Source organism: Eptatretus burgeri, chromosome 7 (assembly GCF_056783735.1).
Source record: "Eptatretus burgeri isolate ZD-2024b chromosome 7, Ebu_testis_v1, whole genome shotgun sequence".
Lineage (NCBI taxonomy): Eukaryota > Metazoa > Chordata > Myxini > Myxiniformes > Myxinidae > Eptatretus > Eptatretus burgeri.
The window spans coordinates 82,348,688-82,420,776 of NC_140967.1; the positions used below are offsets into that span (position 1 = coordinate 82,348,688).

The 72,089-nt window shown below is 45.1% G+C and overlaps 2 protein-coding genes across 3 annotated transcripts; one reads left to right on the top strand and one right to left on the bottom strand.

The window, feature by feature from the left end:
• Positions 1-26,066: 26,066 nt before the first annotated feature.
• Positions 26,067-30,347, bottom strand: LOC147023643 (BTB/POZ domain-containing protein KCTD14-like). 2 transcript variants are annotated; one of them, XM_085889274.1, is made up of 3 exons: positions 30,192-30,347; positions 28,742-29,119; positions 26,067-28,480 (listed from the first exon to the last, which is right to left on the bottom strand). In XM_085889274.1, exons 1-3 carry the CDS (start codon positions 30,231-30,233, stop codon positions 28,145-28,147), a joined length of 756 nt encoding a protein of 251 aa, XP_085745400.1. In that variant the 5' UTR covers positions 30,234-30,347; the 3' UTR covers positions 26,067-28,144. The 2 variants fall into 2 exon arrangements, with proteins under 2 accessions (XP_085745400.1, XP_085745401.1); XM_085889275.1 differs by having other exon boundaries at positions 28,742-29,092; positions 30,192-30,301.
• Positions 30,348-40,191: 9,844 nt separating this feature from the next.
• Positions 40,192-44,191, top strand: LOC147023644 (ephrin-B2a-like). The gene is made up of 5 exons (XM_085889276.1): positions 40,192-40,586; positions 40,700-40,995; positions 41,727-41,819; positions 42,019-42,132; positions 42,393-44,191. Exons 1-5 carry the CDS (start codon positions 40,501-40,503, stop codon positions 42,818-42,820), a joined length of 1,017 nt encoding a protein of 338 aa, XP_085745402.1. The 5' UTR covers positions 40,192-40,500; the 3' UTR covers positions 42,821-44,191.
• The last annotated feature ends 27,898 nt before the right edge of the window (positions 44,192-72,089 follow it).

The following is a 72,089-nucleotide window of genomic DNA, read 5'->3' on the forward strand; positions in this document are numbered from 1 at the left end:
TAAAAACATGTTTTCACTTTGTCATTATGGGGTATTTTGTGTAGATTGGTGACAATTTGGTTTTTAATTTAATTTAATCCATTTTAAATTCAGGATGTCACACAACAAAATGTGACAAAAGTCGAGGGTTGTGAATATTTTCTAGAGTCACTGTCTGTGTTAATTTAGGTTTGGAGTTTAATTATTTTAAACATTTTTTTGTTTCATTTAACCGCCAGGCAGCAATGATCTATATGTGTATTCTTCGTCATAAGGAGAAGTTGGTACTGTTGAATATTTGTTGGCTGCAAAGGCAGGTGGATGACCTTTTTGTCGTGGCTGTAATAAAGTCCTATCATGATAAGATCTCGATAAGGCAGATAAGTGATATAATGATGCTCGGGTGAGAAGCCACATGTTTAATTTTCTTGTTGCAGATGGATGCAAACTTGCTTTAAGATGCCACCCTCCTTTTACTTTAGTAATTACGTTTTTGTAATAGTCTCTCAAATCGGAAATGTCATATTTCAAGATGTTCATGTTTTGCAGATGCTTGAATGAAAATAGACACTAGTGAGACAAGCAACACCTGCCATCAAAGCGGCTGCACATGGATTGCCTCGTCCATTGCTGTGACCAGGAAGCAGACTCAAAGTCAGTATCCCCTCAAAGTTTAGACTCGTGGAACACTTTTGCTGAATGCAGCCCTCATAAGAAAATATGCTCCAATGTTTGATATGGCAAAGGAGTTGCTTGAATGGAAGAAATCCAACCAGTTTATTGTCACAGAAAATGCCGCAATATCTTCACAATGAAGAGACTTCTTAATGCTATCAGCACCAAACAGGAAAAGACAGGTGAGACTGAAAATAATGCCAGTTCAAGGAAATCATCCAGGCAAGGATCAAGCTTGACATCGAGAGTTTCTGAGGCAGAATGCATCTTTTGTTTGAAAGCCAAGAAGTTTCTTCGCAGACAGAAAACAAGAGAATCCTTTGTACAATGCCAAGAGCTGTAAGGAGATGCCAGCATCATAAATGCAGCTATGAATCAAATGGATCTAGTAGATTGCTTACTATTGTCAACAGAGACCTCATAGTAGCAGAAGGGCACTGTCATAGGTTGTGCTGCAGATCCTACACAAGGGAGATAAAGGCTGCCATTAGTGTGACATGTGGTGAAGACCACAATGATGAAGCTCAGTACGAGATGGCTTAAAGTCACTGAAACAATGAGATGTTCCTGTTTATCAGGAATGAGCTTTTCACAAACCTCCAAGTGATAGCAATGGCCAATCTCACATTTAAACTGGTTACCTTGATGACATCTCTTGTCATTGAACAGGTGAAGGACTCCTTTATGAAGCACCTCCTCTGAAGGCGAGAAAATGAGTTTGGTGAAGCCCTAGACATCTTTGCGAATGAGAACGGGAAACTTCTTCTCTATCCTGACAAGTTGTCAATAACTGAACTTGCCAAGGCCTACCAGATTCTGTAAGCGGAGCCGCAGACCCTGAAATCTCTCACTGGAGAAGACGTTACAGCAAAGGCAGCCCTTCACGTGAGAGCAGATGTCAGAAAGCAAGATTTCCCTCATGGCCACCACTGGTAATGGAAGCAGAGGAGAGTGGACCCATCATCCCAGAGTCTGTCACCCTCTTTCTATGATATTTTCTGACAGGTACGAAGGACAACAGCCATGCATCCCAAAGATGTTTAGAGCTGTCCAAGATCATATGCATCTTTGACCAGACACGATACACAAAGGCTGCCGAGATAATATGGAAACATTTTGAGAACTAAATGTCTCCGAGGGGTGGGTACATTAAACAGATGATTACCACTATTAAGCTACCTCTCAGCAATCGTTATCATACCAAAATATTTGCCATAGACATCGACTAATTTAAAAATCATAGTTCGACTTTGCCCCCCGAGATGCTACCAAGAAGTGAAATGTCTGGTCCTGGCCCACAGACTACGTATTTTTTTTTGGGGGGGGGGATGTACAAGAGGCATGCGATGGACTGCCTGACGCTCTGCCTGATCTCACATTGAGATTAATTTTACAGGCTGGCAGTGGAGGAACCAAGCTTCCTCTTTTTGTTTCTTTCTTTTTCTTCATTATTTTCTTTCTCCCCTGCCCCATCCCCTCCCCCCCCCCAAAAAGCAAACTATTTATTGTACAGGGAAACATGGTTTCTCTGCAATACTTAAGGGTTGCGTTCACAATGCCATCATCACAGTGACTTATTGACGCTGCCCTTTTGGGAAAGTTCAAACTGACCACCTCCCTATTTTGTCAACATTGTGGCCAACTCGTGATCTGGTCCGGAAGGGACCATTGACTGTCCAAAGCTTTGCCAGGATAATTAATTCTCCACTTGGACGAAAAAAAGGGTGATGTCAGACAAACCTGCCTGGTTGCTTAGGCAGTTCACACCCACATTCCTAACACATGGTTCTCATACTGTACAAACCACATTCCAATATATATTTTCTACAAACAATGCTATAAACTATAATTTACAATTCATATTTCTATCCTTATGAATTGAAACATTTTATAGGTACAACCAACATACCTGATTGATGAGCAGGTGTTTTTGTTCTCTTGGAACCTCGTGAAACAGCTATCCAGTGACTTGCTTTCAAAATTTAACTTCACTGAGGTGTATGATTTGTTTTCCCCATAATTATCTCCAAAAAGGAAAGTCAAAATGCTTCAGATCTTTTCCATGGGTAATTAGTGTTTTACATTCAGCCGATGCTGAGTTTGGCTTGGCATAATATAGGAGTTTGCAAGTACAACTGCTCCTGCTGACTGGCACAAGGTAGCCACAAGAAAACAACAATCGCCGAACAGGTCGCCACAAAAATTAGACCCGAATGACCGCTCTGGCTCTTGGGTAGAGTGGAATTATAGTTTGAGGTTTAAAATTGTTGACATGCCAGCATTCTCTCTCATTACATAAAGGCAAAGCAAAATATTTAACTGTCAAAGAATGTTGGAAAATTGCATGGTGTTGAAGCAGAAATCAAACATTCACCAGTTGCCAAAACAATCACTCTACAAAAAGATTTACTCAAGGAAACTTAAACCTAGGTGGAGGCTATTTTGGCAATCATATACACACCACACCACTTTTACTTACTGCAAGTAGTGTTAATGATATAAGTACCCTCAATCAAGGAATTTGTCCAGAGTACCAGCACACAAGGGCCTTACTCTTTTCGAAAGACTTGAAGCTCATCATCTATCAGAAATCACCATGAAAGACCTGACATTAACCCTAACTGGCAAAACAGTACTCAACGGACAATAGAAAGGCATTAATATCACAAGTTTTGCACTCACATTGGAATTGCCGGGGCTAGAAATGAATGGCAATCATTCAAAACCTGGTCTGGTCCATGACACGTTCTTAGCCTTTCTCACATACCTGCCTCTCACTGCCGGTGGGTCCTATCTTGTGCTGGTCCAACCACATGCCAAAGGAGTGCAATAAAAAGGGTGAAGTGTAAATCACCCAACTCTGGTGACATTATCAGATACACATGGATTTAAGCATTTCACAAACATATGCTGGCCTGTGCATATACTAGAAATAGGCATTCACAGCCATCCTTGACCATACTGTGGAACATCGGCTGAGGCCCCCAGTTTTTTTTCTTCTATCCTTACTTTTTCACCTTTATATTCGTTTTGTCCATAACCGCTTGAGCGATTGACACAAAACTTTCAACAGATGAGCACCCGCTTGTGGTTAATTTTTTAAAGATGAAGTTACATGATACTTGGATGGAAAATTTGGCCGGTTTTCCAAAAAGTCTGTTTTCTATAGGCTTGGGTTGCAGGGTGTTTCACAGATCAGGACTATATGGCCTCGACCACCCTTTGCTCGGCCTCGGCCGAATCAAATCACAGCAGAGGAAAAATAAATAAATCTGAACTACATGTTTTACAAATTCAGGTTTGCATTCACCGAGATAATAATTATCTGATCAAACTGTAGATCCAGTGCTGCCAAGGTGAGCAATTGGTAACGGAGTGGGGACAGGGGTGGGGTTGGGAGCACAGCCCATAGGTAAGGACACAAACCTCAGTGATATGGGCACAGCAGCACAGTTCACGGTGGTAAGGGCACAGGTAATGAGCGTAGTGGCAGGAGTCATATAGGTAGGGACAGTGTCATGGAGGTAGGAGCATGGGTCATGGGAGCAGATGCAGTGGGAGATTAGTCAGGTGAGATGGGTGTATAGGTGAAAGCAAGAGCAGGGGGCAGGTGGGGATTGATCGAGAAGGATGGACGCATGCATTTGCATTTTTGGCAGGATGGTTTCTGTCTCGAGAACCAAAAGACCATCCACTCCACCATTTCTGTATCATTCCTGTTTGACAGACCAAAGGGCTTACCTTCGTTGCTTTATGCAGCATATTTGGTTAAAAGAGCATAGGAGGAGTATATATATATATATATATATATATATATATATATATATATATATATATATATATATATATATATATATATATATATATATATACTAGCAATACCCGTGCACATGCACGGGATAGCAGTACAACATAGCTGGAAGCAGACGACAGACCGTACACGGGGAATGACAAAAATACGCATTGTGCAAAATGCAAGTGGTACTATGGAACGCCAAGACTTCCCAAACATTGTCGGCATGTCTGCTAAGTGCCACAGCAATTTCATAGGGATCGTGTGACGGCGAGCCGAGTTTTTCATGTGCAAGCTTGGTATTATAATATTGTTGCGAATTCGCGCCCACTGGCGTGCGGACTGCCGCGTCACTCGAATCGTGACCGCGTCGCCCACCGGACGGACAATTCAGTCGTGACCCTCCGGGAACTATCGCCCGGAGCCAGTCACGGTGGGCCTTTCGACCTCACCACAATCGTGCCAATTGGCCACCCGCGTAGGATAGGGTTGTTCGCCAAGCTCGACCTACCTAAGTACCCACGCGGATGGTAAACCGGGCGATCGTACCTCGCCGCAGGTCGACTCTGGACACGAACTTCTTAAGCGGTCCATTCCGTGCTACAGTGATAACCGAGCGGTGTTATCGTCGGCCTCGACGGTTCCAATTAATTAACGGGCGTATTAAGCCCACTACGAACCCTTTTACGTGAAGCAGGATGGAGGGTCAATAAAGAAAAGACGAAGCGAAACGGGAAAACAGTTCACACAAAGTACATTTATTTCCCAGCACAGGGAAAGCACACATATACAGCCATACAGTCAAAATGCACATACAGCAACGCAAACAATAAAAGCAACGACGACGCAGAGTTACTACCGACTACGCGCACACACGGCAACACTAATACAGTTCTACTTTACAGACGGCACCAACACACATTTACTCAAAAGCAAAGGAAAGAAGCCACCCTCATAGACAAGGGGGCAGACGGGCATGTAGGCCAATATGTGTGCGTGACCTGAAGGAGCGGCCAGGCCCGCGAGACCGGGGGGGGGGGGTGTCCTACCCACGTCCTCGTGACGCGTTGGTGGACGAGCCGCAGATGTGGCCGCGTGGCTGAGCCCCGACTCCTTGCTCCTTGGCGGGTTTCGTTGGCATGACGTTTGGAGTGGGGTGGGAACAGGGCCCCCTTGTTGCACTATCTCAGCGCGGGGGAAAGGGGGAATTGTTGATGCCCTGGGGGAGGGAGAATGGCTGGCTGGCTTGGGTCCCGCGACGAGTGATCCCACACCATGACCTTGTCACCGACCGCCGTCCTTCTCGCCTCGGACCCGAGTTCCTTGCCTCTTCCCGCAACTCTTCTTAGCCGACTCCAGAATCCACCTTGATGACACAACGATGACTTCGCCACCCGACTCGACTCGACCCTCTGCCACACCGATGACTCGACTCACTCTTTCTGCACCCGACTCAACTGACTTCGCCCCCCCGACTCGACTCTGCTCTCCAACCAAAAACTGACTCCTCTGCCTTACGCTCGCCTTTTTATAGGCCGGCAGGAGAAAACAATTTGCAAATATCCGAATCAGGATGACCTCGGGGGCGGAGCCACGCTCGCCAATTGGACGGAGGAAAGGGGGCGTGAATCCCCCCTGGTCCTAGAATTTGCAGATATCGATTTCACACAGATGCGCCTGGAGGCAGGTCAAGCCGCCCCGCACTTCCTAATTGGACCGATCAGAAGTGGGCGTGTAGCGTTTGTGATCCGAATTTTCCTCGGAAAGGCCGCTATTTGCGCTCGCGGCTCGGTGCGTATCGCTGAACGAGCCCAAGACAACCCGACGCAAAGTGTTCACAGGTGGTGCGGGAATGGCCGTAGAAGGAGAGAGGTGAAGGTGGTGGAGGGTTTTCGCTGGTGGTTTGATGGTTATGGTGCCGTTTGGGAATGGCGGTGATGCGATGATGTGAGATTGAGTTGTGAAGGTAAAGGTCGTGGCTGTTGGCGTTGTTGTTGTTGTCCGAGGGTTGGAGCATGGTTGTAGTTGGTGATGATGGCTGGCATGGTGGTTAAGGTGGTTATTGTGTGATGGCGGTTGAGACGTGGTTGGTTCAAAATAAAGATAGAACAGAAAAATGGCTATCTCAAAGCGTCGCAGCCCGAATGAATCACATAAGTTCCCTCGAGACAACGGGTTTGGGCTAACTACACATGTACTTAAAGATATCTCACCTACGGGCCCTGAATGGTGGTTTGGTAATTTCCACAGCCGTAACAATATATATATGTATGTATATATATATATATATATATATATATATATATATATATATATATATATATATATATATATATATATATATATATATATATATATATACAGTATATACAAACCAATAAATGTCAGTATGTATGTGTGTGTGTCTCCTCCATAACTCCAAAACCATAAAACCTATCAGCCCAAAACTTTGTATGCATACTAAGAAAACTCCAAGGAAGTGGAAGAGTGAAAATTGGTTGTTTGGTTTAATTAAAACACCCCCTTTAAAAAACAAAACCTGTCAAAGGGCGAAGGAGCTCCTTCTGAGCCAACGGCCATCCATATCTGGTGCCCAACTGTGTCTACAGACGTCCTCCTGCAGTTGGGTCACTTCTTATTAGGAGGTTGGTGGCAGGATTTGCACTCCGGCCACCGTAAAACCCTTCATTCCGCAAAACGCAAAAACGCAAAAAAATCTGAAAACCCACTCCGTGGGAGTACCTCCTGTGCAGCTCCCCTTCGCAGGGCAGCTCACCGGATGACGGGATTGGGGCAAAGCCTTTGGGACCCCCAATCTTTGATGATAGGAGGGAAACCACGGGGTAACATCTCTGGGTCAGATTGCGGGAGAGTGTGTCGGAGTGGTGCTGAGGTGTCGTCCACCAGACGCCGGTCTCCTTGGGTTAACCTGAGGCGGTCCCTTCGGGTGGGTGCCTGCAATGTCCTATCCCTAAGAGAGGATGATCACCTGTCTCTGTTATCATCTGAGCTCAAGTGTTTGGACATCGGGATTGCAGCTCTCTCTGAGGTTCGGAGACCGGATTGCGGCGAGATAATGGTGGGTGGTTACACCTACTATTGGTCTGGTCGCTCTGATGGTTACCATACCCAAGGAGTTGCTGTAGCTGTGTCCAATAAGCTGACCCCAATGATAATTGAGGTAACACCGGTCAACGAGCGTATTATGAGATTAAGGATTCGTCACTCCTTAGGTGTCATTTCCCTGGTCTCTGTTTATGCTCCGACTGAGGCGAGTGATCTCACCGTGAAGGATGCATTCTACGCCATGCTCGAGTCTGTGGTTGATCAGTGACCCAGACGAGATACACTTCTAGTCTTGGGGGATTTCAATGCATCGACTGGAACTGATAGGGATGGTTATGAGACATGTGTTGGTCCACATGGGTCAGGAACTATGAACCAGAATAGCACTAAGTTCCTTGACTTTGCAAGAAGTCATGGACTTAGGGTGGCTGGTTCTTGGTTTCAGCGCCCACAAGCTCATCGCTGGACTTGGTATTCCAACGCTGGCGGTGTGGCAAAGGAGATTGACCATGTCCTCATTGACGGTCATTGGAGGATGATCCAGAACTGCAGGGTCTACCGGAGTGCTCAGTTCCTCAATACTGACCACAGGCTTGTTGTAGCAACTCTAAAGCTGCACCTTAAATCCTGGAGAATGGTACCATCCCAGCCTAGGCTGGATGTTGGCAAGCTCAGGGATGAGAGAGTAACTGAGGAGTTTGCGAACAGGCTGAGTGGACACTTGGGGGGTCTGGGTGCTTTGGGGGGTCCTGAAGAGTTGTGAATTACCTTCAAGACCACCTTCCTTGATGTTGCCAGTGGATATCTTGGAACTCACCGCAGGGCAAAGAAGAATTTTGTCTCTCAAGGGACACTGGATACCATTGACCAGAGTCGCAGGGCCAGGCTGAATGGCAGAGCTGAGCTGTTTAGGGAGCTGAGGCGTAAAACTGTACGTGCACTGAGGGTGGACAAGGAGGCCTATGTGTGAGGAATCTGTGAGGGGGTAGAGCATCACCTGTGGACAGGTGATTCTCGTCCCGCTTACAGGGGAATTCGCGCATTGCGTTCATCAAAGCCCATCCGTCGGAGCACTACAGTTCGAGCAGAGAGTGGTAGGCTCTTGACAGAGGAGTCTGAAGTGAAGGCCCGCTGGGCCGGTTACTTTGAGCGGTTGTACCAGGCTGATCCCCCAGCTGTCGAGTTGGACGTCAAGGGTGTTACAATCCCTGTTGCTGACCCTCGAAACAACTGTGGTCCACCTTCGCTTGTGGAAACACGGGCTGCGGTGAACCAGTTGAAACGGGGCAAAGCTCCAGGGATCTGTGGTATCCATGCTGAACTTCTCAAGGCTGGTGGAAATGCTGCACTCGTGTCATTGCATGCAGTTTTGTGCACTGCCTGGAACACAGGCATCACCCCAACTGACTGGAAGAGGGGCCTTGTTGTCCCTCTCTGGAAAGGGAAGGGTGATCGCCAAGACTGCAACAACTACCGAGGGGTGACGCTGCTCTCAGTGCCCGGCAAGGTCTTTGCTCGGATAATTCTTGATGGGGTTCGCCACCATCTGCTTGAGCACCAGCGTCCAGAGCAGTCAGGCTTTACACCAAAGAGGTGTAACCTTACACCTTTACTGTATCCTTGCACTTCGTGTCCTCACCGAACGCAGACGAGAGTTTCGGGAGGGGCTGCTTGCAGCCTATGTTGATCTCTGTAAAGCGTTCGATTCAGTGAATCGGGATGTCCTCTGGAGGATTCTTGGTCTTCGTGGGGTGCGACCAAAACTCATCGATCTGATGTCTGAACCCTACTCTGGTACTGAGAGTGCTGTGAAGTGTGGTGGTACCATCTCTGACTTATTTCCAGTTGTTACTGGAGTTCGTCAGGGATGTGTACTTGCCCCCACACTTTTCAGCACTTGTATGGACTGGATTTTAGGGAGGATGTCAGAGAGATCAAGCTCCGGTGCATCGTTTGGGAATGTCAAGATCTCGGACCTTGATTTTGCAGATGATGCAGTCATCTTTGCGGCGACTTTAGATATCCTTTTGGGGGCCCTCGAGGTGCTGAATGAGGAGTCAGAGTGCTGGGATTACGGGTTTCTTGGGTCAAAACTAAGATCCAGGCTTTCGGTGACATCTTGGATGCTGCTGTCCTGTCAGTGTCTGTTTGTCGTGAGGATGTTGAGGTCGTGGAGAGATTCACTTACCTTGGCAGTGATATTCATGTCTCTGCTGGCTGTGAGTCAGAGGTCAATCGATGTCTGGGTCGGGCCTGGGGAGTCATGGTTTCACTGGATCATGGGGTGTGGCGCTGCCGGTACCTTGCGGGAGGACGAAAGTCCGAGTCTTCAGGTCCTTGGTACTTCCAGTCTTGCTCTATGGAAGGATCTTGCTCTCCAGGATCTGAGACGGAGACTTAATTCCTTTGGTACCAGGTCTCTTCGGAGAATCCTTGGCTATCGCTGGTCGGATTTTGTGTCCAACGAGCGGTTGCTGAGAGAGACTCAGATGAGATTTGTAACCTGCATAGTCCGTGAGCGTCAGTTGCGGCTGTATGGACATGTGGCTCGTTTTCCTGATGCTGATCCTGCTCACCAGATTCTCTCAGCGAGGGAGTCTCATGAGTGGAGGAGGCCAGTGGGCCGACCACGTGCCTCGTGGTTGCAGCAGGTCGACCATCATCTCAAGGAGATGGGGATGGGCCTGGCATCTGCCTGGGGGATGGCCAGACGGAGGCCCCTGGAGTACCAGCGGAAAGTGGACGCAGCGACGCGCTGTACTGGCACATGCTCCCATACCTGACCTGACCTTTTGAAGAAAATTAACGGCCTTATTTCATTATTTCCTTCATCAGGGGATCCCCGGCCACCTCTCTTTCTGGGGTCTTAAGGCGTTTCCTGGGGAACCTCTGTGGTTTCTCTGCAGCCGCCATGTTTTTTGGCCTGCTCAACCATACCTTGCCTTGGAACAGGCCGCAATCATTTCTTCACGATAAAGTTTTTTTTTTCACTTTCCTCACTCATATTATCGAATGCCTGTTCATCATAGCTATGAATCGTTGTGTACATCACTTTTGCAAGTTCGATAGTTTTCAAATTAGGAGCTTCGAGTGATTTCATGTATGAAATAATACGATTTTCCATGATAGACTCTCACAGACTAATTAAAGGATATTATCAAAATATTATTTCGGTTTTGAGGATTGGATATTGTCTGGACTAAATTATTGTCAAAATTTGTTGTGAAATATGATAATATAAAGAAATAACGAGTCTTATTACGAAGCCGATATACCTGTTTATTTTAAGCAAGCAAGGCTATGTTCCCTCCTTTTCCATAGATATACAAGAAAATGTTAAATTTCCAAAGCATTAAACTTATATTTTTCTCCTGTTTGGAGAATTGTATTGAGTGAACAAAAATTTTAGGAATGCGCCAAAATTAATAAGCTTCATTGAGCTGTATGATTTAATGCATTCACTGCTGGACCTCGCACCCTGTCCCCCCAGAGGGACTGCCAATCCATAGCGTCTGCCAGATCTGTGTCTACATTTTCGGAGGATACACGAGGTGCTCTTCAGGGCATCAAAGCAAATCTGGAAAAACAGACGTTTCAAAAAAAAGTTATAACATTTGTGCAGACCCAGAACCAATGTACCATGTGACACATGCACAGACAATCAGGAAAGATGGCGGATTATCTGCAATGTTTATTTCACAGGCGATTGAACTTTGCGATGTTTCCAGGGTTGTTCTGCTTTAAGCTGCAACTCTTTTGTGGATAACGTCATTACCTTCTCCACACGGTGAAGACCAGCTTCAAAGTTAAAGGGATCCTAAATGATATGTAGCGACAGCCTGGCCAGCCGTTCCTGAAAATCATTTAATTGGAGTGCTTGCATGAGTGCTTTAGCCACGTGCCAAGCACCAGTTGTTTGTTAGCGGTACCGTGCTACCTCCTTCTGAGCGAATCGTTCACTCACTGCAGACACTTTTGCCCGCCACATCATTCAGAGTGAGCAGTTCTTGCTCTGTCACACTGAGTGAGTGGTTCGTTCTCCATCACCCTTAGTGAGTGGTTAGTGCTTCGTCACCCTGAGCGACTGGTTCATGCTCCATCACCCTGAGCGAGTGTTTTGTGCTCCGTCACCGTCAGCAAGTTGTCTCTGCTCCACCACCGTGAGCGAGTGGTTTGTGCTTTGCCACCCAGAGTGAGTGGTTCATGCTCCGTGTCCCTGAGCGAGTGGTTCATGCTCCGTCACCCTGAGCGGGTGGTTCATACTCCATCACCCTGAGTGAGTTGTTGTGAAATGACATCTGATTTCCAAGCCATTTACCATAATAATATGTTCTCTAAACTATCGAGCCAAATTTTTTTCCACCTGTAACATGCATCTGTTTATAAAGATTAATATTTGTGAATATATTCCTGAAATGTCTAAATATATGCCACGTTGTTTTTCAGTAAAAACTATTCATGGTTTTTGGTTGTTGCCAATATCAGTCCAGCGTGTGTGTGTGTGTGTGTGTGTGTGTGTGTGTGTGTGTGTGTGTGTGTGTGTGTGTGTGTGTGTGTGTGTGTGTGTGTGTTAAGCATAACTCTCTCTCTCACTCTGTTCCATCCTTGCTCTACCCCCCTCCCAATACAGAGCAGCACCCTCCTCACACACCTCTCTCACTCTCCCCTCCTCTGTCTCTCTGTCTCTGTCTATGGACATATCCAGATGGTGTATAGGTCTGGACGGTGTTTGTCTCCGGACATGTCTTTGTCTCTGGACGTGTCTGGATGGTGTTGTTGTTTACTTCTGGATGGAAGTTTGTTTCCAGATGTGTCCAGGCGGTGTTTTGGTTTTTCTCTCTGGACATGTCCAGGCTGTAATTAACGCTCCACCACACATCTGCCTTCCCTTCCTCTCACCTCTCACTGTCTTCCTTTCCCCCACCCTTCCTCGCTCCCCCACCCCTCTTTGACCCCCCCTCCTCGCTCCCGAAGTGCTGCATTGATAACATGGGCATGGTGTGGATGAGTGTTGTCCTCCATAAAGATGAGGTTGAGACTTTGCTTTTGGGCCAAAGGGATAAAAATTTGTAATCCAAATACCCCAATCTTATAATATATATATAATCAGACTTTTTCCGTCTATATTTACACATTGTAACCCACAACTTGCAAGTGAAAAACAAATGCGACAAATTTCAAAAAATTAATTCAAAATACAAAATGAGAATATCTTGATTGGATAAGTGTCCACCCTTCTTTTAGGAGAAATTGTAAATTAGCTCAGGTGTAACCAATCACCTTCAAAATCACACACCAAGTTAATTGGCCTCTACCTGTGTTAAATTGTGGTGATTCTGATTAATAACAGAATATAATCAACTGTTCGGTAGGTTTCCTCTGCTGGGAAGTGCATTTCACAGCAAAGACTCAATCATGAGTCTGAAGAGCTTTCATAAGTCCCCCGGGATAAAGTTGTGGAAAGGCACAGATCAGGGGATGGGTAAAAAATAAATAAATAAATAAATAACAGATCAGGGGATCCCCATTGTGCACAGTCCAGACCAAAGTGTCACCAACAACACAGAGGCTTCGGCCCGGTGACTCTGTCAGAGACAAAGACTACATGGTCATCATCAGTTAAACATGAAACAGAACCACCGATCCAGATTTCAGGCTTATTTGCCCTCATCCGGATGATATACCGATAAATATCTAACCAATGATGACCACATTAGTCGTTTATACATCAGATGCACCTCCTGATTGTTATGGTGAGCATCGCCGTGGATTATGTCTCACATGGTTAAACCGCATAATCCGCACAGAATATGCTGTTTGTCCACACAGAATGACGAATTGACGAATGTCCACACAGAATTACCACTAACATGTGGTAACAGAATGGTGAAACATCCCGCATCAAAATCTGGATCATGACATAGACGATTCATGACATGCCTTGCACAAACTTGCATTGAGGTCTATGGTGGTCACACATTGTTCCAGCCATTTCTGCTAATCTAAACTTGTCTGATCATTTCTAGCCAAACACCATTGCCATTTTTGCTCTCATTTCAGACAGCCACATTGTTTTCACACAACTTCACTTTGACTCTCATAGACATATAATGTTTGCTTCTGGGGTGTAGAGATCAATGTTCTGGTCTTCTTCCAAAATACGAACACAATCTGAATGTACCATACAAATAATACAAGCCTCTAAACATTTGTTGCTCAAAGTTTTTTTTTTTGTGAGGAACAATTCAATATAAAATTCCACAATATTTATATTCCGTTAGAGGAAATAGAAAGCAGTGAAACTTTAACATATGGATGTAATGGAGGGCAGATGTGACATGTGACTAAAAGTACCCTTCATCGAAAGGGGAACTGCTTGAGTTGGAGAAGAGGTGGTGGTGAGGGTGGGGGGGGGTTGAAAGGAGTGCAAGGAGGGGAAGGAGAGCCTAAAGTATGTGAAAGGGATGGCGGTGGTGTGTGGGGTCGAGAATTTGGTAAATAAAAGATAAGTAAACTGATAGATGAAGTTAATAGTGTGTGGAAAAATGCAGGGGCGTTATGCCAAATCGCTAAAAAGGTTTCCTTATACGATATACCCTTTTAAAAATCCCACTATGTTACAAACATCATCCAACTCAGGTGATCATTACAGACTCTCTAGGTTATCAGCACATGATGGCTAATATTGACATTCTAATCCCTTGAATGATAATGTCAGGTGTCTTCCTCCAGAAGAAGTGCTCACCCTCAACATGCAGGATTACCTGATGTCACCAATATAGATGCATTATTCCAATTATGCTGGATTATAGATAGACATAGACAACAACAAATATGCTGAACTCTTGTGACACAACTTTGGAAACGTTGTAGAGTTGAGGTCTCCTCCCAGCAGATGCACAACCTCACTCAGATTTATTTTTTTTTCAAGCTGAGTAAAGGTAGCTCTACTTTCTTAATTAATGAACCAGTTTCTCCCATCCCGTTTGGAACTATTATATCCACCCTCGCAGGGAGTAAGACACAATCGAGAAGCTTACTTTCTCAACATGGAAATCGAACCCGACTGAGGGTAACTTTCGGTCACTCTGTAAGGTTTGCAGCAAGTTTATATCCATCCTGAGGAAAGCTAGACAACATTATCTTGCAAATCTCAAGGCTGAACTGTCCAATTAGGCTCCTTCTTCAAAGTCATGGTGCCACCTTGTCAAATCGGTCTCTAGTGTATGCTCCCTCTCTATCTCCTTCCTTACCTCAAATAGCATCCCTGAAGGATCTGTCCAGGATAAGGCAGGTCTTAATTCTGTGTTTGCCTCCAAATCTCATGCACCCAAAACATCCAATTGTGTCCCCATATGATCCTTTCATACCCACTATCGACTGCACTCTGTGTACTTATCACCGAGAAGGTAGCAACAGTTCTGTCCAGCCTCAACCTTGCTTTGGCAATGGGACGAAATGCCATCAGTGGCCATGTCACTCAAATCTTGCTCTGCTTCTCTTGCCTCTTTCCTGTCTTGACTATTTCGCTTATCCTTCTCCTTTGGCCACCTAGAAATCAGTAAACATCAATCATGTGCACAATAGTGTAATATCCAAATAATAACCGGTCCCCTGAACCGGAAGTACTCTCGGATGAGGAGGGAATAAAGCCAGTGTTGAAACCAGCATGGTGTCCGGCTGACTCATCATTACAACTGGCGACGAGGATAACGGTTATTAGCTCTTCAACACTCCTCCCATCTCTACAAGGGAAGAACAGCCGTACAGTGTACAGGGAGCCGAAATTTCAGTGCAAAAGCGCAAAAGAAAGAGGAAAAAAAAAAAAAAGAGAGGAAAAAAAAATTGTGACGCCAAAACCACGTGGGTACCACTTCATTCCGAGGTATTCTAAATCCGAGCCCCAAAGACTGTGATGTGCCAACTCTCTTGTGCATAAACTCTGTTATTGTGACGTGTGCTGTGACCATATTCTAAAACAAACACGACCCTGTGAGTGAGCGATAACAAGTGAACTGACCCGTCCCAAACTTTTTGTGTTGTCTGTCGTGTGCAAAACAAAACAAGAACAATGTCTGTTGTTATGAATGTGCCCCCTGTTGCTACTTTTGATGCACATGGTGAGCCAAGCACCGTGTCAGAGCGCTGGAAGCGCTGGCTCAGAAGATTTGAGCGCTTCACTGCTGCATCCGGCTGCACACACTGCGCAGAAAAGAGACCTTTTACTGCACTGCGCTGGCTTAGATGTGCAGGACATCTTTGACACTCTGCCAGAAACCAGCCGAACACATACAACACCGCCAAAGGTGCACTCACAGAGTACTTTGAGCCACTCACAAACACTTCATACTCCCGACACCTGTTCTGCCAAGAGAAGCAGAAGGATGGAGAAACCGTAGCTCAATTCTCCACATGTCTGCGCACCATGGCGAAGACCTGCTTCAGCGAATTTGAGCCCGAGGTCATCAATGACTTCATCCGTGACCAGATCATTGACGCCTGCAAGTCAAAGCGTCTACGCACCAAACTGCTAGCGCAGAAGAACCTGACGCTGAAGACCGCGCTGGAACTCGCCCAAGCAATGGAGGCCTCGGAGTAACAAGCCGCTGAGATGGCTCATGGACGCACCGATCCAGAGAAAGCGTACGCCATCCACAGCGAGAGTCACAACGTGCAGAAGCCATCCCAGCGAGGAGGTCGCAACATCCACCGTGGTGGTAAACCACAATAACCGCCCCGCACAGAATCCCGTCAGGAACCCCGTCAGGATCATTGCAGAGACACACAATGCAATCGCTGTGGTCAGATGAGCCACACCGGTGATGACTGCATGAAACGTGACATGCTACAAGTGCAACCGCCTTGGTCATTTTGCCGTCATGTGCCGATCAAAAAACTCTGCGCCCGCCGTCCGATACATTCATGAAGTCGCACCGAACCCAGAAGTGAATACCGAGAGTGACGCTAGTGACGAGTACGCCTATGCCGTAGGTGCCAGTGTGAACACCGAAATAACTGTCAACAGCATTATCGTCGACATGATCATTGACTCTGGCGCCACCTGCAACATCATCAATAGTGACATTGCGAAATCACTTGTGTACAATGGTGCCGCAATGCAAAAGTGCAACCGCTAAATTCACCCACATGGTTCCACGCCGATATCTTGCGACAACCTCATCCGTGCCATTCTCTCAGTGGGAGACAACTCTGCTACCGCCGAAATGCTAGTCGTTACAGGTGACACCCCAGCACTGCTCGGGAAGACTACTGCCGAAGCACTAAAAGTGCTCACCATTGGTCCGCGTATGGACAAAGTCCATTGTGTGAATGAGGACATAGCTCTGATACTCAACAAATACCCCGGAATTGATGATGGCATTGGTTGCTTCAAAGGCGAGGCAGTCATGCTACACATCGATCGAACCATCCCGCCGATAGCGAGAAAGCACAGCCGAGTGCCATTCCACCTGAGGACCAAAGTTGAAAAGGAGCTGAACAATCTGCTCGAGGAGGACATTATCGAGCGAGTGACCGGGCCGACCGAGTGGGTCTCACGTATAATAACGCCTCCATAGCCAAAAAATCCTGAAGAAGTCCAAGTCTGTGTGGACATGCGCGAAGCTAATGCCGCGACAAAACGCACGCGACATGTCACCCCAATGATAGACGAGTTGGTGTCGGAATTTCAAGGATCCACAGTGTTTAGCAAAGTCGACCTGCATAGTGGGTATCACCAACTTAAGCTCCACGAAAGTTGCCATGACATTACAACCTTCTCGACACATGCCGGACTGTTCCGTTACAAACGCCTGAACTTTGGTGTTAGTTCTGCATCCGAAGTGTTCCAACACGTGATACAGACTGTTATCAATGATATAAATGGTGCCAGAAACGTTAGCGATGATATCATCATCCACGGCGCTACAACCCGAGAACATGACATTGCGCTTGACCGCACCCTGTCCGCCCTGCACAGCAGTGGATTCACAGTCAATCTGCCGAAATGTGAATTCAGGCTGCCGAGAATCGAGTTCTTCGGCTACATATTCAGTGTAGAAGGCCTCTCCCCCGATCCAAAAAAAGTGCAAGCCCTGAGAGATGCGTCCGAGCCCAAAAACTCATCTGAGGTACGCTCTTTCTGGGGCATGTCGCAGTACAGTGCCAGATTCATCCGAAACTTCGCTACCTTGACCGAGCCTCTGCGCCAGCTCACGAAACAAGGATCAGCATGGTCCTGGGGACCGACCAAAGTGAAGTCGTTCAACGATGTCAAGGAGGCGCTGTCCGAGGACACAACTACGCAATACTTCGACTCGAAGAAATTCACAGAGTTCGTGGTCTAAGCGAGTCCAGTTGGCCTCGGAGCCATTCTCGCAGAGGAAGGCAAGACCATTGTATATGCCAGCCGCACACTAAGCGACGTTGCACAGCGCTACTCCCAGACAGAGCGTGAAGCCCCAGCCATCATATGGGCATGTGAACACTTCAACATATATATATATATATATATATATATATATATATATATATATATATATATATATATATATATATATATATATATATATATATATATATATATATATATCCGGCACACCGTTCCGCGTAATCACTGATCACCAACCATTGGTTACGATCTGGAAAAAACCGAACCCGCCGATCCGCATTGCCAGATGGTCTCTCCGACTCCAGCCATATGACGCTACTATAGTGTACCGCCGCGGTGCTGATAATCCTGCAGACTATATGTCCAGGCACCCGAGCGCATTCGCATACCGCTCCAGGCATGAAGCGAGGATCACGGAAGACTTTGTGAACTTTATTGCCGCTTCTTCTGTGCCTAATGTCCTAACATACAAGGAGATCCAGGCCGAATCATCCTGGGATCCCACCATCCGCGCCGCAGCCGAAATGATCCGTCTGTCAAAATGGCATCAACTAGATGCTTACACTGACGCCGCTACCGAGGCATTGGTTAGCCTCTGTGCCGTGAAAGTTGAGCAGACGGTGACGAATGACGTCATTCTGCAAGGTTCTCGCCTTGTGCTTCCCGCCGTTCTCCACACCCGCGCAATAGAACTTGCGCACGAAGGTCACCAAGGCCTCACAAAAACAAAAGCGCTCATCCGCAGCAAGGTGTGGTTCCCCGGAATTGACTCCATGACCGAGTGCATTCTGTGAAAATGCATCCCCTGTCAGTCGAACAGTAATCATCAACATTTGGAACCACTCAATATGTCAACGCTCCCAAGTGGCCCGTGGCGAAATCTGAGCGCCGATTTTTGTGGTCCGCTACCGACGGGCGAATACTTGCTCGTAATAACGGATGAATACTCGTGCTGCCCTGTGGTAGAACTCACCCGCCTTACTAGTGCAGAGAAAGTTATACCGATAGTCAAAAAAGTGTTCGCGATGTTCGGATACCCCGTTGTTGTGAAAACAGACAACGGACCCCCGTTCCAGGGCATAGCTTGGAAAGACTATCTCACGTCCATCGGTGTACGACACCGTAAAATAACCCCACTATGGCCGGAAGCCAACGCACAAGCCGAGAGCTTCAACAAACCCCTCATGAAGACAATCCGCGCTGCGATCGTAAAGGATCGCACTGGAGAACGGAGTTACAGAAGTTCCTCCACATGTACCGAGCTAGCCCGCATTGCTCAACTCTATTCGCACCACACCGTCTCATGTTTGGGTGGGAACCCAGAACGAAAATCCCAAAAGTTGTGAACTCTGACCCACAACCCGACGATCAACTTGCCCGCCACAACGATGCCGCCGCAAAAACCATCATGAAGGCACGCAAGAATCTCCGTCCCAGCGCGTTAAAGCCCCCCATCAATATTGGTGATGTTGTCCTCGTTCGGCAACAACGAAAGAACAAGTTCTCCACGCGCTACAACCCCAAACCGATGGTTGTCACCAACGCGCAAGGCTCCATGATCACCGCAGCATGGAAAGATGGCGCAAGCATGACCAGAAACTCGTCTCAGTTTCACGCCATGCCGATCACACCCACATCCAAGGTGGTCGACAGTGACCGTCTTACCGAACAGTTTGCATGGTATTTTGTTCTTATGCAAGTTGGAGAGGCATGTAATATCCAAATAATAACCGGTCCCCTGAACCGGAAGTACTCTCGGATGAGGAGGAAATAAAGCCGGCGTAGAAACCAGCATGGCGTCCGGCTGACTCATCATAACAAATAGGGTTGCAAAAATATATCATATCCTCTCAACTACAGACCAGTAAGCTCACTTCCAATTATAAGCACAGTCAAGCAATCCATCATTACTGTTGATGTCAAGGCTTTCCTGTTTTCAAACAGCATTATCTCTGACCATTGCTTTATTTGTTTTTTGCATTGCTGAGGCTCATGGAAGAGCTAGAGCAAAATGAAAGAGAGAAACACCAACCGCAGAGTGGAAGTTAGATCAATGAGAAGGGGAGAAGGATACATGGGGTGAACAAGCTACACACAAGCTGAAAGACAGCAAGAAGAGAAGAGGAAGCTGGAAATTGTAGATGAAATAGAAAAGGAACAGACTAACTGCCAACTAACAAACAAAAGGAGGCGAGAGAGAGAGAGGAGGAGAATTTTTTTTTACAAAAAAGAGAGTGGGAGTGCTTTTTGTTGAACTTACTCCATCCCAATCACTCAGCTGGTAGTGAAACTAACTGTTCGTTGTTGTATTTACTCCATAGCAACAAGGAATCTCAGACACGATCTTCAGCCACATCTTCTTCTTCTTCTTCTTCTTCTTCTTCTTTCGGCTGCTCCCGTTAGGGGTCGCCACAGCGGATCATCCGTATGATCCGCATAGTGATTTGGCACATGTTTTACACCGGATGCCCTTCCTGACGCAACCCTGGTCGCCTCTTACGACACAGGGATATGGTACACCTATTTTAACCAGGGTATACACCAGTCCAGTATACTGGTACTCATTTCGCCTACCTCGGAAGGATGATAGGCTGAGTCAACCCCCTGGTGTATTAATTCAGTGGCCCAACGGGGCTTGAACTCAGGACCTTTTGGATCCCAAGCCGCTGCCCTAACCACTGCGCCAACACCAGGCTTAAATACTACTGTATTTATACTACTTATACTACTTGTTTATACTACTTTTGTTTTATACTACTGCATGTTTTATACTACTGCATGTTATACTTATATAACATGCTTATACTTATACTACGGACGGGTTCTTACAGAGCATCAACTCTACGAGAGCAAAGACCCGTTCGTTCCTCTCAAACGAGTTGCCGACTGAGACCGAATCACCCGGCCGCTTGGCAAGGCCCGAACTCGACCGCGGCTACGCGAGCTGCTGTGGGGAAGTAGCATCGTGAGTCGCCCAAGCGCGTTCGTGTGGAGAGAGCCGGAGAGAGCTTGCCTGCCACACGGAAGGCCCGAGCTCGACCGTGGCTACGCGAGCTGCTGTGGGGAAGTAGCATCGTGGGTCGCCCAAGCGCGTTCGTGTGGAGAGAGCCGGAGAGAGCTCGCCTGCCACACGGAAGGCCCGAGCTTGATCCGGCTACGCTAGCTGCTGTGGGGACGGGACGTCGCGGGTCACCCAAGCCAGACACCACGAGGGTGCAGACAATCCGCGCTGTCTGTCAAAGACCTGGTAGACCTGCAACGGTCTCGTGGGACTCGTTCGGTCTGCCAAGTCCCATGCCATAAAGACCCAAGAGGTCCAGTCTGACCCCATTGCCTTTGATGGGGTCTTTTTTCCTGCTTTTCTTTCGAATGAATGTTGTGGCGCCGAGTCCCGTAAGTAAAACTGTGTAAGTGACTGTACATTAATAATTGCTTATAGACGGTTGTGGCACTTTGTCTTGCCCACGTGCCGTGCCGCATCCATTGCTTGTTCTGTATATGTGCTTGTTGATGTTTTTGACTGACTGCATGATTGTTCCTGCATACGTAGAGTAAATAAATGTGCTGGTTTAAATGTTAACCCGTTCGGCGTGTCCTCTTTCCCTTATTGGAACGCCATCTTGCATTGTGGAATGTTAGTTGGGTTTTTAAATACCCGTTAAATAGAATCGGATCCGGCAAGGTCGGGCGATAATACCCGCTCGGTTATCTCAGAACGGAACGGACCGCTTGAGCGGTTCGTGTCCAAGCTGACCTGCGTCGAGGTACGGTCCCTCGGTAGGTTACCTGCGCGAGTACTTAGGTATATCGAGATTCGGCGATTGACCCTATTTCTCGCGGGTAGAATACGGACTGGGCCATGGTGGGGTTGAGAACCCACCCGTAACAGGGTTCTGGCGTGGTTCCAGAAAGTCACGACTAGATTGCTCGTTCGGTGGGCGAACCGGCTGCTATTGGTTAACGCGGTCGTTCGCACGCTGGGCGGGCACAAATCTATAACAATATATATTTTTTATATATTTACAGTCAAGATAACCTTCAGGTATTTGGATAATGTTGTAGGTAACGAGGTAATCTGCGAAGACATTATGATCGACGTGTACCAAGTTGCTTTTCTACGCGATTGCGTTGCTGTAGTAGTCCAGTTCCATTGCAATCGCTTATTGGGCAGGGAAATGAATCCTTCCTATCGCTGTCATCTTCAGATTCCAGGTCTACTGGCAATCAATCTTCTCATGTTCCAGTTGGTGTTATCATCCAAGAGGTAAGTGTTGGTACCAAGCATCTGCTTAAGTTGTGATGAAGATGATGCGAGCTAGTGCTTGCAATCTGGGCAGTTTATGCGAACCTCGTCACCCACTGTGAATCGTAGTCTCTGTGTGCATGTTCACTTATCTGAGTACCTTTCACTTTGTCATGTTACTTTGCGATTTCTTCTTTCTGTCATGTTACTTTCTTTGTCATGTTCTTTGTCATGTTACTTTCGCTCTGATTATCATGCTCAATGGAAGTGATGGCTGAAGGATATTCAGCGGCATGCGCATCTTGAGCAAACCATGAGTTCAGCAAATGTCTTCCCTGTCAGTGTGTGGGGTTGATCTGACCGGGTGGAGTAGGATAGGAATGGATTGTTTTTTTCCCCTCTGGTTAAGCCAGCTCTCAGGCTATCCTTGATAACTCTGTTGAAGCGTTCACTGCCACCGTTTGATTGTGGGTTGTAGCACGATGTGAGATGGCGGTGTATTCAGTAGCTTGCTAGGAACTTGGAAAACTGTCTGGAAATGAACTGCACCATTTTCTGTAGTGATAGTCTCAGAGCGCCCCCACTTTGTGAACAGCTTGTCTAAGATGTTGATGACCAAAGTTGCAGTAACAGAACTTGTAGCTGCTCTTTCAGGCTACTTGCTGTGAAGATCATGAATGACAATGAAAACTGTTGGTTACCTTGGGCCGCGTGCACCTCTCCAAAAAATGTCCACTTGAAGCTGATGTCATGGTTTTTATGGTTCGTGACTGCCATTTCATCTTTACGGCACTCAGATGTCCTTCGTGGGCTAGATGCAACAAGTGATGTCGGAGTGTTTTCAGGATTACTGCTCGAGTTCCACGTGCCATAGAGTTTTCATCAAACAGCACGAGCTCATTGGACACTCTGTGAAATGGGCAAAGTTATTCAGATATGTGATGAGGCCAGTTTTGAGGTACTGACACACCTTGTGAAGTACATCATCAATCACTGACTAAGATTTCAGTTCGTTTCACATTTTGAGGTTTGCTATGAATTGCGTGATCGCGGCGACAATACAATCCTCCACCTTGCTCATCACTTTGCTTGTCTTGTTGTCTGTGATTGTTGCTCGACTAAGCATGTCCTCTGCTGTGTTTTGACTGCCCATGAGGTACTTCACGTCAAAGTTATGTTGATTGAGTCGGTCAAACCATCGATAAATGTGTAAGGGCCTACACCCTGACCCAGATGTTTCCAGTAAAGTTATCAGAGCTTGATGATTTGCACGTAGTGTAAACTTCCTGTCATACACATATACATGCCAATGTTTGCAGGTGTATATGCACATGACCGCTTCATGTTCACCTGTAGTGTATTTTCACTCTGTCCCTGAGAGTGTGCGCAATGTGAATGCAGTCGGGTGTTCAGAACATGCGATGTGTTGCGAAAGAACTGCTCCTACTGAAGCATTTGAAGTATCGGTTGTGACATATGTTGTCGCATTTGGATCAAAGTGATCGAGAACCAGGGGAGATGTGATTCTTTCCTTCAGCAAGAGAAACTCTCGTTGGTACTTGCTGGAACACCACCAGCCCACATTTTTGAGCAGTGGATTTCAAAGCGGCTCTGCGATCTCAATGTAGTTCTGTAAACTTCAGGTAGAAATTTGTATGACCCATGGATGATGCTAACTCCTTTACATTGGATGGAGTAGGAATAGCTCTTATCATTATGACATTGTCCTGCGTCGGTGTCACTTCCAAGGTTGTCATGCTTTCATCAAGGAAGTCAATCGCAGATGCTGTGATTGTACACCTCTCAATCAGTGTCAGATTATGCTTTGATCGTTATGACAGCACAGTATTCAACTACTGATAATGTTCTGCTTTATCCGTTCCATGGACGATGACGTCGGCAAGGAGGTTGACTATCACCTTGATGCCCGAGAGAACAGAAGAGCCAGTCTTCTAAAATGTGTCTGGGGCAGAACTCAGTCGGTATGGCATTCTGAGATGCTGGGATGCACAGCAACGAGTCACGATGCAGTCAAATGTCGACTGCGCTTCTTGAGGGGTACCTGAAGGTAGCTTCTCCTCGTATATAACTTTGTGATCACTGCTGAACCATGAAATGAAGGCGATAGTTCCTCATTGGTTGGAAGGGGGTATTTGCATATATGGTTTTCGTCACTGACTTTAACACAGCCTCAACTCTTTGTTCTTGCATCATGTATTGACTAACCTAAGTGGATGAATCGATGTGCTCGATGATGTCCTCAGATTCAAGGCACTTCAGTCATCTCGATACTTCATCATGAACAGCAAAAGGCAAATGTTTCAAGCTTTGAGAGGCAGGTGAAACTGAAGGATCCACACGAGGGGTGTGACGGTACCTCTTACATTCCCCAAAAACCACTGAACAGGAAAGGGTACTGCTGCTTGATTTTGTCATCAGTAATCATGTGGATAGGCGCACTGTTTGGGTCTTGAAGTTTGAACCCCAGTTTGTCAAATAGGTTGACACCCATAAGACTTCTACTTTTTGCGATGTGAAAGGTAAGGTTCTCAAGTGTAACACTCTTATTGCATACTGGCACGATTATTGTTCCCAAAACAGGAATGATAGAGTCATCACCTGCTCGAAGGCGAGAATGTGCAGATGTGAGAAGCATTGACGGTGTCGGTCTTCTCTACGGATTGACACTTCGGCACTGATGGCAATGAAGAGTGAGAATGGTTTTACTTCGATCCTCACTTCACAATTCTTGAAGTTTCCTATCTGCTGAGTAGAAGGGAGAGAGTGTATACATATCGCTTTTCACTCTCCGCACCATTAGGTTCATCAAAATGGTGAACTGAAGAAGCTAGCATCTTGGCTGATTTGCATACTCATGCAAAATGGTTCAACTTTGAACAGTGTGACACTGTTTGCCTTGTGCAGGGCACTGCACTTTTGCTCCATGCATCCTTCCACAGTTTCAGTATGGTTTGATCGGCAATTGAGAAACTGGATGCTGATAGGGCTGACGCATTGGTCTGACATGAACACCTTGCACCTGGGCAGCCTGAGCCTGGCTCTCTACCCTCGTATGCTTCTTACATCACTAAGGGACGGTGCTCTCTACAATGACTGACCGTGCAGATTTACAAACACAACACTCATCCTCTCTCAGCAACAGTTGGAGACCCAAGTCTGAAGCACGAGGTCAGGACATTCTCCCCGGGCATACCTCAGGTATTCGATACTTGCCAAGCAACACTATCTCGACCTGCAAAGCACTCTTATTAGAGCATACAACACTGGATTCATTTCTAAATTTCTGACTTTCTTCACTCACACAGTCTTTGCCATCATTGGAGCCCATTGCTCCCCTCTCAAGTAGGGGTTCTCCAACTCAAGAAGTTGGAGTTCCCCAAGGAAGTATCTTGGGCCACAGCCTCTCCAAAGCTTAATCGTGGGAGTTTCAGCCTCACCCTGTCACTGAGGAAGGATATTCAAATGAAACTACCTATCTATCTTCATGGTCAAAACGGGAATAGGTTCAGTCTTGAGTTTCTATGCCTCACCATCGGCCATGAGTTCTCCTTGGCCAATCACATTCAAGCAGATGGTGCACCCCCATCTGTTGTCACTCTCATGCTTAGCCACAATTTTCATTCCCCTCCACTAACCCTTCCTTACCTAACCCTCTTATGTATGTTGCAGTGTTTCCTCCCCTCCTCTCTCCTCTTTTCCTGTTTCTTCATTCCCTTGCTCCTGCAGCCCAAATTGAACAGTGCCCAACTGTTGCGCCGCTGCCCCACTGTCAGTTCATACGCTCTTTAACCTTGCTGGTCAATGACTATCTTGTAATGATTTTAAAAGTCCGAATTATCTTATTACTGCAGAAGTGGGAGGGAAAGTTTGAAGAGCATTCAAAACGATTGGAAAAAATGAACAGAAACCAACCTTCGATAATTTATTCAGCTCTATAGGCAACAATAAGTTTGTTCGTATGGCAATGCACAATGTTAAACCTTTCGATGAACCCTACCGGCTTTTTTTTTTTGTATACCTTGTCGAGGCTCGTATGAGAGCTAACACAAAACGCACAGCAAGGGGGGCATGAAACAAGAGGGTTGGGAGAGGGAAGGACAAAACAGTGGGGAACAGAGACATTAGGAGATCTGTGGAAGGGAGAGGGATGGGGTGGGGAACATGGGGTAAACAAGATGGACATTACAGGAAATTTCATGAAGGAAAGCAGGGATTTTAAGGAAGTGGGTTTGGGGTGGATTAACGGGAGTAGAAAAGATTGAGGTTTTGGATGGGGGAAGACATGAGGTGGTGCTGAACAACTGTTTTGAAGGCCTGGAGGGAAGAATGGGATTGAACAGAGTGAGGGAGTTTATTCCAAAGGCGGAAAAAAAGAGGAATGAAGGAGTGAAGGTGAGCAGCGATTCGTGATTTTGGTAGTTTTACCAGAATGGGGTTGTTGGCAGACCTTGAGCACCCTGCGGAAATATGGTGGGGACAAATCGCAGGAAGAGCAGGGGGGGGCGAGACTGGAGAGGAGATGGTAGAAGACAGAAAAACCACCGACCTGCTTGCGGTGAGAGAGTGAGAGGCCTAAAGACTCAGCCTCACCGTGGGAGATGCCAATGATACGAAATGCCTTGGTTTCCACAGCGTGAAGCTGAGAAAGGTGAGAGGCAGGAGCACCAGCCGAGAGCGGAGAAGAGTACCCCATCAGGCTGTAGATGAAAGCTTTCTATGTGGTCAGGGGTTCAGGTGGGCCGGGGAAGGACTTTGCAAGACGGAGGATTCCCAGTCGGCGACTGGCTTTAGCGGCCAGGTTGGAAATGTGGCTTTCCCAGGAAAGATCATGGCAGATAGCGAGACCCAGAAGCTTGAAAGAAAGGACTTCTTCCAGAGGATTGTTGAGAAAGTGGATGGAGGGATTTTCCAAACGGTCCTTTCAGAGAAACATAGTGAGAGTGAGATTTGTCTGGATTGAAAGACATGTTCCACGTGTTGGACCAGTTTGTGATTTTACCCAGATCTGCAGTGAGCGAAGAAGCTGCTGCTTGCTGGTCTGAGGGATGACAGATGTTACGGCAGAGGGTGAAGTCATCAGCAAAGAGATGAGGAGGATTTTCCAGAGTCGGAGAGATCGTTGATGAAAACCAGAAAAAGAACAGGGCCCAGAACGCTACCTTGAGGAACTCCAGCCTGGACAGGAAGGGGGAATGAAAGAACTCCATTAAGGGCCACACGGTGAATGCAACAGGAGAGGAAGTCTGGGAGCCATGAGTGGAGATGGCCTTGGATACCATTGGAATAGAGTTTGGTGAGCAGCGCAGGGTGCCAGTCCGTGTCAAGAGCACGTGATATATCCAGGGATATGGCTCTGATTTCCTGTCTGGCATTGAGAACCTCCATCCATTGTTGGGAGAGCAGAAGCAGCATGTCCAGGGTGGAGTGACCTGGTCTGAAACCAAAATTCAAACCTCCATATTCCAAAGGCAGGGAAAAAAGAGGAATGAAAAAAGGAAGGCGGGACAAAAGAGGAATGAAAAAAAGAGGGAAAGAGGAATTTATCAGCTGCTATTCAAACCTCCATATACCTGAGCGGCTGGTTTACCGGCCATTATTCAAATCTGCATACACCAGAGTGGCCAGATATTTCTCCAGAGAGTCCAGGGTGGGGTAGCCAAAAGTCCAAGGAGCTCAGGGTTCAAAGGGTTAAGTGATTGATATAAAACTACTGGGGACTAGCTTTTGAGTTCAGCACAAATTGTCATCGTATCTAATACTCATGTGATGACATGAATTAAATTCTGCCAGCCTTATAGCAATGATACATCCAAGTGTACGAACTTTGTGGCAATTTTTTTTTATTTTTTATTTTAAAGAATGGTCTGTAATTGGATGCGAAGCCAGAAAGGTAGGAGTTTTCAAGCAGCGTCGCAATGTCAGGTTGCTAACCACAAAAATAAAGACCAAGATCAATATTTAAGACTTTCAGAGTTGATCACCACCAGTGGAAAATGAACTCGAACAAACCATGTTCGTTTGACGCTGTCGATTCACGAAACAAGCTGAATGGCCGATCCTCAGGAAGAGCTCGATATTCTACGTTGTAACCCAAGTTCACAATGTCAGTTTTCACAGAGTCCAGGAGATCCGTGACCCCTGGCTCCGCCGTCCATGGTCCATACTTAACTATAGTAGCATGACCATTGTGTGGTAGTCCGGGCCTTCCAGTCTCCCCCTCATGAACAGCCGTTGGTTTGATTTTCTGGACAAACACAAGTACTCGAGAGAGACGGGCAGCAAGGGCTTCAGCACGAGCTAGCCGGATCATTAACTGCAAAACAAAATGGAGATACACATAAATAAATAAATAAGTAAATAGACAAACAAACAAGATATTGTGTTCAAAGATAAAGTCAAATAGTACTTATATTTTTTACTGGTTAGGGTTTTTAACTTTTTTTCCACCTGGTTGAAATGGGGAAAAATGGAAATGGGAAAAAATAAAAGTATACACGTATATCAGCAAAGAGAAGACCAAATGGTCGAAGGGGAAAGAGTAAGAAGGTGAGCCAACCGGCTGTTGTGACCTGACCTCCAAATTCTCGTGGTAGTTTGGAATTTGTGCTACAAAATGTTTGCGTCCAACATTTTCTCCGAACACTTGCGGCGATTCCTCCAGGATCTTCACCAGAGGCTCCACTCGCCAATACAATGCCTCCTGCAGAGTCTCGGTCTCAGCCCCAGCCGGTGGGAGCCCACCTCCCCGCAAGAACCGCAAAACGTACGCAAATGCAGTCGGGTCTCGGTCCACGAACGGTCTCCCTGCGGAGTCTGCCAGAAATCGAAGGCTGTGTGGTGGGCAAGGAATCTCGGCCATTCGTGATCCAGGACAAGACCGCAAAGTATCAGATGTTGTTGTGAAAATTGTACCACCGACATTGATCTGTATAACGGCAGAATGCAGTGGAGGCTTGGGAGGAAAGGGGAGACGAAGAGTAAATAAAAAAAACCTGGAGTACATTGTAGAAATTTGTTTCAGATACTCTCTCTAACAGACAATGCAAGCCAGACATAAAGAGAAACACAAAACAGACTTTTACTGTCAGATAGCTACAACACAAATTGACAAATAAATGAAACTCAGTGCAATGAAGCTGAAAATGTGCACAAGTTCAATTTTAGTAGGTAATACAAAAGTTAAATGATTTGGGGTGGAAGGGGAGGTGAGGGTGAAAGGTGAGGGGTGAAAGGGGAAGGAGAGGGGTAAGAGGTGAAGGTGAGGGGTGAAAGGGGAGGTGAGGGTGGAAGGAGAGGAGTAAGGGGTGAAAGGGAAAGGAGAGGGATGAGGGTGGAAGGAGAGGGGTGAGGAGTGAAAGGAGAGGTGAGGGTGTAAGGAGAGGGGTGAGGGGTGAAAGGGGAGGTGAGGGTGGAAGGAGAGGGGTGAAAGGAGAGGTGAGGGTGGAAGGAGAGTGGTTAGGGGTGAAAGGGAAAGGGGAGGTGAGGGTGGAAGGAGAGGGGTGAAAGGAGAGGTGAGGGTGGAAGGAGAGTGGTTAGGGGTGAAAGGGAAAGGGGAGGTGAGGGTGGAAGGAGAGGGGTGAAAAGTGAAGGGGGGGGAGAGGGGTGAAAAGTGAAGGGGGGGGGGGAGAGGGGGTTGCACCAAGCAGAAAAGTGAGAAATTATACAAATGAAGGATTTTAAAAGAAACCAAAGATCATTTCAGAATTTAATTTTACATATCCTATGTCAATTCAGTAAGATCTACAGTCAATAGGAGAGTGGTCCGACTGTCGCGGAAAGTTTAAATTGAAATGTTTCAGTTGAAACATGAGTGAGTCATTGAGGTGAAAGGTGCGGTGAGTAACTTAATTAAATAATCCCTAAAGCTGGATTCGAAAACAAACAAACAAAACGACGACTCATAACTACACATGTCACACTCTCCAGTGGGAATTGGGTTATCACAAGGACCCTTACTTATCAAATCGAAGACGTACAGACTACAGGTGTGTTCAGGTATGTAATGTACAAGGAATCTACCTTACCGTCTGAGTTCCAAAGGATGAACGTTCAGCATCGTCCGCCATGCCGGCGGCTTGGCTGATGACAGGTGCGCAGTGGGTGTGTCTGTGTTAAAGGGGTGGGGATATGTGTCCGAAAAGGGAGAGGTACATACAGGTCTGTTATTAAAGGGAAGTATAGGTGTATGTATGTATGTGTGTGTGTGTGTGTGTGTGTGTGTGTGTGTGTGTGTGTGTGTGTGTGTGTGTGTGTGTGTGTGTGAGAGAGAGAGAGGGAGGGGAGGGGGGGAGAGAGAGAGAGAGAGAGAGAGAGAGAGAGAGAGAGAGAGAGAGAGAGAGAGAGAGAGAGAGAGAGAGAGAGAGAGAGAGAGAGAGAGAGAGAGAGAGAGAGAGAGAGAGAGAGAGAGAGAGAGAGAGAGAGAGAGAGAGAGAGAGAGAGAGAGAGAGAGAGAGAGAGAGAGAGAGAGAGAGAGAGAGAGAGAGAGAGAGAGAGAGAGAGAGAGAGAGAGAGAGAGAGAGAGAGAGAGAGAGAGAGAGAGAGAGAGAGAGAGAGAGAGAGAGAGAGAGAGAGAGAGAGAGAGAGAGAGAGAGAGAGAGAGAGAGAGAGAGAGAGAGAGAGAGAGAGAGAGAGAGAGAGAGAGAGAGAGAGAGAGAGAGAGAGAGAGAGAGAGAGAGAGAGAGAAAGAGAGAAAGATTATACTCCTGAACAATAACGTTAATTGAGGCATGACCTTTGGTCTTATACGAACAATTCGCCGAGCTTATAACGAAATATACCATTTGCACTGCTATACAAGGGCAGAGAGATGCTACATCCTTCAGCATTATCGAGTATATGTAAAGTCAAACACCTTTTCCAATTAACTTAGATAAATCGGAACACTAGGTCTTTCCCACAGTATCGAACAGTGACATCTAAAATGTCTGGTTCCAATGCCTCGAACAAACGACCTTTGAGTTTGATTTTTTTTTTTTAATGTTTCAACGTGAGTTTCAAAGCAGGTATGAAGCAAATCAAGCGATGGCGACAATATAAACTTAAACAATGCCGATTGTAACTCTGTTGTACATTTCAAATTGTCTACATAGGAAAATATTTGAGTGTATCCACAAGGAACTGACACTCGAGGTCTCTTACACCTTTTGGGTGGTTGTCACACACACACACACACACACACACACACACACTCACACACACACACACACACACACACACACACACACACACACACACACACACACACACACACAGTGATCGAGATGGTTGCCATGGCAACATAATTGAAACAATCACAGCTCTAATCTAATCTGGTTGAGATGACGTCATAAAGAATAGATATCTGCAACCGGAAAGCGAAATGTTCAACGGGTTTTTGAAATATCGTGCACACAAACGTACATGGACGGATGATGGATTATAATCGGTCGGTCGGTGCTCATTTTAACGTCCCCCCACGTCCGACCTTGTTGGAGGGGTGGGGAAACAACATGTCCAGGGCACTTTGTGGATTGCAAAGTTCATTTCTTGTAAAACCCCATATTCTTGAGAATTTTCAGAGCAGAATATATTGAAATTAACTTGATTGGAACTGCCACGCATCCTTCGACTAGTGTGTTTCACTCCATGAGGACAGCTCATTCATGGGCAGGAACGTTGGTTAGAGTCACTGGGAAGAGAGGCTCACTCTGCAGGGAGTGCAGGGCACGTTTTGGCGAGCACCCAGAGAGTTAATTCGCAATGGCTGAAATTAAATGAAGGACAATTAAGACACCTAAAGAAAGAACACACTCCGAATGGCCTCAGTAAGCTCATTCCCCTCCTGAGTCTCAACCCATTGATTTTGTGTCATTACAGTGTGCCTTCAGGTACAGTCATATCAGGAATGTCCCCTTCCTCTTACCTCTCACAAACCACAAAACCACGATGGACGCCACACTGTGTGCCACAAAGCAGTGTTCACTTTGCCTTTGCTTCACGTATTGACTCATGTCCCCATACAATCTTTCCATCGTTCAATGCAATCTCCCTCACGGCCACCTAAACTAAGTGAGTTTCTTTTGTCTATACACATTGTCGTCGAGTCGAGGCTCATGGAGGAGCTGGAACGCAGAATGGATCAGGACGAAACAGAACAAAAGGAACAGGAGACCAAGAATGGGGAGGGCACGCCAGCAGCATGGATGAGGGACAAAATGGAGTGAGACCTGGAGAAATCAAGGATGTGGGTAAGAATGGAGGCAAGGGGAGGTAAGAATGGAGACATACCTTGTGGAGGGGGGTGTTGGGTGCAGGGAAGACAGAATACCTAAAGGGAAGAGGGTGTACGACCAGAAAGTAGATGGAACGTCTGGTTGACATTTTGTTTAAAATGACTTCTTGTTCTCGGTGCCTTAACACGTGACGCTGGTTCAAGCCGTTCCTTCCTCCAACTCATCAAAGCTAAGTTTCCCAGATCAGATCCGTTTGTGTTTTACCGTTTCATTTTCATTCCGACGTTGCTGGTCGTGTTTTCATCCAATTTTCCGTGCTAAACTGAACCTACTTGTGTCCCTATTGAAGACCGACCTACTCGCCTTCGACCCAGTGAGTGAACGTGCTGCTTCCTTCTCTGCTTTGACCCTCAAGTGCTTCATTTTCACGTATTCTCTCCTAAGTATTATCATTTCTGATTCCTCAGCTTGACCCTTGTCCCCTCCTCACTGCAAAAAATATCAAAAGAAAAACAAAAACTCTTCTTCACTCCAAAAAAAAAAAAAGAAGAAGTTTTTAATATTATATTTACATGAACTCAATCTGCCATACAGAGTTCCTCCTTCATTCTCTATCCCTTCTCTTTTCAATATCCCCAAACTGAATCTTCATTGAATGAAATGTTTCTTCCTTTAAAAGCTCTTAATAACATTTTTTTCAACTTAAGAAAAAGCTACATTCTTAAAATGCCTCGCTCTCCTTACTACTCCATCAGGAGCAAACCATGTATTATTATTCTTCTTCATTACATTCTCTACCTCTTCTTCTTTTCCACAAGGCTTATTTCTTAAAATGTTTTAACTCCTAAACCCTGAGTTCATCCACCCTCCTCTCATCGTTTCAGCTCCACTTTCCTCTGCACCTTCAATAGAAAACATTTTTCCACCCATTCCATGAAGTCTGCCTCCATATTCCAGTTTGGGAATCCAGAGAAGTCAATTTTCAGAGGTTGTGTTCACATGGCAATCAGTTCCCATTCACATCCATGAAAGATGTCAAACCGCTCCATGTCAGTACCCTCCCCCACCTCCTCTCAGCTTTCCCCTTGTCACACCCACTTTCAGCTTCCCCCCCCAACACCTTCTCAGTTTCCCCACACCCATCCTCCATCAAGCTCCCAATCAACGACACACTTCCAGCTTTCCCACCACTCGCACCCTTTCAGATCACCCCCACCCCAACCCACACCCTCCAAGATTCCCCCTGCCACACTTTGTTTTCTTGCTCCTTTCCACATTCCTGCACTGTGCCAGCAGTTGCTCCTCCCCGTCCCAAACAGTGTGGACCTGAAACATTTGAGACCTCCACCCCAACCTGACAGATACCTCAATCCAGTCTGCTGCTGACAAACCGGACATCATCTGTTTAACACGATCCTTCCTCCCACAGAATGTCGCTGACTCCTCAGAGCCTCTCCCTATACTATTGTCTCCACCAGTTTGATTGACCTGATCCCTGCCCTGGTGACTGAGTCACATTGTACATCAATGACTGTAAGAACTCAGCACTTTTGGCAAGCTGTGAAAGTTTTCTACTTCTTCCATTGTGGAGAGGCACATCCCTTTCTCTCAGGTACTCTTCCAAGTATTTTCATCTTTTTTTGATAAGTTTTGTGAGCCATTTTACCGAGGAATCCTTACATCACACACACGATATACTGTACATTAAAATGCCGCAATGACCGCTGCACCCAGGGGTCTCTCTGCATGCACGCAGAACATTCGAGTGCAGATTACATAATTTCAAGTCCCATATTGGCTGGGTGTTGGTGCCTCTCTCACCAGCCATAGCAATTCAGCAAATGACTTCTGTGACTCCATGGGATGAACTCGATCTCAGAACAACCTTCCGACCTAGATTTCTGGTAATGGCAAATCCTCCTTTCTGGAGTTGGTTATGAACAACATCGCCACTAATGTCTGCCGCTCTTCTTCCGCTCCAATTGGTTCATCTGATCACGTGTTTGTGAAGGCCAACATCTCTCTAGCAATTCTCAGTGAACAGCATCAGTGCCGACAAGTCTGGCAGTACTGCACCTGCAGGCAAACTGGCACTGACAGCAAATATCCATTGCACTTCAGGACTGGTCTCCTATATCTACTGCCCATGATATTAACTCATAATGGAAATTCTTCCACAGAAACTCAAACCTGCTCTCCCTTATGTACAGATTCATCCCATCTTGTCTTCAGTTATACCTATCGCCCCAACTGTGGTACACTGAATTCTGTGCTGAGGCAGTTTCCCTGAAAAAACTTGACTTCTTCCCCTGGAAGCCAAATCCGACTGAAGGCAACCTCAAATCATTCCGCAAAGCCTGTAGCAAGTGTGTGTCTACTCTCAGGAGAGCCAGAAAACAACATCTGGCCAGCCTCAAGTTTGAACTTTCAAACTTGTTTCCATCCTCTAAAACCTGGTAGTACCTTGTTAAGTCTTTCTCTGGGGTATGCTCCCCTTCCATCCCTTCCCTCACTTCAGCCGACTCCACTCGTGAGACCGCTGAATGCCTCAATTCTGTGTTTGCTTCCAGATCTTGTTTCTCTCATCCCTCGCACTCTGTACCCACCTGACCATGTCACACCCAACTGCTCCCGCACTCTGTGTCTTTTGCACTTGAGAAGATAGTGATGTTTCTTGCATTCCTCAACTGATTCTGCAACTCATCATCACAGTTGATATGAAATCCTTCCTTTTCTCCAACACCGTCATCTCAGATCATGGATTTGGTTTTAGGCTAGGTTACTCCATCTTGTGCAATGCCAAACATGAGATCAGCACCGTCTCCCTTGACGCATCTCGTGCTTTTGATACAGTCTGGCATCCTGCTTTACTCTCCAAATTATCTGCTTTTGGTGTCCATGGCCAACTCCACGCATGGCTTACTGACTTCCTCTACTTCCATCGCCAACTTGTGGCTCTCAACAGCATCCTTTCATCTCCTCTCCTTATCAAGGCTGGAGTTCCCCCAAGGCAGAGTTCTCGGCCCAGTCTTATTCCTGATCTTCACCAATGATCTCTATAACTCTCTGGAACATTCTCTAGCTTTTTGCTGATGACTCCAACCTCTGCCATGACATTCCTTTATCCTTCAGACAGGAAGGCTGCAGCCTCTTCCCTCTCTGCAGACTTTGAAAAAAAACAAACCAATATAGTCAAACACTTGGAATACGCCTTTCAATCCTGACAAATCTCTCTCTCTCTCTCTCTCTCTCTCTCTCTCTCTCTCTCTCTCTCTCTCTCTCTCTCTCTCTCTCTCTCTCTCTCTCTCTCTCTCTCTCTCTCTCTCCCTCTGAAAGGACCGTTTGACCCACTCCCCCATTTTGTTAAGAATCTTGAGGAAGTTCAGTATGCAATCACCAACTAGGCATCCTCCATCATTCAAAGTCCTTCTTTGGCACACCTGAACTTCTATCCACCTATAAGGGCTTCATCTGCAGCTTGATGGAGTCCTGCTCTCCCCGCTTGGCTGGCTCCCCTGCCTCACACTTTGCTCTGCTAAATGCTGTGGAATTCAAGACCTTAAAGATCATTGGAATCTCCTGCACTGAAGCTGAGTCTATGGACTAATTAGAGTTCCATCGCAGACTGGTCAGTGGTCTCTGTCTTCTACTGCCTCCTTTTTGGTCTTGCACCCTATGCTCTTAAAATGCTTTGTCCCCCCCAGGTTCCTGCACAGCGCACATGGTCCACCATAAACCCTCTTCTGGTGAAACTCCCCAAATCCAGGATCACTGCTCACCTCCACTCATTTGTTCCTCTTTTTTTTCCCACCTGTGAAACCAATTTCCACATTCTCTTCAATATTTTTCTTCCCTCCAGGTCTTCAAGAAAGCTGTTCACCACCATCTCAGAATGTCCCCAATCTAAAACCATGATCTTTTATGTACCCATTAAACCACTACCACCCCCACCTTTCTCCAAATTTTGCTTCTGCATCCATCTTGTCCACCCCTTGCATTTTCTCCTACCCCTCATCGTTACTCACATCCCTTGTTTGTCTGTCTCCATCTATTTTCTCCCTTATGCCCGCCGTTGATATTTCCCTCTTCTCTTTCTGTTGTTCCTTTTGTCATGTTGCGCCTTTATCCGTTCTGTGCTCTGGCTCTTCCACGAGCCTTCACTCTGTATTTAAACAAAACAGGTTTTATTTTGTCTTGTCATCTCCCTTCTCATTCCTGTATTTCCTGGGTGAATGGTTAAGATGTATTTGTTAAGCTGTCATGGTTCCGGAGTGCATTGGCTTAATTTAATAATTGTTACTATGTGTGATCACCGCTGTTGCGGCCATATTGTTGTTCTTCCGCTTTTCCTCCCCATAATAAATCCCCGTTTTGATGAGAACGTGTGTGTTGATTGGGAGCAGGAACCATAGGGCTTAGAGGATTGGATGATTAATCCGTTAGACGGACAGATTAGGCCATGCCAAGCATGTGCCCACCGTGCATCTTAATGAAGCACTTCCCCCAGGGATCGCTAGCAAGCTTCGATCAGCCATCTTGTTGGCTATTTCCACCGTGGTTGTTGTGTTCGGACGCCGAATCGCACCAAGTTAACCCGGGGGACATGTTGATCTTTTTTGTGTCCTACTAGCCTTTCCTCGTGATTCCACTCTAAGTCTCACTCTCCTTACCTTTCCGCACTGGGTAGACGTACTGTCAAACTATTTATCAGCTTGAATGTACCTGATCTCATCAGATGTCTGAGACATTGGAAGCACTCCATAATAAGATCTTGGAGCCCAGTTAGTACTTTGGTGGAACACTTCCGCAGCAGTCCTGATGTGTGAGGTATGCTAGAATAACTTTGTTGTCTTTAATTCAATGAAAACTGCTGTGCTGGTGTAACACAGACAGGAACGATGCATCTAGAAGTATTCGATCTTCGGGATCAGGATTTGAATCCGATTGTCCTGTCTGCATTTAGGTTGTGGACGTTAAAAAAATCATGTAAGACTGTAACAATAAGACTGCAACAATATCAATGATATGTAAGAACCTCAAATATTAGGCAATAATAATTCATCCAATGATTTGGATAGGCCTGGTGTTGGCTTAACGGTTAAGGTGGCTGGCGTAAGATGTTATAGTGGGACAACTTAGCATAAAAATTGTGCATTTTGTGAGGAAAGCACCAAACTTGGCACACTAGTAGCCTAACATATTATGAACAGATTTGGATATTGGGCCATCTCAAAATTTTTGACGGCAGTGGAAAATGGCTGCCACAACCATCAGCGGCTGAATTTGAGATGGCCCAATATCCAAATCTGTTCATAATATGATAGGCTACTAGTGTGCCAAATTTGGTGCCTTCCTCACAAAATGCACAATTGGTATGCTATATTTAGCTAAGTTGCCCCACTAATGGGGCAACTTAGCATAAAAATTGTGCATTTTGTGAGGAAAGCACCAAATTACAAAAAATTACAAAAAAAAAAAAAAAAAATAAGTCACACAATAAAAAAATAAAATAATGATAATGACAATTTTTTCATCAAACTTATTAATTTGTCTTCTTCACATACCCATAATGAAGCTTTGTTGAAAATTTGATGACAAAAACTCAAATGGTAAAAAACTTACGGCCCAGCCAAGCAGACAGACAGACAGAAATAAGTGATTGCAAAACCACGTCTTCCGCTACGTGGGGGTACGGGCTAATTAATGCTTTGAATCACTTTTTAAGGACTTGAAACATCTCAAAATTTCGGTTCTCTGCCATGATGGCTAAAGTAACCCCAGAATTGATGGTCAATTTGGTCATCAGTCTGAACCTCATGGCCAATGAAACCATCACACACTACCAGCAGATGCACCATACTAGTTGTTCACTTGTACACCATGCCTATGCAATGGTGCCAAATAGGCTGGTCAATGTTGACTGTAAAGAAGATGCTGAAAAATTCCATTTTAAAAGGTACTATCATTGCTCCAGCTCGGAGCCATTGATAGAAAGCTTCACAAGAGCAGTCCATCGGTTGACCTCCTGCCAAAAAGGTTATAACAATCACTGGACAGAAAGGACTGCTGTTTGTGACGCCTAGATTTTCCAGTCACCTTAATTCCATCAGCCGTTCGGTTGAGTCAGGACAGAAGAAAGGCAATCCAATCCATAATTCAAATTAATTGGTCCAGTTCATCACCTCATCCGGATGTTTTTCTTTTCTCCTAGCTGTTTTAATCTTTTCTCTGCTCTTACGTTCTGGTGTCCATTGGGAACACTGGCTGGTACCTGCCTAAAAGCTATTGACGTATTAAAGTTTAATGCTTCAAAAATGAATTGCGGTTGGGCCTCACAACATCTTAAGAAGGCGTGTAAACAAGGAACAACCCGGCCCTATGATGACCTCACTCGATGAATGCTCACACAGTGGTCCAGCCTGAATGGTAGTGCTGCGGTAGAGTCGTATATCGACGACTTTTTTTGACGGCTCCAATTATTCCCACTTCTTTATGGGGTCGAACGGGAAAAAGTTTTTGACCCAAGTCTTTCACGAACCTGTTGGCCAGGACTGACGTTCGACTGAAGGTGGCAGGAATTTTGGAATTGGTTCAAGGTGCCAGCGTTAACTCACCTGCTTTTCAAGAAGGACTTTAACGTCCATGCACCAACTAAAAATCAACAAACACGCAGTTTAACCAGTTGAACGTCCACTTGATGGACAACACACTATGTGTTGCACGCAACGTCTTGCCTACGAAATATCAATGTGACAATTGAGCCCCTAAGAACCATACCGGGCCATCCCATCTTGGTGTACTTTTGAGAAAAAGGGACTCAAAGTTCTCAGTCTCCTGTGTCACAATGACATAATGACAATAAAAAATACCTTAAGATAAAATTTATCCTAAGGTATTTTTTTTATTGTCATTAGCTCATTGTGACACAGGAGACTGAGAACTTTGAGTCCCTTTTTCTCAAAAGTACACCAAGATGGGATGGCCCAGTATGGTTAAGGGCTCAATTGAGAGTTGAGAGTCTGGCAGAGAATCGAACCCACACATGATAGCTCAAAGGTAGGTGCACTCTCTCTCCGCACTATCCTGTTGGGCTGCAGTAGCCTCACATATATGTATATGCTTTGTTCATCAGAGAGGTAAGAGAGCAGGCTAGTATGTAGATATGTGACTCTAACAGTGTCGAGGGAACATACCGGCAGACAAGTTCTGCTTTGATCTGACGGAAACTCCAAGGAACTGCTGCATGATCATTATCTAAAATGTCCCAAAAATGAAAGTCGTTTCATCGTGATCCCTAACATTGAGCTCGGGCGACATAAGAGGACGTTATTGCGAGGTTCGCATCCCACCAAAACAGTTCCCATGCAGACTTGATCTCGTTTAAACGAACTGTGGATACCTTGCTTGCCGCACACCTGTCATGATTCCAACTGTTCATGTAAATGCGTTCTTTTCAGCGCTTGCAACCGTCAATTATTGAAACAAATGACGGAGATGACCTCACAATTGCTCTGAAGACAGTCATGTAAACTGCGCTCATTTGCGCCTACTTTACATCTCCCGCGGCTTTCTTTATCGGCATGCTTCACATTTGCTGGAGGCACAGCTCTGAATGTACTTCTTGCTATGGATGCACTGGCTTTGAATATTGTAATGGGTACAATGCAATGATAATAATGTGCCTCCTTTTTAAAATGCAGAGGTGGCTTGAAGAAGGTGTACAGGCAGGAGGCAATGCTTAATGGAAGTCCCTCCTCCACTTCCTCCCCATCTTCTCTCCTCCCATCCTCCCTCCCTCCTTAATCCCCTTCTTCCCCGTCCAACCTCCGTGTTTCGAAAGTCAGAAGAGCGAGCGGAGCTTGTGCTGGCTCTTGGTCGCATCCCTACATCTCAGTCTCAGCTCACCGGTGGTGCAGAGATTGTTTGAACGGTGAGAAGTTCTAGTTTTTGTAAAGTTCGGACAAAGAGAGAAGAGCATAATGTTGGCCCAGGAACGAGTTCAGCCGGGCTAGTGAGCGACACCCAACGCAGGTCTCTCTCCACATCTCCTTCGGGGTCCCTGAGGGGTCCATGGGCCGTGACCAGAGCAGAATCCGGGCTTGGACCCGGGACCCGGACAGCGATGCGGTTTTTAGTGCTATGTCTTTCTCTTGCCGTCGCTGGAGCTCGAACCTTAGACCCGATCTACTGGAGCACATCCAACCCGCAGTGAGTTTCCATTGACTTCTTGGTGAATTTCACATTTTTGTTCTTCGAATACTAGTTTGGCAGAGCCTTGTGGGCTCGTTGGGTTTCTCAATCAATTATATCCATCCCTGTAGTTTCTCGCCCGGCCATTCCTTCGTCTTATTCCCGGATATTGGAGACAAGGTGGACATCGTATGTCCACGGATACCTGGGGAAGCCGGTCGACTAGCAGACGTTTCAGGGGAGCGTCATCGCCTGTTCCTGGTCGGCGCAGAAGAGGCAGAGGGTTGTGAGACGCGACCCGACCGTAGACCACTGCTCAGCTGTTCAAGACCAGGTCACAATGTCCATTTCACACTTAAGGTTCAGGAGTTCAGTCCCAGCGTGCTTGGTTTGGAGTTTCGCCGTGGAGAAGATTACTACATTATATGTTCGTCTTCAACTTTCTTCTCCCTATGCATATGTCGTCTTTTCATGATAAAATGAGCATTTTGCAGTCAAGTAGTTTTAGTTCACAGCCTGTGGCTGCACAAAATAGCACTTCGTTTGGAGTTCTGATATTTTAACCAAATGACGATTATTTAGGGGTATTAACTTTCCATTGGAATGTATTGGAATGTCAAGCCATCTATAAACTGCCACCCTGTGTTTGCTTCCAATGCGCACATCGGATGTTAAGCCAGAGGACTCGTTTGCCAGCATCGGGTTTTGGTGGACCTGAAAGATTCCAGCGTCTTTCAGTAAGTGTAAGCGAGTTATCGCAGCACCCAGAGCAAAATTACGAATTCCTGCCACCTTCTGTCTAGAGTCAGACCTGGCCAGCCAATTCTTGAAAGACTTCAGCCAAGAACGTTCCCTGCCCGAGCGCACAAATGGGAATAATTGGGGATGTTATAATGCAGTCTTGATGGTAGTGGTCGTTTAGCATAATCATATTATCGGTTAAGAATCTTCTGGATTTTGCTTTTGAATATTTCCTTGAATATTCAACGCCTTTCTGTCATTTTGAACATGAAGTATTAAGGATACCGCACCACAAAGGACATTGCTTCTATTTGTTGCTTTACCCCTCACCACCACCCTGAGATGATGTCGCCTTGTACTTTTTCCCTCCACTACCACCACATTACTTTCACTTCTTGCCACTATTCACTCCCGCAGCAACATCAACTGGACGAGCTGGAGGTCTGGACAACCGACGTGGTGGAGTCTGTAGCACCCACGGAATGAGGCTGATGCTGAGGATAGGACAAGGCAAGTGGCTCTTCCTGTAATCAAGGTTTTATGACTCTTAATGATTTTAGAGCTCTTGAAGTTTCCCTGAATATGCCACTTGATGGAGGAGACCAGGAGCTATCGTGATCTCTTCTGTAAGAGGTTATCATCGATTGTTTCTCATTCGCCACTTGTGAAACAGTTAGTGCTGATAGGTCTCCTCCATTGTTTTCACCAGCACCAGAGGAGGAGGAAATGGACCAGTCGGGTGAGACCAACCATACACCTGGTTGGACCAAAGACTCTGACTACAAAGAGGAAATATGGAAGGAAAGAAAGTCATCAGATGGTGGTACATTTTCATTACTTTTCCCTTTTACTATTTGTCAATTTGACTGTGTTTAAACCATCTGGAAAACGAAGGTTATAATTTAAAGCTCTAACATCACTCTGCTTTGGCAGCTGCATATTATCAGGATTGCCAGTTGCCTGGCATGACGTGGCGATTATATGGTTTAGTTTCCTTCAGCATTTCAAGAGATGTTAGAACGTCGAGTAACAGTGACGAAATGTAATCATCTACTGCTACCTTCCAACTCCCTCTTTGCGCAGTTGGTCGTGACTCGCAACTTCCTGATCAATATCCACCAACCTCGGACTCACCTTCAGCCACACCTTCACCTTCAGCATCGACTCTGATCTCATCCTGGCACTTGGTGATTATTGTGGGGGCAGTGAGCAGTGCAGTTATTGTGGTCCTGCTCATCTTGCTCTTCTTCACTGTGATTCGGCTTCGTCGCCAACCTCTCAGGCCTCCACTGCCTGGATCTCTTCCACTTTCTAATCCGAACACACCAAAATTAGTTGGGGGCATGTCTGGGATACACGGAGACGGCGAGGACCTTGCCATTCCTCTACGAACAATGGACCAATCATTTTGTCCACATTACGAGAAATTTAGCGGGGACTATGGACACCCAGTTTACATAGTACAGGAAGTGCAAGCTCAAAGCCCTGCCAATGTTTACTACAAAGTGTGATAGGGATCCAGCCTTGACAAAAGCTGCAGCTCTGGTTTACCTGTGAACTACTTTGTGAGGCATCCACCTTCTGTTTTACCTCCACACCTGATTGGAAGCACTGCTTTTGTATTTTATTTTTTATTGATTTTTCTACTAGAGTCTTTCAAGAACAATAGAATCAAAGGAAATGTCTGTTGTGATATGGAATCACAGGACCATGTGTGGCGGTCATCTACTTGGACCCAAGTTTATGATCAGATCATCACTGCTCAGCATACAAGTGACCAGTAGGTGAAATTAGTTTCGAGCACTGGTTGCTAATGGCTAAACATTCAAAACCCCTTATGTTTCTTGCTGGGCCCAGCACGAGGGGAATGCTACCACATGTGGACTTTTATATAATACTAAATGGTGGACAATCCCAACTAGGCACACAGTTGTTTGAACTTTTTTTGCTGCAATTCGCTGAAACTAAATACACCACCTGGCCTTTTGCCAAGATCATGAGTGCAAAAGGGGAGAGAAAATGATTGTGGAGTGGGAGGCAGAGAAGACATAGCCAAGCTGGCAGATTGCCGAGTCCGGCCTGTGCGCCCTGGCTGAGCTAATTAAAACCTTTACGAGGTCAGAGCTCATTAAGAACAACTCACATGTAGCAATGCCAGCGCAGCTGCGTCAGACCAGGAGGTCATGGGTTCGAGTGCAAGTTGAATCGTTAAGCTGGCTTTACACCAGATGACATAAGTGAGCGTTGGGGACAAACTGTTGACTTTGGTTACCTGGATATATTTTATTTACAATTGCTGCAGTCTTGTTGTACTTGACTGGTTATTTTTTTGTAAATTTGCATCAGTTGCAAAAATGCAAATGTTTATTTTATCATATTTATTGTTGCAGAGTTAAAAGATATGATCTACTTTAGGTTGTTGGAATTTTAGTGAAATGAAACAATATGTTGCTGTCACGTCGAGTACGTATTATGTCACTCTAATGTCATCTGGTGTAGACTGTCCTCCCTGCGGCATTTTTAAAGAGCCTAATGAAACATCCAGGCCTTTTTGAGATTCTACATCATGTTCTGTACTCCTGCTGTGCCAGCATAGGCGAGGCTCGGGTTCTACTCAGGGCCTCGGGCCTATGATAGAACCGGTTTAATGAGGGAGTTGTCGGAGTTTAATTTATCTTTGTCTCTCTGTCCCCACCTGCAAAATAATTCGGTGCTGAAAGGTTTTGATAGTTTGTTTTGTTTGTCCACACAACCCCCATTGCTTTTCCTGCTGTTGTTGACCCCGTTGCTGTCCCCGATGCTTCTATCAACCCTCCAATCCTGTATTCCTCCACCTTTAACCCAGACAACATGTGAATAAAGGCCAGTGACGTCTGCTTAAAGCTTTTGACCAGTTTCATATCATTGAGTCCATCTTTATCTGGTTCTTTCCAAGTCTTCATATGATGCACTTTTCTCAGGTGGCTGGGTGTGAGACAGAACATCACCATGGGAGCACACCTGCTGTGTAACAACGCTATATTAAGTTGTTCATGGGAGCACACCTGATGTGTAACAGTGCTATATTGAGTTGTTTTTATTGTATTATCTCACACTGTGGAGCAGAGTTCAATTACAGGTATTATTATTATTATTATTATTTTTGCAGGGCTCTTAAAGTTCCCCTCTCTCCCCCCCCCCAAAAAAAAGACCACTCAGTGAAATTGTTTACAGGGGAAATTTTTAGGTGGAGGTGGTGGGGAGGGCAGAACTTTATTGTTAACTCTCCTTTTGTTTTGTACACCGTTCAGCAAACAATAACACTCAAGCTCTTTTGCTCCCTCATAATCGCAATACATATATGATGTTAATAATATGAGTTACTTCCATGGAACTTCAAGGCAGAAGTCTATTAAGCCCATCAAATTCTGCTTATGGTTGTTTGTCTGTGCTCTGTCCTTTTTAAATGCACAGCATCAATTGCAAGGAAACAGCACATACCATTTTAAAGTCTTTGGCATGACTTGGCTAGGGTTTAGAACCAACGACCTCGCAGACTCAGAGCAGATGCTCCAACCATTACTCCACTGAGTCTGGTATACATGCAATTGAAGTTCAGGCATTCATGGTGATGAATGGACCAGTAACAGACGGAGCACACGAGAGTAATATATCCCAGTCACAAATGACTTATCATCATCATCATCATCATCATCATCATCGCAGCGGCAGAGCTGGGCCCCAGAAAATGATGCAACCAGCAGCCATGTGCTGCATATGAGAAGAAAGCAATCATCATGAGGTTATTTAACTGAGGATACGAAGAAGGCGCAATTCAACTGCACTGATATTGCAATATCACTTACCATAAGCAGCTTTATGATGCATGTGCTTTTTTTCATGCTGATCGGCACAAAATTGTTCACATTTATTGTGCCGTTCATGAAAGGGTCGACCTTTACAATGTGTCGCATGTGGGTTTTCTGAACAAGGAGGCAGTCGGCACTCCCGCCCTCCGTGGGCCCTCCAGGAGGGAGTACCCTTTTCAGCCCACCTTCAGGGGCCAATGTGCTGTTGCACATTCTTGGAAATGCACTTTATAATCGTTGTCATTTCTGAAATAAATTTTATTGATTATAACATACAAGATAAAGGTAGATGATTTGTAATAGCGCCCTTTCACCAAAGGTGGCGCTATTTCCACCACATATATGTATGTGTGTTTGCTCTGTGTGTGTATATATATATATATATATATATATATATTTATATACGTAGATATGTAATTGACACCTCCCACACTCCTTGAGCTGAAGAAGCTGCAAAGAGCAACCCAAGAAGGCCTACACAAGGTAAGCACTTTGCTGTTTCGAACTCTTCCCAGAGTTCCTCCATAACGATAAAGACGTTCACACATAGTCCAGATATGAGAATCCCAATGTTACACACCCCCTCAGCTACCGGACTGTTTCATTGCTTATTGGTGAATCATTAGTGATAGCGCAGACAGCAATGCATAACAGTGAGGCTCCGAAGCATGCACCTTGCGCAAATGTCAAAAGTCAATATATAAATAAACCAATGTCACCCGCAAGGTGACCCGTATCTTGCCAAAAGGTGACCACGTGTGACTTCTTTAAGGTCACACTGAGGTGAACAGAGCTGCTATCCACCAAGAGCGACTCCTTGAGGAATATCTGCCTACGAGAGATTCCGATGAGAATCGTTCTTCAGAGTAACCATGAAAAATATGCGTTTGCCTCATAACATCACCAAATGACGTCATAATGTCTCAAGCTTGACATATCTAGAAAGCACTCATCGAGGTGTTCAATTTGAGGTATGACACGATATGGTTCCTAAAACTTGAAAATTTGACCTTGGGTCAAATATGTTTGACCTCAGGCGCTAACCATGAAGGTCAAGGCCAATCATCACCAAAAATTAATCAGCTGAGCACCAGACCATGAACTATATTCCCATGAAGTTTGAAGATGATCCGATCAAAATTACTCAAAAAATAAGGGTTTCGTCGACTCCCCTGATTTGCGACAAAGTGACCTTGACCTTTGACCTTGACCTTCAAAATTTTATGCGCTGAAAGGGACCTCTATAGGCCTCTGATATGCGAAGTTACAAAAATTTCCAATGATAACTGTGCTCTGCAGAATTTTTTATACGTGATTACAGACAAAAAAACAAAAAAACAAAAAAACATACAAGCTGACACATATCTTGCAAAAACTTCGTTTTGGCAAGATAATAAAGACCTACCCACATCTCTCCCAGGTGAATGGAGGAAATAGCCAATCAGCTCTCACCTCATCAAATAAACCCAGGTGGCTCGGATTATATAAAAAATTGACACCTCCCTCACTCCTCCAGCCAAGTAAGTGGTATAAAGCAACCCAAGATGGCCTACACAAGGTAAGCGCTTAAGTGAGAGCTGATTGGGTATTCCTTCCATTCACAGGTGAGAGATGTGGGTGGGTCTTTCGACATATATATATATATATATATATATATATATATATATATATATATATATATATATATATATATATATATATATATATATAACGTAAACATATTTGCTTCATTATAGATAGATGTGGTGTCACTCTCGTCCCACACAAGATAGGGTGTGCATCCACATCTCCGTTTTCGCTGTGAAATTGGACGTTTTTGCACACATCTGAAGACGACAAATCAAAAAAGGGTGTTTTATTACAGTCACCTCCACAAGCTTTATTTTAAAGAGTGGGGTTTATTATTGGACTGACAGCAGCTGATCACTCCCTGGCCAGGTACCCATCCAACATGAATAAATTAATGTTGAGATAGCCACCTCCAACTTAAAGCTTCCCCAACGCTCCCTTTTCCACTACAGCAGGGAGTGGGTGTTTCGAGTAAATTATATGCAGCACAATCAGGACGTGAGGCTTCCTTGGGATGCATTATTGAAGCACCAGAACGAGGACTGGAACCAGAACTGGAACTAAACCCACACCTTTTTATTGCAAAAAAGAGGGGTCAATGTTTTAATCTCCTTATTTTTGTGAAAAAAGGGTCAACCGAAAACTAAATATCTCGTTTTCACACAAAATGAGGCTAAAATTTACCAAGACTCAGTGAAAAGAGGAGCTTATTTGAAAATTTCAGACAGGCAAGTCTAGCATTCTGGTCAGTGACACCATTGGGCAGCTGTCACACTATTTGCATGCATAACAATCACGTGCGAACTTGTAAACAATGTTGATATTGTGAATCAGAATGCACGTGCTGCCGGTACTCTTCCGGACCATCACGGTCACAGGTACGAGGTGTAGCAGCCCTTGGGACTCTAATTTTGTCCAAAATGAGTGAGCCGTGTCGCGCCTTATGTTCTGGTCCATCGTATGGATGCGCGTGTTAAAGATTTATCATTTTCATGGCTTACAGTATAATGCAAAAGATTACACCACCCAAATGTCCACCAGGTTTAATAAATTCAGCAAATAATTCACAAACTTCATCCACCCGAAGTGTGGGTAAACTGCTCGGAAACTTATAAAGAAGATGGCGGTGCCTAGTTGTAATTTTATAACAGCTAGTTATGGTAAACTTATCTTGGAATCAAAGTTTAATTTAGTAACTGGAATTCAACGACATTACAACATTAGGAAACATTTAATTGTATGGTATTTGCTGGCAAGGAGTTAACTTTTCAGAGTTGTGATTTTGGGGTGCAGACTTGAAATTTTTTCTCATTCGTTTTTCACAGGGCGCAATTTTGCCGGGTTTAAGGGATAAGGGCAGGCTACCCCCCCCCCCCCCCATGCATGTTAGACGTTACTGTGGAGGTCTTTACACAACTAAGTGAGCAAAAAAAGTTTGTCATCAATGAGCCAATTCAAATACCTGCTTTTATTTTCTGAATACATACATACCCATCGCACGAATGAAACCCAATAGCGTTTTATGGCCAAAAGGAGCGCACCATCGCTTTGAAACCAGTCATTATGCCTTTATTTAACGGTCATTGCATTCCTGAAAGCAGTCTTTTGCCTCTGATAGGACGAAAGGAAACATCTTCATATTATGGATGCAAAAGTTGCAAAGATGCGGAATTATTGACACTCCCCCAACCACAACACCGCAACATGTGTCCCATCTCTCAAGACTCTTCCCACAACCCAACCTTTCCATTCATTTCTCAATTCAACCTTCCCTCTCGCCTTTCATTGGCCATTCATGTAGATGATCCCACACATCGAAACGTAATTAATGGAGATTGTAGTAAAGGATTTTTCGACTGTGTAAACGCTGGGGGTAAATGTGGAAGGTGTGTATGCAAGACGTGGGAGAAGCGTGCAAATTGGGCACAGCACAATCAGCTGTTGTGGTTCTACAAAACCGCATGCCTCTAAGGCAATGACACCCAACATACAGTGATCCCCAGGCAGTTATTTCTTTAGTCTTCATGCGTTTAGACCTCCCCTCATGTCTTGTGGGTTAACGGGACAAAGTGCGTTGCGTGGGTCTCATAGTTATGTCCGTTAACGATATCTAGCTCATATTTCTGATTTCTACTCCAACCCTTTCCTTTCAGCCATGGTACAAAACAAGCAAGCCATCACACACGCCATTCAATATGCGATTGAATAATAAGCACACCATAATGCCTCCCATGGCTTAGAACCACCATACTCTCTCCATTAAACACAACACACTCTACCGCACGGGCATCGCGCTTCATTATTTCATTTAAATCTGTGTGGCAATTTCCAAATGGCATTTCACCTTACTTCACACCTCTCTCACCAAACCTCACCACTTCGACTTCAAACGCCTCCCACATACGGAAAAAATATTCCCTCACCCCCTGGCACCACTGCATTGCTACAATTCGCCACTATATACAGAGGAGTGTTGCATGACTCAGAATGTCCTTGGGACCACGCGATGTGGGGCCGAGCAACCGACGTTAATTACTCGACCGCATCTCACTGGGGATGTCCCGGGTGAGCATGCGGAATTGATACGTCCTTCGTCCAGTCATCAGACCACGGCAAGATGGGCGGCAAAGAGGGGTCGAGGGAAGGGTGATCCAGGAGTTTGGTATGGGGCCCAGGTGTGCATTTTGGCTCATGAGAGGGGACCCGTGGGTGGTGTGGAAAGTCTGTTGCTATTTGGCATTTAGACTGCACTCGGATGGAGCATGTTCAGGGCCAGGGTGCCGGCTCAAGGAGCATGCCCTATGTTGAGTCAGGAGCTCCGAAATGTGTCAAACCGGATGGGTGACTGAGACAGTTTCTGTCCCCGGAGCATGGCAGGGCATGGCGAGGCCCGCCCGCTGTGGCCCAATTGAGGAGCGGGATTCGGGTCACAGTGCGTCGCTTTTGGGTCATGACCCCACCCTTCGCCCGGGGCTTATAAAAGAGGGAGCGCGGAGTCGTTCCTTCCTCTTCTCTGCTCCTCTTTGCTCTTCCTTGCCTGCTCTTTCTTGTCTCCCATTCACTGGCTCTTCACTTGCTGCTGGTGTGCGATTACGAGGACGTGCTTCTTCTTGAAGGCCTTGACTGGGGCGACTGTCGAGACTCCCGGCCTGGCTGTTAATGTTTCGCCACCCCTGTGCAACCAGAAAGACTAGTGCAGAGCGCATGTTACCATGAGCCCCGGCAAAGTGACTAAGCTGGAGATAAAGCGCCACATCTTGAGGTGGGAACGCTCAGGCGGAGAGTCCCATGGAGGTAAACACTTCACAAACAGACCTATACATGGCTAGGTTAAGGATCTTTCGCCTCATGCATCTTCTCTCTCTCTCTCTCTCTCTCTCTCTCTCTCTCTCTCTCTCTCTCTCTCTCTCTCTCTCTCTCTCTCTCTCTCTCTCTCTCTCTCTCTCTCTCTCCCTCTCTCTCTCTCTCTCCACCCCTCTATCCTGTCTATGAGCACGACATGCACATATCCTCTATGCACAAAAGAGCATCATTACTGAATCGCAATCCCATTTTCCTATGGCACGACACCGCACGCCTCGTATTGCATTACACCACACTCCCCACTCCCACACCATAGACACCACCAGTATTCCTCGCTCCGACCTCTCCTTCAGCGTAGTGGGTTGCGTTGGACCGTCGACCATACCAGGTATTTGGAGGCCGCTTATCCTCATCTGCTCTCCTTCTCTCTGGGCTCTATCTAATCTTCATTGTGTGTGTGTGTGTGTGTGTGTGTGTGTGTGTGTGTGTGTGTGTGTGTGTATTTGATGGTGCCTGTCCTTAATCAAGTGAAGATTGTAGAAATTATAACGGGATAAGACTTCTGTGTCTGCTTATGTAAGATTGCTTGCCTTTTGCCGCACCCCACAAATTCATTGTTTTCCCTGCTGTACAGACAAATAAACCCAATTCACTGTGCCACATACCTTTCCTCGCCATTGTAAATACTACTTTGTACAGAAATGTTCCCAGCTCGATTTTGTCTTTTCCTTCATTGTTCAGCATGGTTCACACTCCAATCTAGCCGGGACATTATGCTTGGCTTGGCAGTCCCGCTCGGCTGCATCTGATCTGGTAAGGTGATCTGGTTTGAGCAAGTGCGTACCGAGGGCATGTCCCGCGGTAATTAAATCACGTGACCTTGAGGTAAACGGTATCAGATAGAGAGAGAGGACCCTGAGTCATGTGGTTAAGTTATTGGCGTTCACGGTCGATTAGCGACCCACCACATCACAAAGTTATTCGTATGTGACGGCCTGTGATTCTGAAGCGTCTGGGGGGAACCCGAGGTCGCTCACCCCTCATGGTTTTCCTCGCCTCTACCCCCAGGAAGGCGGGGCTTCTGCCTGCTTTGCTTGCTTCTGACGTCACACCCATCAATCATCAGCCTCGGGGGCGTGACTTCACCCTCCCTCACCCTTGGAGGCGGGGCTTCTGCCTGCTTGGCACGTTTGCTTGTTTCTTATCTTTCTTTTGGTTATAAAGACATCGGAAAAAGTCACGGGGGGCAATTACATACTGGGGGAATTTATTCTTGCTCCATAGCTAATTAACACCACACCACCCCTCATGTGGTAACATGCAACACTTAAGCTCACAGTTTCCCCACTGAATCACATCAAAATGCCTTCGACACGTCGACGGACCAAACGACTCTATTCAATGCATGCTAAATTCCCGATTAAATTCCGACATCTACCCCCACAACCGTAACAATATGTTCCACCATGACCTAGCCCCTGTATGTGTGTGTGTATAAATCTAATATATAATTTGAAGTTTTTGTTTGTTTGTTTGTTTGTCTGCATGTGCTAATCTCATAAATGCTGAAAGATAGAAGAAAACCTCTGACACAAAAAATGTCGGGACGGGCCCCGGGAAGGTTATAGGCGAGGTGACGAGGCCCCTCAGCCGGGGGGAAGGGGGAGGGGTGGGGGGTGGGTGTGGTGTCCCACCTCACCAACCCCCTGAGGCTATGACTGCCATGGCCCAATAGGGAACTGACAACTGATACTGGGCTCGCATCAGACCTATTTACATAAGATTAAATCCATTTAAAAAGAACCCGGGCAACGCCGGGCGCATTCATCGAGTATGTATATATATATATATATATATATATGTATATGTATAAATGTATATGTATTTATATATACGTATATGTATATGTATATATATATATATATATATATATATATATATATATATATATATATATATCTTCTTAATCTTCTTTCGGCTGCTCCCGTTAGGGGTCGCCACAGCGGATCATCCATATGATCCGCATAGTGATTTGGCACATGTTTTACGCCGGATGCCCTTCCTGACGCAACCCTGGTCGCCTCTTATGACACAGGGATATGGTACACCTATTTTAACCGGGGTATACACCGGCCCAGTACACTGGTACTCATTTCGCCTACCTCGGAAGGATGACAGGCTGAGTCAACCTCCTGGTGTATTAATTCAGTGGCCCAACGGGGCTTGAACTCAGGAGTTTTTGGATCCCAAGCTACTGCCCTAACCACTGCGCCAACACACCAGGCTATATATGTATATATATATATATATATATATACATATATATATATATATATATATATATATATATATATATATATGTATGTATATATATATATATATATATATATATATATATATATATATATATATATATATATGTATATGTATATACATGTATATATCTTCTTCTTCTTTCGGCTGCTCCCGTTAGGGGTCGCCACAGCGGATCATCCATATGATCCGCATAGTGATTTGGCACATGTTTTACGCCGGATGCCCTTCCTGACACAACCCTGGTCGCCTCTTACGACACACAGGGATATATACATGTATATATATATATATATATATATATATATATATATATATATATATATGTATATCTACATATATGTGTATATATATATGTATGTATATGTATATCTATATATATATGGGTATATATATGTATATATATGTAGATCTATATATATATATGGGTATATATATGTATATGTATGTATATGTATATATATATATATATATATGAGTATGTATATGTATGTATATGTATATATATATATATATATATATATATATATATATATATATATATATATATATATATATATATATATATATATATATATATATATATATATATATATATATATATATATATATATATATATATATATATATATATATATATATATATATATGTGTATATATATATATATATATATATATATATGTGTATATATATATATATATATATATATATATATATATATATATATGTGTATATATATATATATATATATATATATATATATATATGTATGTATATGTATGTATATGTATATATGTATATATGTATATATGTATATATATATATATGTGTATGTAGATATATGTATATGTATACATGTATATGTATATATATATGTATATGTATATATGTATATATATATATATATATATATATATATATATATGTATATATATGTATATGTATATATATATATTGTTGTGGTTACCAAATTCGCAAACCACCATTCAGGTCCCTTAGGTGAGATATCTCCGTAAGTATATGTGTAGTTAGGCCCAAACCCGTTGTCTAGAGGGAATAAATGTCATTCATGCGTGCTGCGACTCTTCAGGATAGCCGTTTTTCTTTTACTATCTTTATTTTGGACCAACCGCCATTGTTACCACCACCAACCACAACATCAACCACCCACTGCGGCGCCGCTTCACATCACACCTCGCAACCATCGCATCGCCACCGTTCTTGCGCCGCTTGTGGGTACCGGTGTTGGACTCGTGCAGGGCGCGCGCCGAACAGCGTGTACAAAACCACGGATTTTCCGCTCCAAAAACGGATCAAAAACGACACACGCCCACTTTTGTGCCGTCCAATCGGTGAGCGAGGGGCGATTTGGCCCCGCCTCCAGGGCGTTGGAGGGCGGTCGCTATATGCAAATTTATGGATCAAAAAGCATTCACGCCCACTTTTTCTCGGGCCAATGGGGAGCGAGGTGAAAGGTCGAAGGCAGGGGGTCAAAGATGAGAGAGCGAAGCCACGGAGCTTATATAAGTGGCTGCGTTCGTCAGTCCAGTCAGTTAAGACTTCGCAGTCGGTGGAGTTGGGAAGAAGAAGCAAGAAGGAGTTGGTCGTCGTCGTCGTCGTGTGCGTTGGAGTCGGAGCGAAGAGGACGGAGCTGTGGAGAGGCGGCGAGGGCAGACGAGGGGGTGCTCGCGTCGTGCCGGGAGCTGCACACCAGGGAGGCCGACGGCGCGACCTGGTCGAGGTAGAGACGCTCGTCGCGGGACTCGAGGCAGAGTAAAAATCCTCCTTTCCCCCGAGCATCAGAAACCCCCTCCTGTTTCCCCCCGCGCTGAGATAGTGCGACCAAGGGGGCCCCCTTCCCACCCCCTACCAGACACTGTCCGCGAGGCCCGCGGAGTTGAGGCACCATCGCCGCTCCGCGTCTCATCACCAGACGGGTAGGCCCGACCCGGTCTCGGCCTCAGGCCCGCCTCATCCTTGAGGGATCTCTTTTCTTTTGTTTTTGGGTGTGTGTTGTCGGCGCAGTCTGTGAAGTAAAATTGTATAAGTGTTGCCGTGTGCTCGCGTAGTCGGTATTAGATCTGCATTGTCGCATTTGCTTTTTGTGTAAAATTGCATTGTTTCTTCTTCTTTTCTATGTGCTTTTGGTGGAATTGAATATGTGTGCTTTCCGTTCATCGCGAATAAATGTGCTTTATGTTGAACTGTTTTTCCCGCTTCGCTTCGTCATTTCTTTCATTGAATCCTCATCTTGCTTCACGTAAAGGGTTGGTAGTGGGCTGAATACGCCCGATAATTAATCGAACCGTCGAGGCCGACGATAACACCGCTCGGTTATCCCGATAGTACGGAACGGGTCGCTTAAGTGGCCCGTGTCCGAAGTCGACCTGCGGCGAGGTGCGATCGCCCGGTCTACCCTCCGTGTGGGTACTTAGGTAGGTCGAATTTGGCGAGCAACCCTATCCCACGCGGGGGCCGATTGGCTCGATCGCGGTGAGACCGAAAGGTCCACCCGTGACTGGTTCCCGGCGTTAGTCCGAGAGGGTCACGACTGGATTGTCCGTCCGGTGGGCGACGTGCCGCGATTCGAGTTACGTGGCCGTCAGCACGCCGTCGGGCGCGAATCCGTAACAATATATATATATATATATATATATATATATATATATATATATATATATATATATATGTGTATATGTATATATATATATATATATATATATATATATATGTATATGTATATATATATGTGTATGTATATATATATATATATGTGTGTATATATATATATATGTATGTGTATATATATGTATGTGTATATATATATATATATATATATATATATATATATATATTGTTGCGGATTCGCGCCCGCCGGCGTGCGAACGGCCACGTAACTCGAATCGCGGCACGTCGCCCACCGGACGGACAATCCCGTCGTGACCCTCTCGGACTAACGCCGGGAACTAGTCACGGGTGGGCCTTTCGGCCTCACCACGATCATGCCAATCGGCCCCCCGCGTGGGATAGGGTTGCTCGCCAAATTCGACCTACCTAAGTACCCACACGGAGGGTAGACCGGGCGATCGCACCTTGCCCCAGGTCGACTTCGGACACGGGCCACTTTAAACGACCCGTTCCGTACTATCGGGATAACCGAGCGGTGTTATCGTCAACCTGGACGGTTCGATTAATTATCGGGCGTTTTAGCCCACGACCAACCCTTTACGTGAAGTAAGATGGAGATTCAATAAAGGAAAAGACGAAGCGAAACGGGAAAACAGTTCAACATAAAGCACATTTATTTCGCGATGAACGGAAAGCACACATATACAATTACACCAAAAGCAAATGTAAAAGAAGAAGAAACACACAATAATACACAAAAAGCAAATGTAAAAGCAAAACACAATGCAGATATACCACCGACTACCGAGCACACGGCAACACTTATACAGTTTTACTTCACAGACGGCGCCGACAACACATATACTCAAAGCAAAAGAAAAGGACCACCCTCAAGGATGATAGGGGCAGACGGGCCTGGGGCCGAGACCGCGTCGGGCCTACCCGTCTGATGATGAGCCGCAAGATGGCGGTGGCGCCCCGACTCTGCGGGCCTCGCGGACAGTGTCTGGTAGGGGGTGGGAACGGGGCCCCCTTCTCGCACTATCTCAGCGCGGGGGGGGAAACAGGAGGGGGTTGTTGATGCTCGGGGGGGGGGTGGATATCTCCCTGTCTCGGGTCCCGCGACGAGCGTCTCCACCACGACCTCGGTCGCGCCGCCGGCCTCTCCCTCCGCAGCTCCCCGACTCCGACACGAGCACCCCCTCGACCGTCTTCGCCGCCGCCACCTCTCCACAGCTCCGTCCAACCGCCCTCTCCGTCTCCTCTCTTGACTCATCCCAACTCTTCACTGGCTCCAAACTCTTCACTCTCTCCCCTCCGTACTCTCACTGCTTTGACTGACGAACGCAGCCCCTTATATACCCCGTGGCCTCACTCCTTCACCTTCGACCCTTTACCTCCGACCCTTCACCTCTAACTGGCTCCCCATTGGACCGAGGAAAAGTGGGCGTGAATGCTTTTTGATCCATGAATTTGCATATAGCGATATTACTCCAACGCACCTGGAGGCGGGGCCAAATCGCCCCACGCTCGCCGATAGGACGGAACAGAAGTGGGCGTGAGTCGTTTTTGATCCGTTTTCTTCGGAAAGGCCGGCGCTTTTGCACCCCTGCTCGGTGCGCGCCCTGCACGAGTCCAGTATCGGTGCCCACAAGCGGCGTGGGAATGACGGTGATGCGATGGTTGCGAGGGCGAGTTGTGACGGTAAAGGTCGTGGCTGTTGTTGTGAAGCGGCGTTGCGGTTGGTGGTTGTTGTGTGATGGCTGTTGAGACGTGGTTGGTGGTGGTAGTAATGGCAGCTGGTCCAAAATAAAGATAGTAAAAGAAAAACGGCTATCTAGAAGGGTCGCAGCCCGCATGAACGACATTTATTCCCTCTAAACAACGGGTTTGGGCCTAACTACACATATACTTACAGAGATATCTCACCTAAGGGACCTGAATGGTGGTTTGCGAATTTCGTCAACCACAACAATATATATATATATATATATATATATATATATATATATATATATATATATATATTGGTCGTCGAATATATATATATATATATATATATATATATATATATATATATATATATATATATATATATATATATATATATATATATATATATATATATATATATATATATATATATATATATATATATATATATATATATATATATATATATATATATATATATATATATATATATATATATATATATATATATATATATATATATATATATATATATATATATATATATATATATATATATATATATATATATATATATATATATATATATATATATATATATATGTATATATATATATATGTATATATATATATATATATATATGTATATATATATATATATATATATATATATATATATATATATATATATATATATATATATATATATATATATATATATATATATATATATATATATATATATATATATATATATATATATATATATATATATATATATATATATATATATACATACACACGGTCGAAAAATTGGTCGCTCTCACCACCGACCCCCATCCCGCAACAATATATATATATATATATATATATATATATATATATATATATATATGTATATATATATATGTAGATATACATATATATATGTATATGTATATGTATATGTATATATATATATATGTATATATATATAAATATATATATATACATATACATGAATAGATATGTAAATATATATATATATATATATATATATATATATATATATATATATATATATATAATATATATATATATATATATATATATATATACATATACATGTATAGATATGTAAATATATATATATATATATATATATATATATATATATATATATATATATATATATATATATATATATATATATATATATATATATATATATATATATTGTTGCGGATTTCGCGCCCGCCGGCGTGCTGACGGCCACGTAACTCGAATCGCGGCACGTCGCCCACCGGACGGACAATCCAGTCGTGACCCTCTCGGACTAACGCCGGGAACCAGTCACGGGTGGACCTTTCGGTCTCACCGCGATCGAGCCAATCAGCCCCGGCGTGGGATAGGGTTGCTCGCCAAATTCGACCTACCTAAGTACCCACGCGGAGGGTAGACCGGGCGATCGCACCTCGCCGCAGGTCGACTTCGGACACGGGCCACTTAAGCGACCCGTTCCGTACTATCAGAATAACCGAGCGGTGTTATCGTCGACCTCGACGGTTCGATTAATTATCGGGCGTATTCAGCCCACTACCAACCCTTTACGTGAAGCAAGATGAGGATTCAATGGGAGAAATGACGAAGCGAAGCGGGAAACAGTTCAACACAAAGCACATTTATTCGCGGCACACGGGAAGCACACATATACAATTCCACCAAAAGCACACAGAAAAAACACAATTCCATTTACACAAAAAGCAAATATAAAAGCGAAAACACAATGCAGAGCTAATACCGACTACCGAGCACACGGCAACACTTATACAATTTTACTTCACAGACGGCGCCGACAACACATACCCAAAACCAAGGAAAAGAAATACCCTCAAGGATGAGGCGGGCCTGAGGCCGAGACCGGGTCGCGCCTACCCGTCTGGTGATGAGACGCGGAGCGGCGATGGCGCCCCAACTCCGCGGGCCTCGCGGACAGTGTCTGGCAGGGGGTGGGAAAGGGGCCCCCTTGGTCGCACTATCTCAGCGCGGGGGGAAACAGGAGGGGGATGCTGATGCTCGGGGTATAGAGGATCTTTATTATGTGCGACGAGCGTCTCCACCTCGGCCAGGTCGCGCTGTCGGCCTCCCTCGGGTGCAGCTTCCTGCACGACGCGAGCACCCCCTCGTCTGGTGTCGCCGCCTTTCCACAGCTCCGTCCCCTCCGTTCCGCACACGACGAGCAGCTCCACCGCCCGCGAAGTCTTGACCCTCTGCTTCCGACTCTCCTACTCTCCGCCTCTCCGCCTCGGGACTCTCCGACTCTGGACTCTTCTTTGGACTCTCCCCTTCTCTCTGACTGACGAACACGGTCCTTTTATCCCCCCGTAGCTTCGCCTTTGACCCCCTCCCTTTGACCTTTCACCTCGCTCCCCATTGGCCCGAGAAAAAGTGGGCGTGAAGGCTTTTTGATCCACAAATTTGCATATATCGATCGTCCTGGAGGCGGGGCCAAATCGCCCCTCGCTCACCGATTGGACGGCAAAAAGTGGGCGTGTGTCGTTTTTGATCCGTTTTTGAAGCAGAAAATCCGTGATTTTGTACACGCTGTTCGACGCGCGCCCTGCACGAGTCCAACACCGGTACCCACAGCGGGGCAAGAACGGTGGCGATGCGACGGCTGCGAGGTGTGACGTGAAGGTCGTGGCGGTTGTGGTGAAGCGGTGGTTGTGGTTGTAATCATGGCGGTTGGTCCAAAATAAAGATAGTAAAAGAAAAACGGCTATCCTGAAGAGTCGCAGCACGCATAAATGACATGTATTCCCACTAGACAACGGGTTCGGGCCTAACTACACATGTACTTACCGAGATACCTCACCTAAGGGACCTGAATGGTGGTTTGCGAATTTGGTAACCACAACAATATATATATATATATATATATATATATATATATATATATATATAAATATATGCATACATATACATACGTACTCCCCATACATACATATACACATGCACAGATATATATATATATATATATATATATATATATATATATATATATATATATATATATATATATATATATATATATATATATATATATATATATATATATATATATATATATATAGAGCCTGGTGTTGGCGCAGTGGTTCGGGCAGCGGCTTGGGATCCAAAAGGTCCTGAGTTCAAGCCCCGTTGGGCCACTGAATTAATACACCAGGGGGTTGACTCAGCCTGTCATCCTTCCGAGGTCGGCGAAGTGAGTACCATTGTACTGGGCCAGTGTATATCCCGGTTAAAATAGGTGTACCATATCCCTGTGTCGTAAGAGGCGACCAGGGTTGCGTCAGGAAGGGCATCCGGCGTAAAACGTGAGCCAAATCACTATGCGGATCATACGGATGATCCGCTGTGGCGACCCCCAACGGGAGCAGCCGAAAGAAGAAGAAGAAGAAGAAGAAGAAGAAGAAGAAGATATATATATATATATATATATATATATATATATATGTATGTATGTATATATATATATATATATATATATATATATATATATATATATATATATATATATATATATATATATATATATATATATATATATATATATATACCCACAATATGGGAAGCCTTTCTTCATTGCTTTCTGTCGCTTCTTTGGCAAGAGAAGCATGGGAGGAGTCGATTTATCCATATAATCCCAGCCACCTGGGTTAATTGATTAGGTGAGAGCTGATTGGTTATTCCCTCCATTCACAGGTGAGAGATGTGGGTGGGTCTCCGTTTTTCATATATATATATATATATATATATATATATATATATATATATATATATATATATATATATATATATATATATATATATATAGTTACGGCTGTGTAAATTCGCAAACCACCATTCAGATCCCGTAGGTGAGATATCTCTTAAGTACATGTGTAGTTAGCCCAAATCCGTTGTCTAGAGGGAATTTATGTGATTCATTCGGGTTGCGACGCTTTGAGATAGCCGTTTTTCTGTTCTTGCTTTATTTTGAACCAACCACGTCTCAACCATTACCCTCACAACAACCACCACCATCTTCGCCACTACCCCCGCTGATGAACGCCATCCTCCACGATCCAAATTAGGACGGTTTCCGCATTAGAAACTGTCGAACGAAAGGAGGGAAAGAAGAAGGCACGATGGCGCGTGGATTTTTCCCGCCTGTTTTTCCCGTCTGACTTCCCCGTGCTTTGGAGTGGCAGAAGAGCGATGCAGGTCAAAGGTCAAACGTGAGAAAAGGTGGGGGCTTCTTTTTGGGGGAATAACGCTCTGGCTCCAAGCCAAAAACTGACTCCCTCGACCCCCGGACGGAGCGGGGTGGAGGGAAAGTGTGAGGGCATGCCCCCTTCGAGAAGCTTCTCCAAGAAGCTCGAGGGGAGGCAGAGCCGAAAACGGGGGCGGAGTGAAGGGTGGAGCCCCAGGCTATTAAAGTCGGACACGGGCGGATCGCTAGGGTTTTGTTGGTGCTCTGGCTCTCTTCGTCCTCTTCATGTCTTCCGGCTCGCTCGTCCTCTTCTCTTCGTGGTGGCCGCTAGCCTGATTTTCTGTGGGGCGGTCCCGAGACCCCGCTGGCGGGACGGAGCGTCTCCCATTCCCCACACCGCGACCTCGAGCAACAACGTTTCCCACCCTCCCCCCCTTCTATCCGCGCTGGGATAGCGCCGGAAACTTCGTCCGTGGCGTCGAGCGGCCAACACGTGCCCGCTTGAGGCACGCCAGAGAGGACTCGCCTACCACGCCAGGGCACGGAGTCGCGGCCAGGCGCGACCACGTCGACGGACGTTGGAGAGGGACTCGATGGCCCAAAGGGAAGTGACCATTTCTTTTCGGGGTTTTTTGTATGGATCTTGTGGCGCCGTGTCTTGTAAAGTAGAACTGTTTAAGTGTTTCCGTGTGTGGGTCTTATTCGGTTGTAGCTCTGCATTGTTGCTTTTGTTTTAATTGCTATATGTGCATTTTGACTGTTTGGCTGTATATGTGTGCTCTCCGTGTGTCGTGTAAATAAAGTGCTTGCATGTTGAACTGTGCCTGTTTCACTTCGTCTCCTGCCTTTTAATTGACCCTCCATCCTGTTTCACGTAAAGGGTTCGGAGTGGGCTTAATACGCCTGATAATTAATCGGAACCGTCGAGGCTGACTATAACACCGCTCGGTTATCACTGTAGCACGGAACGGACCGCTTAAGCGGTTCGTGTCCGGAGTCGGCCTGTGGCGTGGTACGATCGCCCGGTCGACCATCCGCGCAGGTACTTGGGTAGATCGAATTTGGCGAGCAACCCTATCCTGCGCGGGTGGGCAATTGGCACGGTCGTGGTGTGGTTAAACCCCCACCCGTGACTAGCTCCTGGCGTTGTTCCAAGAGGGTCACGACAGAATTGTCCGTTCCGGTGGGCGAGGCGGCCGCCATTTGAGTCGAGCGGGTGCGAATTTGCAACTATATATGCATGAGTCTGATTAAGCCTGGTGTTGGCGCAGTGGTTAGGGCAGTGGATTGGGATCCAAGAGGTCCTGAGTTCAAGCCCCGTTGAGCCACTGAATTAATACACCAGGGGTTGACTCAGCCTATCATCCTTCCGAGGTCGGCAAAATGAGTACCAGTATACTGGGCCGGTGTATACCCCGGTTAAAATAGGTGTACCATATCCCTGTGTCGTAAGAGGCGACCAGGGTTGCATCAGGAAGGGCATCCGGCATAAAACATGTGCCAAATCACTATGCGGATCATACGGATGATCCGCTGTGGCGACCCCTAACGGGAGCAGCCGAAAGCAGAAGAAGAATATGCATGAGTCTGATTGTTTATTTGTTTGTTCCTTCTGTATTTCCATTCCCGGAGGATACCTGAAATTTGCTGTAATGCATTATTTTCACACCCAGAAGGTCAGCATCACAATAAAAGCATAAATTTCATAATCAAGTCGATATGTATAAAAACAATGAAATAAAGGCACTTTTGGTGATCGAGCATCATATGTCGGCCTCTCCCCTCAGTTGGGAAGGTTGTATAGCCTCTCCCCTCAGCTTCCACTGCACTTATGAGTTTGAAGGTCCACAAAGGTTCCTCAATCCACATGGGATTACATCGAATCTCATGAATGGTCGTATGGTCCCCTATGACTTCAAACAAGGAAATGAGGAGGCTATTTGGCCCATCATTGCCATTTAGTCTCCTCAGTTTATTTTTGTCAACGATCTTCAAGTCAAAGTTACAACGAGAAGAGCACTCGGTGGAGCGCATACCTCCGCCACATAATGCCTGATCCACGAGAACATATTGGGCCCAATACATTTTTGAAATCTCATTCTTCATATCGTTTTTGGCTCTATCACTCAATGGTGAACAATCATTTAAAATTACGAGATCCGGATTCGGATCTTCACCGAAACTGAATAAATTATTTCTTGTCCCACACACACACAAAATGTCCACTAAGTTTCGTCCGAATCGGTCCTCAACTTTTTGAGACATTGGGCTATACATCGTTTTTGGCCTTTTCTCTCAATGATGAAGAATCGCTTAAAAATTCTAGTAGGATGAAACGGAGCTGCATTTTCACTAAATTATCAGCTTGGCCTTGTCACATTCCCAACCTGTCCACAAAATTTCATCCAGATCCGTCCACGACTTTTTAAGATATCCTGCACACAGACCAACAAACAAACAAACAAACAAACAAACAGACAAACAAACAACAAGAAGACGTCGTGCAGAGCACAATACTTGCAAAATCCATAAAACAAATTTGACCTCAAAAATAATTGGTGGTTGAGTTCAATGACCAAATATGCAACTCCTCTTCAAATTTCAAGTGAATCAGATGAAAAGTGACAATTTTACAAATTCGGCCTATGCTGACCTTTTGACCGATGTGGACCTTAAAAACAATTGGCTGGTTGAAATCGGTCAACTGAAATATAAATCCTCTTCAAATTTCAAGTGAATCGGATGAAAATTAACTTTTAGAAATGTCACCTCTTGTTGACCTTTGGCCGATGTTAACCTTTTCACCTTTTGACCTCAAAAACAATACACTTCTTCTTTATGACAAACTCTACCATGTGGTGAAGTTTCGTTCAGATCGTTTTAAAATTGTGATCTGGAGGCAAGAAACAGACATACAGACACACTAACAGACAAACAGACAAACGGTCAGAATAACAAAATCGATGAACCAATATACTTGAAAAATCTTCGATTTTGCAAGTAACAAACAGATAAACAAACGGACAGACAGGGGTGAAAACATAACCCCCTTCACCTTCGGTGGCGGAGGTATAAAGACCGACAGCAGGAGAAACGGCGTACATGCCATGCGTCTCTTTGATCCCTACTGATTCAAACATTCCTTTCATGTTTCGTCGCCTCCAATTTCCAATAACGCTGAGTTTCTCTCTGTTAATGAATAAAGTACAAGAACAAAGCATGCAACTTGCCGGTCTGGACCTCCACATACGCTACTTCACACTTTGCCAGTCCATTGTTCGATGTTGATACATTGTTATTTTTTCATATAAAAAAAATAACAATGTATACACACCATGGCAACACCTGCAACATTGTCTACCCCCAAATTCCTGACATAAATACACCAAGGAAACGCTTCAGAAATATTTTATATACTTTACATGTATTTATGACTTTTCATGTTTCTGACTTCATCTTAGCTGGCAAACAACATTCCTGATGTTTTACTATCTAAGAAAAATAGCCCAAGTTGTAAAAATTTAATACCCGTGGCATTATCGATCTCGTCCGGTGTACGTAATTTCTTCTTGTTTTCAAAAGCCAGGGTCAGGGAATTAGTCGCGTTGGAAACGTGGGAATGGGTTTTGCTTCGGTATCTTTCGCGCCCCCGCGCCTCACCCAATGAAAGGACCAATTTCACAACCAGATGCGGCCCATTGTGCAGACGCTGCGATAACCTTTCAATCCGAGGCACTATCTGGAAATTCCGCAGGAATGGGCACACGCGAGGTGGGAGTGGGATACTTGTGGAGCATGGATACTCATGGGGTGGGGTTTCTACTGTGCGTCTTGTGTATGAGTCTTGCTCTGTTTCTCCGTCCCAATAAGCCATCCGTCCGTTTCTTTCCTTCACCATTCAGGTGGATTGAGGTCAAATTTTCACTTGCTGATGACAGAGTGAAATACAGCTTCAATGTTTGCACATCCATCACTAGAGGCATGATGAACAATTCCAGAAGGGGTGCCACCAAATAGTGGCATGTGGAAGCATACCGTGTTTCCCAGAAGGGGACCTGGGATAAAATTGACTTTTTAAGTGACAAATTCTTCGAGAAAACCTTTGCATTTTTTCGAAAAGCCTCTTTCAACCTCTACTGCATTTTATTATGCATGAAAATATTGTTCATTTGTTAACAGTTTCACAAGAATGCCATTTAAGTGCCTTACTCGTGGCACCAGGAGGCACAATGTTTCCGAAAGGGGGACCTAAGGTCAAAATTTGGACAATTATGATAATTTGCTCTACCAAAACTAAAAATCATTTCAAAAAGCTTTTACTAGGAAATATTGGTTTTGAAAGTGTAAATAGATATGGGTCCTTACCTTGGTATTCGCAGATGCCTCTCTCAAAGTAACTAATCCCTTTATTATATTTTCAATGGTAAATCATTGGACTGGAATTATTGCATTATTTGCGGAAAAGGTGGCAGTGATTTGAAATGTCCACACGGACAGCCGACAAGGGAAAGGACTTGAAGTTTACACGTTGATCTTAGAAGCAGTAGAACGGTTCTCTTATCTAGAAACTCTGCTAGTAGATATGGATTAAAAAAAAAGGAAATATTTTTTGAAAAGAGGTCAAAATTGCTCATTCAAAAATCTTGAATGTTTAGGAACAGCTCAAGAGAAAACGGGAGTGTGGTGTTGAAGGTGGTGTGCAGATGAAATCAAAATGCCAGTCAATGAGTCCCTCTCACCAGGAATCCTGCATTTTCTGCATACAAGCAACAGGTCAACTGCACAAATGTTCGATTATAGAGCTGAATCATGACCTCAGAAGGGTGGCAAGTGTGATCGAAGATGCTTCATTATTAGCAAGGATTTATGGTGGGGATCTTAAAGTGATTGAAGCAAAATACCATCGAAACTAACTCCATGCAGAATGTAACTGATATGGAAAACAATGTGGAGGATTGCAAATATATCTTCAAGCTTTCTGAATTACCTGGCCTATACGAGGGGCGTCTTCCAGACCTTGGAGTTGAAAAAACTATCAACAAAACTAGATTGAAGATTCAGTTGTTTCTACAATTTCAAGACCACTGCCAAGTGGTCTGGAGGAAAGAATGACCTGCTTGCTTTCAAGAAAGGGATACTGGTACTACTCAAGGAGGTCATGGAATCGTGGGATAGTGGCTGAAGCTATTTCTCTAAATCACGGGTGGCTGAAGCTCTCTCGATGGCCAAACTGGCAAAGGTGGTAAGAAAATAAATCTGAGTGGCCATCGTTTTCTTTCAGAGGCAGCTTTCCAGCTATCTCTCAGATATATTCCATGCCCACAAGTCTTAAAACCCTTCTTTCAATAATGTTAAATGGGACAAACATGCAGTATCAGGATGCAACAGAATGACACATTCATCTCAAAATTACCCAACTTGTTATTTTGTACACAACATCAAGGCACATGGAAGAGCTGGAACATAAAACTGATCAGGATGCAACAGAACAAAAGGAATAGTAGAAATAGAGAGAAACCAACAGCAGGACCGAGGCAGAAAATAGACAGAGACTGACAAATAAGGGATGCAGGAAAGAATGAAGGGGAATGCAAAGGATGAAAGGACATGATGGATACAGAAGCAAATTTCAGTTACAAGCATAAAGACTCAGAAACATCAGCCACTTGTCAATCGAAAGACAGAGAACCACTTCTGCCAATCTATCTCGGTCTAAAGGTGCACACGTTCACAAGAGGTAAGGAGATAGTGAAGACTCTGTATGACCTTGGTATGAGTGTGAGCTATGACTGCATGATCATGGAGCTCAAGAGTTAACTGGCAAGTGTAGCCTGCAAGAGGGTCGCAGAAGAAGGCTTGGTCTGTGCTGCATATCTCAGAAAGGGACTGTTTCCTGTGGGAGTTCTGGACAACATTGACCATAACCCATCATCAACTACTGCTCAGGGTTTCATCCATGGTATTGGTTCCAATTTCCATCCTGTCATCATACAACCTGATCAGTGTTCCAGAAAATACACCCTCTTGACAGTTATATTGCTGTCCCTACCGTTGCTTGTAAAACGACAGAGTTTTGTGTGCCACTAGCCATCCTCACTGAAATTATATGCCAGCTGGAAGAAACCAAACTAGAAAGTTCAGTTGGGCAGAAAGAGCCCTTCTGCTCCTGGCAAAGGAACTACGCCAGAAAGAAGTTCACATCTCATGGGCTGCATTTCATTCAGTGGAGCCACCAAAGACCGTGATCCTCCTGCTCTGATTGCTTTGTTACCTCTGTTCCGTGAGACAGTGTCAACTATTGCCATGATCAAGAAGCATGGCATGGATGTTCAAAGACAGATTACCAACTATCTCAATCCTGGTCAGATACCTCCGACCTTTGATGAACCACTATTTCTGCTTACCAAGTTCATCCATTGGCAAGGGTTTAAGATGCATGGGGAGGACCAATATGTGGTGATCTTTGGTGGGCTACATATTGAGATGGCCTTGTGGAATAAAATAGGTGACTTTTCGGATGGTTTCGGGCTGGCCAACTGCCTTGTTGTGTGAAGCATATGTGGGTGTGTGGCATCATCTGAAACAGTGGATTCCTTTCTAAAGGGTTCTAAAGGGCAAAACTCCAAAAGGATGCTTCTCAAGCCTGGTTTTCATCAATGATCTCTCGGACTCTCTGGAAAATCCTCTATTTCTCTTTGCCGACGACTCCACCCTCTGCCGTACCATCTGTCATCCCTCAGACCGGCAAGCAGCAGCTTCTTCACTCACTGCAGATCTGGATAAAATCACAAACTGGTCCAACACGTGGAACATGTCTTTCAATCCAGACAAATCTCACACTCTCACTATGTCTCTTTGAAAGGACCGCTTACAAAACCCCCCCACCCACTTTCTCAACAATCCTCTGGAAGAAGTCTTTTCTTTCAAGCTTCTGGTCTCACTATCTGCCATGACCTTTCCTGGGAAAGTCACATTTCCAACCTCGCCTCAAAAGCCAGTCGCTGACTGGGAATCCTCCGTCGTGCTAAGTCCTTCCTCAGCCCTCTTGAGCTCCTGACCACTTACAAAGCTTTTGTCCGTAGCCTGATGGAGTACTGCTCTCCCCTCTGGGCTGGTGCTCCTGCCTCCCACCTTTCTTGGCTTCACGCTGTCGAAACCAGGGCATTTAAGATCATCGGCATCTCCCGCAATGAAGCTGAGTCTTTGGGCCTCTCACTCAATCACCGCAGGTTGGTCGGTGGTCTTTCTGTCTTCTACCAACTCCTCTCCAGCCTTGCCCCCCCTGCTCTCTCTGCGATTTGTCCCCACCACATTTCCACAGGGCGCTCAAGGTCCGCCAACAACCCCCTTCTGGTACAACTACCAAAATCACGAATCACTGCTCATCTTCACTCTTTCATTCCTCTTTTTTCCCGCCTTTGGAATAAACTTCCTCACTCTATTCTTTCCCATTCTTCCCTCCAGGCTTTCAAAACAGCTGTTCACCACCACCTCTTATCTTCCCCCATCCAAATCCTCGATCTTTTCTACCCCCGATAATCCACCCAAGCCCACTTCCTTCAATTCTCCTGCTTTCCTTCCTGAAAGTCCCTGAAATGTCCATCTTCTCTTCGCCATGTTCCCCGTCCCATCCCCATCCCTCTCCCTTCCACAGTTCACCTAATGTGTCTGTTCCCCACTGTTTTGTCCCTTCCACTCCCGCCCCTCTTGTCTCATGCCTCCTTGCTGTGAGTTGTGTGTTTGCTCTCATACGAGCCTCGACCAAGGTATACAAAAAAAAAAAAAAAGCCATGAGGAATTCAGGTGAAAGAAGAGTCTTTTCAGGTTGAAAGCTTGAAATGGATCAGTAAAGCCCAACTTTCAACGACTCAAAGCACATTCTCGATTTTGAAATACGTGTACTGATGTTCATCCACGCTCATTGCACTGCCAGTTTGTCTGTTTATTGAGACCCAAGAGGTTCTTGTGCCTTGTTTCTTTGCACTGGACCATACTAAATACAGCCGTTGGATTCCCATCCACTTACGAGATATGAATGTCCTGCCGAAATGTGTCAGAGAAGATATCCACACGTTCTCTTGTATGCCATTGGATCAAGCCCACAAGAAGAATAATGCATCAGTGAAGGCTTCTGATGGACCAGTGGAGCTAACTGAAAATGCCTCTGGATTTAGGAGATGGGTGGTTGCTGGCACACAACAAACCAGTCTCTTGACATAATTTGAAATCCAATTTGACAACACAAAAGATGACTGGGCAACATGAACAAGGTTTTCCGACCAAGAGCGCTTCAAGAAAGAAGTAAATAGTCTGTGTGGGGTTATCACAAATATGGGAAACCCTTTCCTGAATGATTGTCTGGAGTTTTTGATCTTAAATTCCTGCCCGATACTATGCAAGTGATGTGTCACAGATGTGATCGTTGCATCCATGAGTCAATCACAAATAATTCGTTGTGTCTTTTCAAATGCCCCAATCGAATGTGGTGTCCAAGGCAGAAGAGCAGTTGGCCAGTCTGAAGAGTGACTATAATCTCTCAGCCAACTCCACATGGCAAGCAAATTTCGAGACGAGAACTTGGACGAGTTCAACTGCCATGAAAATCATCATTGGCTGCTGTTTGCTCACAGCATGGAAAACTTCATTTGCCAAGCAAAAAGTCAGATCTTTTGAGTATTTTGGGTGCAGAAAAGCAAGCTGAAACCCCTTTGTATGACCAGGCCAAAGTATCCGATGGACGTGCCATTGCCCATGCTCTGTCCATCACAGAAACCTCTACATTTGGTGAATATGGAGAGAAGGTATTCTTACAATGGAAGACCCAGCAGCTGCAGAGCACAGATAGGATTGATCTAGTCTGCGATACCCATAAAGAAGACACCACAAGGGAAAAGAGAGGAGCGGGAGTTCGGTGCCAAGCGGGAGTTGCGTTTACCGATCCAAATTCACCATTCACCTCATAAATATTTTCTACAACCTATCCATTACCGAATCTCATGAAAACTCTCTCAAATAATAATAATAATAGTAATAATAACAACAATAAAAATAATAATACTAAAAACGATCTCTTATAATGATTCATCTTCCTCTTTCACACGTGTGGTTCTCTTTACTGTATCATAATGCACTACTCTTCTACTATTTCAACAGACTCCTCTCAATTCGACCTTTCCTTCATACCTTGCCTAAAAAATCCAACTGTTACAACATTTCTTCTCTGCATTGTCTTAATTAACCGTCCTTTATTGCATCCATCAGGAAATGTCTTTCATCACATTTCTGACCTGAAAATTAAAAAAACCCACTTTGTAATGAATGTTTCCTTTCCAATCAGCCATTTTTTTCCAACTTCAGTGCCAACTCACCACTCCCACCCCTCCCTCTCAACGCAACCATTACATTCTTCTCCCTCCAAGCCTCCCTCTCATCTTTCTCCCTCAACCGCCCCCCCACTCACCCTTCTCAAAGTTGCCCCCACTCACATCCACAAAGCTGTCTCCTTCCCCTGCCCTCTCACCTCCATCTTATCACTACACCTCCTCAAATCCTCAACTGCCTTCTGCCCACTCTCTTGCCCCCCCTCTCCCCCAGCACCACTGAGAATTTTCTCCTCCTCATCCGGACCCTTCCCAAGCGATTCTGCAACCCCCACACTCTTTCAACAACTTTCCTTACCTCCCCCCCCCCTCCTCTCTTGTCCGACCCTCTCTCTCCCCTCCCATCCCCTGCACACAAAGCCACCTTCCCTCCCTCTTCATTAACAGTGTGGACCTCAAATATCCGGGGTCTTCACTCAAACTTTACAGATCTGTCCATACAGGTTGCCACTGACAAACCAGACATAATCTGCCTAACAGAAACTTTCCTCCCTCCAGATGTCTCTGACTCCCAAGTATCTCTCCCTGGTTACTCCCTCCTCCGGAATGATAGACCTGAGCCTCGTCCTGGTGGAGGAGTTGCTCTCTTCATCAAAGACTCTATTCCTCACTCTCCATGCACTGCCCTCAATCCCCACACCCCCAGGAATACCTCTGGCGACGGCTTCACCTCCACTCCCACTTCATGTTTATATGTGTACTGTACCGTCCACCAAACAGTGATGACTCCATTTACACCTCACTATCCAAAAACATAGACCACTTCACATCCGAACTCTCTCTTCCTCATATGTGGTGACTTCAGTTGTCATCATGCCAGTTGGCTGGGTGTGGGTACCTCTCTCACCTGTCATGGCACTTCAACAAAAGACTTCTGCGACTCATTGGGACTGACTCGATCGGTCAACTTCCCGACCCGGATATCCACCAATGGTACTCTATCTCTTCTGGATCTGAATTTGACAAATTTCCCTGAAAATATCTGCTGTTTTTCCTCCGCTCCAATCGGTTCTTCTGACCATGTCCTTGTCAAAGTGGACATCTCTCTGGCTGTTATCAGAGAACCACCTCACCGCCGTCGAGTCTGGCATTTCACTCAGGCCGACTGGCAGGGTCTCCAAGCAGCCCTCAAACTTCTAGACTGGTCTCCAATTGCTACTTTCTCCAACATCAACTCATCCTGAGAATTCTTTCAAAAAACTTGCTCTTTCTCATGCACAGATTTATCCCCTCTCGGCTTCAGGTATCCTACCCTTTTTCTTGTGGCGAAGCAGTTGTCCTGAAACAACTTGCCTTTGCCTCATGGAAAGCAAACCCAACTGAGGCTGGACATATCGCGTGCTTTTGACATGGTCTGGCTTACGACCAGCTCTCCGACCAGTCGGTATTGTACGCTGTACGAGAACTTTGGTTGTGGAATCGGCAGCGCGGCGTTTCAGCGGTGAGGACCCCGAACCACTAACACACTTTGAAGGATTCAATGACTAAAATGTTAACCTGAATGTCTTTTTTTTATAACTTTAATTTTTTTGGTACATCATTTTTATAATTTTTGCTGATTGTATTTTTATGTTCTGTAACATGTAAGAGTTATGCAAATTAAAACGAAGTTATCAAATTGGAGTTTCCTTTAGACCTTTTCTTTATTCAGAATAAATAGAAGATTACCTGTATTTACAGTATGCAAACCTAAGTAATGTAAATTAGAGATGATTTCCTCTATTCTGTTTATTACAGTATACAGTACACTACGGTATAAACATTTAAAAATATAATAAAAATGTTATAAAT

Coding starts and splice junctions, on each gene's coding strand:
- LOC147023643 (XM_085889274.1), bottom strand. CDS start 30,233: ATGGCGGACGATGCTGAACGTTCATCCTTTGGAACTCAGACG. Junction 29,120..30,191: donor CATCCTTTGGAACTCAGACG/GTAAGGTAGATT, acceptor TTTCCTCCCAAG/CCTCCACTGCATTCTGCCGT. Junction 28,481..28,741: donor ACTACCACGAGAATTTGGAG/GTCAGGTCACAA, acceptor TTTGTTTTGCAG/TTAATGATCCGGCTAGCTCG.
- LOC147023644 (XM_085889276.1), top strand. CDS start 40,501: ATGCGGTTTTTAGTGCTATGTCTTTCTCTTGCCGTCGCTGGAGCTCGA. Junction 41,820..42,018: donor GATGCTGAGGATAGGACAAG/GCAAGTGGCTCT, acceptor TGTTTTCACCAG/CACCAGAGGAGGAGGAAATG. Junction 42,133..42,392: donor AAGAAAGTCATCAGATGGTG/GTACATTTTCAT, acceptor CTCTTTGCGCAG/TTGGTCGTGACTCGCAACTT.